The following is a 72,089-nucleotide window of genomic DNA, read 5'->3' on the forward strand; positions in this document are numbered from 1 at the left end:
TTAATCATATATTTTCTCCAAATCGAACTAAAATTTTAGTTACAAAGTATTATAATTTAGTTAGAATAAAATGTGGAATTGATGGTTCCACGCAGAATTCCAATATGATAATTCTTCGTATAAAAATAGTAATTTCTATATTTAATTTAAAATTAAATCCAAAACTTTCGTATAAAAAATATAATTATTTTATTCATTTTACATTTAAATCCAAAATTCGTATAAAAAATATAATTATTTTATTTAATTTACAATTAAATCCAAAACTTTCGTATAAAAAGTAAAATTATTTTATTTAATTTACAATTAAATCCAAAACTTTTTATCAATAATCAAAAATATATTTCTTCTCCTTTTTCCTTCAATCATAATAAACGTTATTCATTTAAATAAAATACACAACACTCTCCAACATCAATCACCATATCTCTCTATCATATACTCAAAATTACAACATCTTTCCTCCTTTACATTCGTCTCTCGGCCTCAATTGATCTTGATGCAATATACTATTCCATTGTCATCTTTAACCTTGTATTTGGCACTGCCAATTATTTCTTCCACCTTACCCATCGTCCATCTGAATTTTCCCTTGAACATTAAAATATAAACTTCTTGTCCCAGGCAAAATTTACTAAACTTCACTACACATCCAGCCTTTTCATTTCCTCTTCATTAAAAATGTCTTTCTTTGCAAGAATTTTTCCGCCGGAGACCCATCTTCATTCCTGGTATTATTGCAAAACAATTGCGATAACCATTTTCACTGCCACCATACCTTTCCTTTTCCAAACACGATTTCACCATTGCAACTATTCTCTCGGCCTGACCATTGGAACCGGGATGATTTGGAGCCGTTAGAGCATGCTTTATACCGTTCATCTCACAAAACGCCTTAAACGCTACACTTGTAAACGCCGTACCACCATCCGTTACTATCATCTTTACCATGCCATATTTCCCAGTTTACTGGTCTCTCGCTAACTTTCAACTGCAAATATGCATTAGCAAAATCCACCTTTGAAAAATAACTGGCCCCTTTTAGACTAGCTAAAATTTCATCGATTCGCGGCAACGGAAACTTGATCTGCACCCATTGCGTGATCCGAAAATCAGCACATAACATTGGGTTTTCTAATCGGTACTAGCAGTGTTGCCCAACTACTATTATCCACTGACTCTATAATTCTCTCATGGACCCATCTGTTTAACTCCTTTTCTATATCATCGCCATTCAAAAGGAACGCGATGAATTGGGCAATATTTAGATATCGAATTATCTCTTAATTTTATATTCACCTCAAAATTATTTAATGTATCCAGTTCCTTTATAAAAATCTCATATATTTATATTTTCATAATTTGTGTTATTTATTCATTATTTTCATTATCCTTTTCCATACCGCCATCGTTACTTTTGCATAATTTTTCTCCATCAGTATCTTTGTTATTAATTTTGATATTATCTTCCTCTTTTGGTAATTTGTTTCCCTCATTATAGTTATTTATATTATCCACTAATCCTTTGTAATTATTCACCATATACAGTGACCCCTACACTTTTTGAGGGATAGAAGCAGAATACCCCCTAAAGTACCCCCCCCCCCCCATTGTAAATTATTTTTTGACACCAATAAATTTTAAAAATAATTTTTATTGCATCAATATTTATTATAATATAAATATAATGTAAAAATATATGCTTTAAAAATATTATTTTTAAATTAATAATTTAGATAAATTAGGGGAAGAGAAAGCAAAAGAATTTATAATTTTATCAATATTTAATTGTTTAAATAAATTATTTTCCATTGATAAAATGGTTAAATTATTAAGAAATGGATCTTTCATGACACTACGAAGTCTTGTTTTAATTAGTTTAATTTTACTCATGACCCTTTCGGCAGTACATGATGTAGTAGGAATAGTTAATAAATATTTATATAATATTGTTAAATTTGGGAAAGCAGAAAAATTTATAAGCAGATGATAAGGTAAAATAAATGAATAGTTTCTCCAGTCTGAATCATTCATCTCAGAATTATTATCATCATCAGAAGAAGCTAAATAATGTATTAGTAAAAATATTTTAATTAAATAAATTTACAATTCTCAGAATCTGACAAATCTTCTTTAACCTCTAGGTCACGAGTAATAATTACGTCCCCCGTTTTAGCCATTTTATAAATATTTCTAAACATCAACATTTCCTCAAAAACTTGATTTGTATTTAATTGATAAAATTCACAGATATCCTTGATATAATCTTTAACAATTGCCTTTTCCGCCATTCCCTTTGGGGTAAAAAATGATGTTTGACTCAAAAATTTTATCGATTCATCGTTAAATCTTTCACTAAACTGCATAATAATTAAAACAAGTGCAGCATAAAACACACTGATTTTAAGTTTAAAATAAAATAATATATTTAATGATGAAAGTATATATATATCTCTCCTTTTTGGATTGTAATGTTTGAAGTCTTGAACTTTCAAAATCAAAAGGTAAATTTCTCTTCTTCATAAAATCTTGGGCCTTTGAAAAGACATCCAAAAATTCAGTGTTATTATCTATTTTAGGATTATAAAATAATAAAAGATAATAATTTAAATTATACTTCTCATATTAATCAGGCAATCTTTTACCAATTGAATTTGATTTATTGCAAACCCTATATCCTTCGAAATGGTTTGCAATTTTGTACAAGCCAAGCTTGTTATCAACAATATTTTATCCAAAACACATAGTGATAAAATAAAATAAAATTTTTCTATTCTATAGACTATAGCACTAGCCATAGTGGAAGTGGCAGGATCTTCAGAATCCTTTAAATTTGCCAAAGCTGCCCTCAAAGCATCATAAAGTAGGAAAAAAATTACAATCGCCTTATATGATGTTAGCCAGCTTCTATAAATATAAAATAAACATTATATATCGAAACAATTAAGATAATATTACCGAGTGGTGATGCGTAAAAATCTATGTGATTTTATCAGTAAATCACTCTGACATGTTTTGAGTACTTCATATCTTTTAACACCATTAAAATATACGTAAATTTCGTCTAATATTCCCAAGACATTTCGCAGCTCTTTTACTGATTGGCATAATTGAACAACTATTAAATTTAATCGATGACAATAGCACCAAATAAAAGCTGCCTTTGGCGCCTCCGCTCTAATCAAAGCCTGCACTCCATTAATTCTTCCACTCATGTTTGAGGCGCCATCATAGCTTTGCCCCACTAGGAATTCGAGGGGTAGATTCATGGAGCCAAGCTTGGATATTATATTCTTTTTAATATCGAGGCCCGTTGTATTTCCCGTACAATAAATGTCTATCAGCCTTTCAACGGGCTTAGGTGTCTCGCTATTTTCAACATATCTCACTATCAAAGCTATTGCTTCTGATTTCGATACATCATATGTGCCATCAACTATAATTGAATAGCACCTGTTGAATTCAATCTCCTTTTGAATTTTTTTTATAACCATATTTTTCATGGTTTCAATAAGAATATTTATGTTATTATATGATAACAGATTTGAATATAATTTAGATTTTAATCCCTTAATTTTTTTCTCACTTCTTCTTTCTTCATTATCTTGTATATACATTTTAAGAACAGGCTCAGAATCTGCAATAAGTTTAATAAGGCTCATCATATTGCCATCTTGTTGCCTGTTCCCCCAGAAGGCTTGATTGCGGTATAAGCATTTATATTTTTTTTGGTTAATATTTTTGGGCATATTTTGACAATGATCTAAAAATTATAAATGATTATATATAAGATTTAATATTTAAATTTTTACTATTCCCTTTGATAAAATTTTAATTTTGCGCCAAATCTTGAAAGTGGAAAAATAATTTTATGATAAGAAATATCGGATAACAAACTAATTTGCTAAACATCGACCATAAAAATTTTTAAAATAATAAAATAAAAAAAATTTTTTAAAAAAATTTTAAAATAAAAAATTAAAAAAATTAAAAAAAAAAGTACCCCCATAGAAATTTATAGAAGCAGTTGCTTCGGACCCCCCCCCCCCCCGTTGTAGGGGTCACTGACCATATATGCCCTTTATTCTGTCATCAATATTTAAGAATTTTTCCTCGTCTATTGTCCTGAGAATTGAAATAAGGTATCTTTCTTAAACGTTTCCATGGCAAAAGTTTCATTATCGGGCATACTAAAATTATTATTATTTAGTACCTTCTTCAATTCCGAACATACAAAATCTTTTTTTACTTCTATACCCTTATTACTAATTTTAACCTCATCCTCTACTTTCATATTACTTCGATTATTATCCTTATACAATTTATGTGCACACGTATATCTCGGAAAACCATTAATATTAAAATCCTTCACATTTATTTTATATATTTCATTAATTGTCTTATATTTATTCTCCTCCTTATTAATACGATTTTTTAACATCTTCATCGTCAACATATTTTTTCCTAATATTAAAAATTATTTCTCTCTTCTTCCCTGTCCCTACGATTTTTAAAATGTTCATCGTTAACATATTCCTTAATAATATTACCACTATTATTTTCTTTATTAACAGAATTTTCACAAAACTTCTCTTTACTTTTTTGACCTTAAATAAATTCCACCATGCATTACTTGGACCTAAAATCTTAATATTATCCAATCCTAATATCGGTTCAGTTTTTAGGTGGTCAACCATAATTTAATACTACTATTGATACTTGGAACTTCTTTTACATAAAATCCCAAAATTATTATTATAGACCCATCAAACTGAGTCACCTTCATCTTTTCCTTTGTTAATGTATTCTCAGGCCAAATCTTATTGAATTGCTTAACACTTATGACACTGGTTACTGAACCCGTATCTAACAAAAATTTGACTCTACATCCTAATAACATGACCTCAACTCTAGGACACTTATCCTCTAGCTCCTCAAAATCTATCCTGTTTATATTATTATTACATTTATTTAAATTTATATTATTACAATTTTAAATTATCGCTACTACTAAATTTATTATTACATATTGTCAATTTATTTATATTACTACTTAATAATCTATAACTATTAATTTTATTATTATCTAGTCATTTATTCGTATTTACAAGACATTTATCTTCTAAGTGACCAAACTTATAACACATTTTATGGCTCTACAATTTATTTCTAAATGCCCCCCATCGACCACATCTTACACAATTTAAAGGTGTATTACCACACATCCGTGGAATATGACCCTGACCACAATTATAACATATAATTGCCCCTGTCCTTTCATTACTTCCTACTTTCCCTATTACTCATTATCTCTTTCTTAATATTTTCTATAACATCCCGATCAAAGGTAACCTGAATTACTGTTTGGCCCATCCATCTACCACAAACGAAAACCATTAAAATTATTACCAATACCATACATATAATAATTAAATATTCCTCAAGGAAATTATTTTTTAACAAATACATCTTATATATTTTATAACGAGTTCATTAACACCATAATTAATAAAATCTTCAAATTATTTATATAACAATAAAATATACTTATAATAAATATTTATTAATTTTTCTTTATAAAAATATTTAATAAAATTTGAAAAATCTAAAGGTCTCTATCTTACTCTCCTTTTTGTATGTCCGTAATTGGGTTTCGGTAGCAAATTATTATAATTTAGTTAGAATAAAATGTGAATTTATGGTTCAACGGGCAGAATTCTAATATGATAATTCTTACAAAAATAATAATTTCTTTACTCAATTTAAAATTAAATCCATCCAAAACTTTCGTATAAAAAATATAATTATTTTATTCATTTTACAATTAAATCCAAAAGTTTTATATAAAAAAATATAATTATATTTAATTTACAAAAATCCAAAACTTTCATATAAAAAGTGATTATTTTATTTACAATTAAATCAAAAACTTTTTATCAATAATCAAAAATATACTTTTTGTCCTTTTTCCTTCTATCATAGTAAACAAAAAACGTTATTCATTAAAAAAAAATTCACAACACTCTTCAACATCAATCACCTTATCTCTCTCTATCATAATACTCATAATTGCAACACAAAGTTTTTAAAATAAGCATTGGTGGGATCAAGAACTTCGAATCGGAATATTTCTTCAATAGTGAGAGCAATGATAGTAACTCATTGTCTTTAATCTTGTACATTTTTTTATGACCTTATTCTTTTATAAATTTAAAAAAATATAATTTTTAAGAATAAGTTAAAGATTAGATATAATAAATAAAATGAGGCCAAAAGATGATAAAATATTTTTTTTTATATAAAAAACATATTTATAATTAATTTATTAAAGGAGTTGAGGGTATTCCTAAGAATAATATTTCGACCAAAAATAGACATAAAACCCTATAACAATCAAGCAGCATTGGGTGATAAAATTATTTTATCTAGAATTGAATGATAGTATAAAAATTTTTAGAATTCAAAGTAAGCCCAAATAAGGAAAACGTTGGAGTGTGCTTGTAACTAAAATAGGCTTATTTTTTTTTTGTGGAATTAAAAGTATTCCAAAAATTGCAATATCTGTGATATATAAAAATATAGCTAAAAATGGACCTCTTCCTGAATTTAAAATTCATAATCCACTACTCGCCGATAATATATGTTTAGTATAAATGCTATAAAATAATTATATTGAAAAAGTACACATACCTGTTAATTTTAAAACTAATATAACCTAGAGCTAAGCGTAAATTGTTAAATGTAACCTTGTGGCAAAATCTAGTAAAGGGTTATAGAAAATATATGTGATCGATCCCTCGAACTTAGAATTTGTAAATGTGCAGTAGAGAATATTTTAAATTTGTGAAGCTCTGATGTTGATGGTTAGATCTATCAAAACAGTCCTTACTGTATATTTTATCACCTTTTATTTTCTTTACCTAATTAAGTAATTTATTTTGTAGACCAAAATTATGTTTTTTGATTCTCAAATTGTATTTTACATTATTTATATTTTCAAAATTGTTGTATCTGTTGATATATAATTGACATTTATGGACATTTTATCAATTGATTTCTCATAAAAAATAGATAACATTTTGTATTCTTTATTCTTAATTTATATTTGTGAAATACAATTTTTGTTGGAAATTCTTATTATTCCGCTTGTTTGGACAATAAAGAAAATATACAATTTTGAATTAAAGATTATGGTGTAATGTTTAAATATATTTTTATGATAAAAATATATTAAATAAATTTCAGTAACGAAGCGTCAAGTTTACTACTAGGGAGGCAATTAAATTTTTTTTTTATTTAATAGTCAAACCATAAAAAAATTAAAGTTTTTGAGTAAAATGAATAAAAATAAGTAGTGAAATATAAAAGTTGCTAGATTTTAAATTTTTTAATAAGTTTTTTCCCATCGAAATCAAAAATAGATTTAAAATTAAAAAATTTTTTTTACATTTAAACTTATAATTTATTTTTTAAAAGTTAGCGGAATATCTATAAAATTATTTTACAAAATACTAAATAAATTTATTTATTTAAATAATTTTGTGCATCAATGGTATTGTTTATAATTAATGGGCGTAATAGTTAGACATTATAAATTCCTTTGCATGATAAAAATATCCTACACAATCTTGAACTAATATCTATAGATATAAATGAGAAAAAAATAATATTTATATCTCTTTTTATGTATAAGTTTTAATACTATATATATATTTTAGTCTTAATATTTTTATAATATATATTTATTTAAATTATATCCTCATACATTTGAAATAAAATTTGCACTTAAAAATTTTATTTTTTAATAAAAAAGTGTTAAATAAAAGTATATCAAAATGTATCTGAGAAATATCTATAAATAGATACAGATCCTCAGAAATATATAGATATAAATACCTTTTATACAACCTTGATCATCGTAATAAATTTTCAATAATATAATTACAATTATTGCTTCAAAAAAAGAAAAAAATTTTTATTTAAAAAAAGTTAGGAAAAAAATTTAATATAAAAATTTCTCTACTATTTATCAAGACAAAAGGCATTTATTTATTTGCTCCCCCCCCCCCCAATGCTTATTTTTTAAATGTAAAATTACACAATTAAATTAGCATGATTTTCTCTTTATTTATTAGCAAAAATTTGCTTCCCTCATGTATATTTTTTTTTAACGTAGTAAATATAATAGAACTTTTTTTAACGTAGTAAATATAATAGTAATTCTTCTTAACCTAGTAAAAATAATATTAATATTTTTAACGTTATAAAATTTATAATAATTTTTTTAACAGTTTTTTTTAACATATTATAAAGATTATATTAAGTCTATTTAAGAATTTTATGGGAAAAATTTCAAAGGAAGCAATGCTTCCTTGCCTCTATGGAATCACCGATAATTTGAAGATTTTTTATCAAATAAACCGTATTTTATAATATTTATAATATTAAAAATATTTTAAAAAAATATGTTTTCTTTTAACAATTAATTTAATATTTATTCATTCATACACCTTTTCGTTCATATGATTATAAACAAAATTTGCAAAGAAGAAGATCCTGATTGGGAAGATGATAATTACGGTATGTTATATTAACTTCTGACCTATAAAATAAAATAGATGATATAGTTGATTTTCAAATTCAAAATAATCGTATCAGTTATACTGATCAAAAATATACTATATCTCACATGGAAAAATTAAAAAAATTTTCAAGCAAAATCAATGTGCATTCATATACAGGTGGAATGGGCAAATTACAGAATAATGTGCTCAATTCCTTAAAAGAAAAGGGAAAGAAAATTGATAATCAAAGGTAATTAAATTACTTTTTATATAATTTTGTAAGATTTAAAGTTAAAGATAAACGTGATAGAGCTACTATTGAACAAGTAATGGATCCTAGGACGAGAATGATATTGTTTAGACTACTTAATTCTGGAGTTATTCTATCCATTAATGGTTGCATAAGCACTGGCAAGGAAGCAAATGTCTATCATGCATTAGGTCCGAATAATTTGCAGGCAGCAATAAAAGTAATTCATTTATTTATAATTTCGATTATTATGAAATATTTTAATAAAATTAGCTTACTAGTTATTTAAAATTATAATTTCATAATCTAAAAATATGCTATAATTTAGATTTACAAAACTTCAATCTTGATTTTTAAAGACCGAGATAGATATGTAACTGGTGAATTTAGATTTAGACAAGGTTATTGTAGGCATAATCCACGCAAAATGGTTAAAACTTGGGCTGAAAAAGAAATGAGAAATTTGTTGCGGTATTTTATCCTAATTTCAATATTTATAATAAAAATCTGCAAATTGGCCCAAGCTAGCTTAAAAATCATGGAAAAATTTATAATAAATTAAAATTCTATTGATTTTTTTTATTGATAATAGTATTAAATCTTGTTTTTAAGGGTAAGAAATTTTATGATCTAAAAAAAAGATTTTATTCAAATTTTTTAGATGGAAAATAAAAAATAATATATGAACATGAATTATAATTAATATTGAATTTATAGATTCTTTTAAAAAATATTTCACTCAAATTATTTTATAAATTTGTCTTATTGTAACATTCATGGTTCTATATAGCAATGCAAGTAAACCCATCTCCTTTTTGAATATAACTGTTTTTTTTAAAATTTAATCTTATATGTGCTATATTTTTTAAATTTTTTTAATAATTATGATTTGTTTTTTATATGTGCATCTTGTAGTAAATTAGGAAACAAATGATGGTATATTTATTTACTTTACATCTTTCTTTTTTCATTTTTAATATAAAAAATTAAGGATATATCAATATTGTTCATTGGATCAGGCCAATTTCACTTTTTTTTAAAAAAATATTGGGTATCGGTTGATATTATAAAATTTTCCAATCCAATAAAATGGCTTCTTAATTTTTGAAAAATTGTAATTTATTTAAAAATAGGATATAAAATTAAAAAAAAACGTATATCTAAGAAAATTATTTATTTTTATAAATAAGATCAAAATCCATTTTAATTATTAATTTAAAATTTATTTCAAATTTTATTATATAAATAAGTGATTTGTCAATAAAAATTTTTTATATACTTTTAGATTCATGAATTGAAACTATAACTGATCATTATAATATATAATAAATAATTTATGTTATGGTATAGTAAATTATATGACTGATATTAATTTAATATTGTCTCGGATCAGCCTCTAAAAAAATGGTATCAGTATGCCCATATAAAAAATTATTTGGAAAAATTGTGAAATTCTAAAAAAAATTATAATTAAATTTAAAAAAAATATTTATCATCAGTCCCATTTCCTAATTTTTTACAAGGGAAAAAAGATAAGAATAAGAAAGAAATATAAAATGTGGGGGAGGGGGCATGTTATTCATCATGTTTTGGGTCATGGGCTTGCTCTGCAAACTATAATATAATATTTATCTAAGCCAAACCTCACTAATTAACTATATATAATTTAAGAAACACATTTTATGATATTATTATATGATGAATTATATTATTAAAGGATACACAAAGCTGGTATAAAATGTCCTGAACCTTTATTATTAAAAGGACATGTACTAGTTATGCGATTTTTAGGCAAAGATGGATGGCCTTCTCCACTTATGAAGGATATTTCTTTAGATGGTACAATTATATATTTTGATATATATTAATATTATTTACATCATTCACCTTTTTTTTATCTGTTTCTTTCACCATTATTCATAAACAATGATATAAAAATCAGTATAATATTTTTTTTAAATATAAGCTAACCTGGCTTGCACCCTATATCTCAAGAGTGTGGTATTGCTTTGGGACCTATATAGATTATGCAAACTGGTACATGCCGATCTCAGTGAATTTAATCTAATCTGCCATGATGATGAATTGTATGTTATAGATGTTTCCCAATCAGTTGAATGGGATCATCCCAGGGCCTTCGATTTCTTGAGGAAAGACATCACCAATATAACTCGTTTTCATTAACAAATTTATTTAAATTTAAAGAGATTTTACATATTATTTCCATTATTAAAAATATTTTGCACCAAAAATATAAATTGCTGGTCAATTTTTTTAGCAGTGAAGGAAATTTAAGATTTTTATGAATCAATTTCATGGATTTAAAAAACTGTTATTCTTTATCATTTATTGGCTGGCTTTCAGGTTTATTCGAGTAGGCCAGTAGTTTCCCCTTTGATCCCTTTTCTCCACTTTTTACGGTCACGTCGCTATTTATAAGGCCCATTCATTGCTTCCAACATGGTACATATCGTAGCCCAATAATTTTTCGTTTTCGTCCAACGTGCCCAAATCGCCCAGTTTATTTCTTCTCAGTAATTCTTCCGAAAGTCGTTGCTTGTTTTACTCTCGATTTAAATTTATTATATTTTGAACATTTTTGATTCTTTTGCTTATTTGTAAATTTGGTTTCTTATGAAACTTCTTTTTGAAGCACAGATTTCTTTTTGGCAAGCCATTATTTTTTATGGGGTGGGTCAATTTATTTTAGAAATAAATCATGAAACAAAAATGTTATTAAACGAAACCATTTGCAATTTATTTAAAAAAACCCACATTCGAAATCTTGCAATTTCACCGTTATTTGTTTCAAAAATTCACTGAAATATCATTTTCAAGCCTTATTGTTATTAACAAACTTGTATTACACTGTGTGACAAATTTCGACTTGATTTTATGGGAGAAAAAAAAATACAGATGTTTTAAGACAGTTTTTTATGCATATTCTAAATCCGCTGTCAGTTTTTTTTAGCACGTCAGGTTTTTTTAATTTATTTTAGGTTAAAGTGGCCAAAAAGTCATTTTTAGCCTTTTTGAAGGTTTATAACTTCGGTTCCAATGATCCCTACAACTAAAAAATTATCTTAATTTTTGCAGCAAACCCTTATTATTATTATACATTTTTTTTTTATAAAATCATTACTCAATTTTTAAACAACTTATATTTTTTAAATTTACCTTTATTTATAAAATCTTTTTTTAATATAGCTTACACTTAATATATTTATTTATTGTGGCTTTCGTTCTCTTCGCTAACTGCGCACGGTACGATTCCCAAACAATTTATTTTAAATGAAATAGTTATATTTCTCATATTTAAATAAATATATTATGCTAAGCTAACCTACTCATATTTTACTTTCGTCTGGATTGCGATCATTTGAGATCGTATCTTAAATTCGTAAATGGAATAATTTATTTTTGACAATAAATATTTCATATTTTCATATGATTCATTAAACTGGTTGGAATAGGCGATGGGAATTGATGGCTTAAAATTTCCGTTATGAAACAAAACTGCTTTCAAGCTGTTTTTGCTTGAATAGATGAACAAGCGCCATTCATCGGGCACCAATTCAATATTAAGTTGTAAAAAAAGTTGACCTAGATTGTTGGAATAGTATAAAAAATTTTCGTAAGAGAATAAATTTTTAAACGATGCTCCACCGAATCAGTATGAAGTTCGAACTCCATTTTTTTAAATTTTAAAATCATAAAGCCTTGAGGCTAAAAATTCGGACTTTCTTTTTGAAAGTTGTAAATTTCTGGTTGTCATTTATGTTTCCAGTTGCGAACTATTAAAAAAAGGAACTGTTGTATGCATATTATATTTTACCGGATAAACAACCGACAAAATTTCAGGATAACGAATTTTCTTCTTATTTTTTTGTTAAACCCAAATGTACTAATCGAGCAAAAATAACAATCCCACAATGATTTCTTGCTACGTGCCAAAATGCAGGTTTCGAATAAGGCAAATATGACCGTTTTCCATTTACCTATGAATTAAAAGAATTATAACATGTTTTAAATATGTAATTAGGGGCAAATGGTTTATCAAATTGTAGAGTGGAATATTGTAATAAATTCCATAAATCCTTTGAATGATTGGAGAAATTGGACATTTTTGTGTGGTCAATATATAGCTCGCAGAGATGTAACAAAATTTAGAGACACATTTTAAACAAGGGGACCTCGGCATTAATTTTTTGTAGAATATTATATAAGGAGGGAATTTGAATAATATTTAAAATCCAATTTAAAAAAAAATTAATGAAAGAAATTAAATGTTTATGAAAATTAAGCGCGAAAAAAAATAATTCTTCTCCTTTCTTCCTACTTGTTATTTGGTATTATTATTTATTGCCCATACTACGGGTTCAAGGTACTCCATTGGAAAATCATATATTTTGATATAAATTGATTAAAAAAACAAATATTCTTAAATACATCTAAAAAGATAAATATTAAAAAAAAATATGAAAAAATTACCAATTATTGCATTTAAATGAATTTTGCTCAAAAAGGCTCAATTCAAAAAGATTACAAATTAAAAAAGTGGGTACAGATATCTGATTTTGGTATAAATTGAACATAAATGCATAAAATATTACTAAATACAACTAAAAAAGATAAATATTACCTTAATTTTGCTTTAAAAATGCTTTATGCAGAGAAAATTTAATAAAAGTGTACAAATTAAAAAGTTCGAAAATATCTGTACCAACTTTTTTAATTTATAGATTTTGGTTGAATTTTCAGGGATAGAGTACTTTTGAAACATAATTAGAATTAATATATAATCTTGAGCATATTTGAAGCAAAATTATATAAAATTTATCTTCTAAAGTTAATAATTTTGATAGTATTTTAAATTGAAAATTTAAGACTCCCAAAACGAAATTCTTTACCATTTTTCTCAAAAACCAATAGATAAAGTCTGCAGCGCATATTACTTCGGATTTAATGAATTATCCATAAATCGGTCTCTGTTTGGTCTATTTATAAAGAAATATAGGTTTAACACTATCACCAATTTTCAGGGATTTTTATTCGATACTTTTTAAAATATATCCGTATAAAGACCTAAATTTTACCATTTTTGAGATTTCAAAAAGGTGTCTTTATACTGTAATATTTTTAAAACTTGACGTGTAGGGAAAATTTGGAAAACGGATTCGAACTCAGCGTCAAATTCTGCACCAAAACTTGTTTTTATTTTCTTCTTCCATTTTTCTTGTCACACAGTGTTATTAATGAATAAATTTATTATAATATGTGTAAATTTTATTATTTTAAAATATTTCAATTTCAAGAATATTTTCACAAAAACAATGTAAACGTTATGACAGTGAGACAACTTTTCGATTTTATAACGGATCCAGCTATAAATTTACAAAATAGATATGAATATTTAGACATAATCGATTTACCCAATCATTACATATCCACCCAAAACGGCACATCCATAAATAATCAAATAGATGAAGAGGTAATTTGATTCATCGTCTTATTTAAGCATTTCTTATTACATTATTAAATTATATAAGAAATAGTTAATCAAGTTCACTATTTCCCATTTTTAAAAAATTATATTGCTAATAAAAAGCTCTTGCCTTATAAATTTTACGCCAACTTTAATTAATTTTTATTTAAGGTATTTAAACAAGCATTTATTCCCAGAAAATTGGATGAAATTATTGACCACGAGAAAGATTTTGACAATTTGACAGCTGGATTAACAAAAGAAGTATAAGCTCTTTTTTAAAGATTTTATAAATTAAATAATATTTTTAACATTAAAATTACCATGGGGTTAGAAATTAGATTTTTTTGAAATATTCATTATATCCATTTTTTTATATGAACTTCTAGCTATATTATTGTAGGATCAGTGGTATTGAAAACGGAGATTACAAATTGGTAATTTTATTTATTATGTTTTCGTAGTTAACTACCAGTAGGGTTGGGAAACGAAAATGAATTAATTTTAAACCCAAAACAACAAATTATTTTCAAAAACAAAATAACTTCAATTTTTATTTTATCCATAAAAATTAGGTTTCTTCTGCAAAATTTAGGTCTGTTGGGATAGACTTAAGAATAATAAATTATTTCAAACCTAAAATATTATTTAATTCTCTAATTCTTTCTCTATCATAATTGTTATGCCTTAAATTTAAATATTACACAACTACTCAAAAAATTTAATGAGGTTACTTATTTTATCCTATTACAAAATATTATATGAAAATAAAACCTTTAGTAAATTAAATGAAACTGATTTATAGGTTTTTTTAGTCGCGTGATGCCCTTTTTCGAACACTTGTTAAAAAAAACAAATTATGATGTAGAAATAAATTTAGATTGTTTGTTCAAAAATGTGACCAACATTTGAAAACACTGCAGGCTGAACAAATTGTTTTAGGAAATAATTATTTGACTATTTCTTGACATTCGGCTCCATCATTATTTTTTAAAAAAATTTTCTTGTTTATCTTAATTCATTTTTTAATAATTATATTCAATTAGGGTAAAACCTAAAATGCTAAATATAAATGTAATTTATATTTACGAGCTATGGGTTAGGCCAATATTTGATAGATGATGTTATGGCCAGCCCTACAGGACTTTAATTAGAATAGCAAATAAAATTTATTATATTGGCAGGCGATATTTTTAAAGTAGTTTAAACTTCAATATTACCAATTATTTACATTCATTTAGTGAAAAGTTTAATATTTTTGAATAATTCAAAATAGAAAGTTGATTTTTAAAAAACATGCTCTTTTGTTTGATTCTCAGCCCTACAAGGTCTCATTTTTTTTTTCAAATTTTTTTATGACATTTTGTAAAAAATAAATTTTTTAAAAATATTTATAAAATTTATTGTATTTTATAATTTATAATTTGAAAAAATACATAGTTAATTTTTAAATATAATGTATAATAGTATATAAAAAAGGATTCACGAGTACCCCAAGCATTAATATCTCTTAAAGATTTAAGCATTCAAAATGATGAACCCGGTTTTTTAACAACTGATAATAAGAATCAAAATGATTTTGATATCATTGATGTTGGCGAATCAGAACGAAATAACTCGACTTATACAGCAGGTTTAATACCTAAATTAATTTTTATATGCACAAATCTATCCTATCCCAATTCAACTAAACTTATTTATTTTGGACTCGGGTAGCTTTTACTAGGACTAGGTCAGGCCAGATCTTGATTTTTGGATTTTGATTCTGGCCAGACTTGGACATCTCGGCAAAATCTTTTCACTCTTTAATGTTTTTTTTCACTTTTGCTTTCCTTGAAATATACTTCAAAAGTTCATTAATTAAGCCTTTTTCAATTTATTTTTAGATAGGACTGATTTGATCTATTTGACAATTTTTAATGCAGGACTCTATTATTCTTCTAAATAGTCCCAAAATTTTTAAAATAGATATTAAAGCCTAGAACTTGACACTAAATAATATAGGGGTTAAGTTTAACCCTATATGCAAAACATTTCTATATAATTTAATTCTAATAACATTCATTAGATTAAAAATCGTTATTCAAATTAATTCATTAATACCTAATAGTTTGATCAAATAAGGCATTCAAATGATATTATAAAATGATGCCATTTTCAAAATTATATTTCCATATGATTACAGGCACTATTTGTTAAATAGCTCCATTTTGAAAAATAATTTATTGGTTGTTAATAGAATTTCACATTTATACCAATGCCTGATGTGGGAATATACTAAATGTAAAGCCTAATGTTGTCTAGAGAAAATAATTTAGAAAATATCAAATTTAGGATTATACTCTTAGAACAAAACTCTAACCCACATTAATCCTTCATTACTCAAGTAAAAAAATGACGTTAGTACTCTGGTGGGCTTGAATAGACCCCAATTTCAAATTTATATATCTCCAATTATATTCATTATTTTTATTTAATATTTGGAAATAAGATAGAACTAATCTTAAACTTGATAAAATATTTATTTATTTTTATTTCTTAAAAGTAGATTAAAGATGATGAGGATAATTATAATTTGTGGCAAAATTTTTTAAAAAAAGCTTACTTTTTTTATATTTCAAATATTAAATTAAAAAATTAACTTATCTATCATATAATCATGATAATTCATAATATGGATCTTTATTCTTCAATATAAAAAAAATTACACTAAAACATAAAAAAAATATAGAACATTGAAATATGTTAAATTTGACATGCAAAACATTTATTACATAAAATATTAATGTGTTCTAAACATAAATTTATTTTACATATGTGAAAAAGAATATTTTGTTTTTTTTATTTTGATGGTTAGATTTAAAAATTCCAGCTAAATAAAGATTTCCCAATAATGTCTTGAATTGTGTTACATCAACTTCCTTAGTAGAACTTTTATATTGGTCAATATAGTTTTTACATATAATTTTAATTTTTTCATTGGTATGATAAATAATTTCCAATCATTTTTCTGTTGAATAAGTCAAAACATTTTTCTATGGTGTCAGCTTTTTTCCCTTATTCTTTTACTCCTGGCAGGTAAATAACTAAATTTTATTGATGAGTTTTTATTCTTTGATTAGGAAGATCCTTTTTCCATTTAGTAAACTTATTTTTTTAGCTAATTTTAAAGAGAAATATACTATGATAAATGATTTTTAATTTATCGAAATAATATTAAGTTTATTGTCTTCAACTAACATTTCTTCATCTAATTCAGATTGTGTATCATGATCACTATCATATATAAAATCTTCATCCTCACTATTAATTATATTGTCATAATCACCTCAAATAAAATTACATTATATCTTAAATAATTATATATTTAGTTTCAGAATCTGCAAAAATCATTATAAATGATAAAAATAATTTGAGAAATGAGTCAGCCGTGAAAAATAATAATAAAATAACTCCATCAGAGAAAATCTTTACGTTTTCTTTTTCATATATCTCATACAAAATATAAGATTTTTAAATTTTGTTTTAATAAATTTTTATAATATAGTAGTATATATTTATAATTATAAAAAATTTTCTTAAAATATTACTAATTTACTCTGGTGGGGTCTCACAAACCTCAATCAGTCACAAAATGCTTATATCTTAAAAATTACTCAACCAAAATTTATGAAATTTGGAATATAGATTCTAAGATATATTTGATGAAGCTACTGAAGAATCCAGATCATAATATTTAATCGTTTTTAAGTAATATCATTTCTAGCATTCCTGGGGTTTCATATACCTCACCAGAGATTGAAGGGTTAAACCATTGTCCAAATATGAAATCCTATTATATATAACCAACAACCAAGTTTAAATAAGTTTTTAGCATGGGGCTACTTCTCTGCGAGCCCATGCTAGAATATCGGTATTTTTTATGATTCATGAAATTTGGATTTATTTTCTGGAGGATTGTAATTTTTATTATAAAAATTGTCTTATAATTATACTCTTAAAATAATCTAATAGTTTTAATAACTATTTCAATAATAAATCTGCACTGGCCAGACAAAACCTTATAAAAATTAACTATCCGAAAAATGTACCAAATAAAATACGAGCAAGCTAAGCAACCCTAGCAAAAAATCTCCAAGGGTCTGATATGAAGATTTTGAAATTGGGCATTTAGGTTTAGCTTATTTATTAGGAATTTGATAAATTTTAAATGCACATACATTCTACTAATGACCTTCTAACCGGGGATCTCGTTCTGGATAGAGAAAAGCATCCTGAACTATTTAAGGTTGCGTCTTCTAGTTTTAATTCGATCGATATATTTTTTTAGATTCCGACTCTGAATCCGTAACCGCTAATGAAGACTCTACATCCAGTCATAGCCATTTAACTATTAAGTCTGACAATGTTATGATGAAACAAAAATATGTTAAATATCAACGTGATAGAGACGAATCCCCGAATAGTAAAAAGGTATTTAACCTTTTTTCTAAATTGTCTTTTTTTATAATATTTTTATCCAACTATTTTAGTGGGTTATATTCTATTTTTTGGGTTTCTTTAAAAAAATATTTGAACATAAATTATTTATTAGGAACGAAAACAGGCTGTAAAGGATGAAAAACGCGAAAAAAGAGAAACCAAAACTCCAAAATACGAAAAAAAGAAACAAAATGCTAAAAAATATTGTCGCCAAGGCTGGAAAAGGAAATAAACAAATTTAAAAAATTTTTTTAATTAAAAATATTTATTTAATAAAAACAATATATCATTTGCTTAAAATTAAATAGAATATTTAAAAAAACGTGAGAAACATATTACCAAAATGTTAATCAATTTTTCATATTGAAATTTAGAAAATTTGATGCTATTATTTTTCTGTATTTTGAACCAGATTGACTTTTCACCGAACCTTTTAAAACATAACCCTTGAAGTTGAAAAGTCCAAATTTCTAACTAATCTATTGGTTATGAATAAATGTCTTTTCATTTTTAACTGGCTTTAGAATATTTATAATATATTTTGTTGAATTAAAAAGGGCTCGAATTTAATTGAATTTGTTAGTTATCTAATATCCACATAATTCTGGTAAATAATTTTCAAAATTGAATGTTTTCTTTGCCTTGCCAATTCACTTCATATTTACTATTTTCTCATCCTTTTAGAATTAACTTAGAAAGTTGAAAAATATTAAGAATTAAAATTCGTAGAAAAAAAGAATTTTATATAGGAATTCGTAGAAAAAAAAAAGAATTTTTTATAGATAAAGATTTGAAGTTGTTTCTGAGACGGTAATTAGCAATATTTACTTAAAATATAATATAGTTTGGGCTATGTAGTAATGAAAAAAATAAACTAAAAATATAAATTACCAATATTTTGTGAAAATTTGTTCAAATATGCTAAACTAACTTGTTATTTAAAATTCGAATCACATTTTTTAGTTTTAATTTTGATAAAAAAAATATAAAAGGCTACTTTGATGTCACTCATTATCTTATTTTTTTAAAGTATTTATGTTTATTAAATACCTAAATTAATTTAAAAAAATAATACAAGGATTGCGCCATTTTATCCAAATTTTTGTCCCTATTTTATTTTCGGGAAATTTAAAAAATTTACAAACTTAATAAATGCATATTTATTATGGGAAGACATTGACGATTTCTAATACAATACACTAATAAAAATTAAGGCGTTTCATAATTCAGAATATAAAGTATATTTAATATTACATGATAAAAGTATTATTTTTTAATTATGAATAATAGCCTTTTTATCATTCTGAAAAGTAGATTGAAAAACACTGCTTGCCGCCATTAAATTCTCAATATATTGTCCTAATACTTGGTTTTCCGACTTTAATCTAAGATTTTCTTCTTTAACTGCATCCACCCTCAGTGATATATCTAAATAATATTTAAAAAATATGGAATATAGGCATGATTAATATATTAATTTGTATCTACTTTAAAAAAAATTGTACAATTATTCTAAATTTATAAATTGTGAACATAATAAAAAAAATGTCTCGAACTTGATAATACTTCCTTCCCCTAGTTTTCAAAAAATAAAGCTCAAAAATTTTGATTAAATCATAAAGTTTAGAAATAGAAAACAATATATTAGGGTGGGCCAATAAAAATTAATTTGATTTAAATCAATAATTTTATATTTCATCAATTTGACATAATTGTAAATGGTATAACTCTAATCTTAATGTTGTGAGTAATTATTTAATATTCTAAAAAAAATTTAGTTTGTGAACCTTCCTAAACAAAGGATTATGGGTTAGTTATATATCTCGTAACCCGGTTCAGGGTTTGTAGTCCAGAAAAATAAAGACTTATGAAATTTAATAAAATTACAGAAACATCAGTTTTTCAAATTTATAAATAAAAATACTTGAATGCAAAATTTATTTTATTTCATATGAGCATAAATAAACCAGATAAATTTTGATATTACAATGCATCTCAAGGAATCTGTCATTTTTATTTTCAATGGAATTGGTTAATTTTATTTTGTTTTACTAATTTTAAAAATTTATTTCAGATTAATATTAATAGTGATGAAGAGAAAGAAGTAATAATCAATGAAGCATCAACAAGTTTATATATTGTTTTTCCATGGCCAATTTATAGAGCATATTTTATACTATTTCAAAATAAAGAAAACAAAATGTTTGTCATGTCTACCAAAAAATACGAAAATTTCAGTTAGCATTACCTCAACTTGCAACACTGTAAAACATTTAAGGATATAGATTCTAAATAAACGTTTACAATTGTAATTTAAAGAGAAGACATCAAACACTGTAAAAAAACTAATTAAAACAAATATTAGTTGATGATTTATCGGTCAACCTATTGCAAACAAATAACCTGTGAAAAAAACAAATTATTTAATAACCAATTTTTTTCAGCAGCAGCAAATATAATTGTTAATAATGATTTAAGTTTTGATACTCAACAAATTTTAAATAATTTTTTCAAAAATAAATGTCGAGATTTTAGTATTTTTAAAGAATATTCATAAAATATAACACCACAATCCCTTTAAACGCCCTGGCAGAAAGACCTTTTAGTGAAAAATGCCTTTAAAGATAAACGAGGATGCCTTAGTAAACAAAATTTTAAAAATATTTTATTACTGAAATCCAATAATTATTTATAATCATTTATTTTAATATATTATATTTAGACATTTGCACCGACAGCATTGTAGGCGGCGGGTTTCTTTTTTTAAAACGATAGGCTGGCGGCGATGGCGCGGCGGCATCAAATATTTTTCTAACTAAAATTTTTTAAATTCATTGGAAACACTTAAAATAAAATTTATGCTTTATTATGTTTATAACTATAATTGAATGATTTTATTAAATTATAATTATCATGTATAAAAAAGATTATTTTATTTAGATTTATAGGACATAATGATCTTTTCTCAGAGTGAGCCCAGGTATGGAAAATACACGCTCGCTGGGTGTGCTCGTAGGGAACGCACAGAATCTTTCTAGCTAATATTGAAAGTTTAGGAAGATCCAATGCTCTTATCTTCCAAAAATCTAAGTCATCTTTTATCTCTAAATTATAAGGCAAAAATAATGAATAAAGGAGATTGGGGTTAGTCGAAAGATTTTTATAAAATTGGTTATAGCTGTTGATTTATTTTTAGATATATAAAAAAATATATGATTGGAAACCTCATGGGGCTTCCAAAACCATTAATTTTTTAGGCCGTAATAAATTGGAATGCATTTTTATTTATTAATAATGATACATATAGAATGATTTTATTATTCAAAATATCATAATACTAACAAATTGAAACTATTTATATATAAAAATTGAAAAATTTTGGTTAATATAATAAACATTTTGGACATAAAAAAAATAAGAATCTTAAGGAGAGATTATGATTTCTTAGCATAAATCCTAAATACCAATCATAAAACAGCCATGTAATTGCCTTTTCAAGATTTTAAATTTTTTTCATTATTAACTGCCATAAGTGACGCGTATGGTTTAGCAAGCCCCGATAGTTCTAAATTGAGAAATTACGATTAAAATAATCTAGATATAATAAATACTCATAAAACTTCCAAATTATAAAAGAGTGTTTAAACTTTGCTATAAAATTTAATTTACATATAAATGATTTTATATTTTAATAAAAATTAAAATTCTGTCATGTAAAATTTTTTTGAAATTTCATCAAAATTTTTAATAATTAAATATTTCAAAAGATTTTTTGTCTAGATGTAAACATATAAAAACTATATTAGGATAAAATTTTAACCTTCTGGTGTATTTAATTTTAAAATGAAATTAAATGGTTTGCCTAGTCCTGGGGTTTACCTAACCCCAGTTTCCACTAGTACTCTTTTTCTAGACTAGTTAAATAGAGTTGTTATTCAAGATTGTAGTCTTGCAAATGATTAATAAGTAATAAGTTTGATGACGATATCTGTTTACCTGAATAATTTTTTACTTTATTAATATTTTAACTTTTTAAATATTTGATAATAATATTATTAAAACTTATAAAATAACTATTTATATTATATTACTAAAAAATAATTGGAAACTGTATTAAATAAAGAAACTTTCTCTGTGTCATGGTTCTAGCCATATAAAGGTGGAAAATATTCATTTACACATTTTTATGTTTCCGCCCTTAGCCACGTGGAGGCAACCATTTTTAAGAGATTTTAGGTCTTAGTTTAAAAAAAACATGGATATAAAACGGGTTTAAAATTTTAAACCTGAAATATAACCATTATATAATTATTAAAATTTTTTTATTAATTAAACAAAATATTTATTCGTCAAAGTCTAAACCGTCATCAGCGGTATGATCTTCATTAGACCTGCGTTTAAATCTAACATATTTACCACCGATCCCGTTAACACAGGGCTTCTGGTTACTTGGGGTCGGTGGTGGCGCCGATAGGGATCGCTAGGACGGCGCACTTCACGCTCTCGGCAAAATCTAACATGATTGCCACAGCATCTAAAACATCCTGATGCGTCCCTTGGGGCTCTTAAGGAAGATCCTCTTCCTCCAACCAATTGTTGGTATCATAGCCCCGTCTAGAGCTACGCGACCTTCGAGACCGTCTGTCTCTAAAAAGTCTCGCTATGAGCATTTGCCCATATAGCCTGGAGGCCTCGAGTCTGACATCCTCCAGTCAGTTATCAGACTCCACCAGCCGTCAATTATCCTGATTTGTATTTTCACTAAGAAATATCCTACACCAAAAGTCGAAGTCATCTAAAAATAATAAAATAAAGGGAAGAGATACAAATTTACTAAATACTTAGTGTTTTAAAATTAATATCTATATGCTTTACTTTAATTTATATTGCGTTGGTTTTCTAGACCCTTTAGGTTTAACCAATTTCAATTGACCACATGTCGAAATTATAACATCTTCAATTAAAATCTGCCCTTTCATCATTGAAATTAGACGATGACGACGTTCTTTAACACTTAATTTATCCCAATTTTTGCCCAAAATAATTATCTTATAACTATCAACAACAAAAATTGGCCCAATCCAATTACTGCCCGTTCAAGTTCTTCTTCTTGAACCCTATTTTTGTTGATTATTTTATCTATTAAAATATGTAAAGCGGACGACTTTCTATCCACTAGAGATTTTAACATACTATTAAAAAATTCACAATCGTTGTTCGACTATATATTATAAATTATTTTTTTATGTAATGGCCTATAAATATAAGCAAATAAATTATGTTCTAATTTTTTATTTAAATAAATTTTAAGAATCAAATCATTTATTATGTTATGTGCACGTGTAAGAAGAAATATCAGATATTTGAGAGACAAAGAGGAAGTCGATGTAAAATATCGGCGTAATATCTTTGGCAAAGAAGTAATTGTATTTTCGCTGAATGATGAGATGTATAATAATAAAATGTTGCAATTAAAGTCATATTGCATCGAAAAAGGATATAATTCTTTTCTTAATTATTTAAATAAAAAGTTAAAACATAATTTATTTGCTTATATTTATAGGCCATTACATAAAAAAATAATTTTTAATTTATGGTAGAACAATGATTGTGAATCTTTTAATAGTATAAAATCTCTAGTGGATAGAAAGACGTCCGATTTACATATTTTAATAGATAAAATAACCAATAAAAAATAGAAGAAAAAAAAAACCAACGCGATATAAAAAAATTAAAGTAAAGCATATAGATATTAATTTTAAAACACTTAGTATTTAGTAAATTTGTATCTCTTCCCTTTATTTTATTATTTTTAGATGACTTCGATTTTTCGCGTAGGAAATTTTTCAATTTAATCTAATTGTTTTGGATCAACAAATACACAGAATTTATATTCATGGTGGAGTCCGATAACTGGCTGGAGGAAACCAGACTCGAGGCCTCCAGGCTATATGGGCAAATTCTCAATATAGCGAGACCTGCTAGAGACAGACGGCCTCGCAGGTCGCGTAGCCCTAGGCGGGGCTATGGTACAAACTATTGGTATGGATGAAGAGGATCTTCCTCGGGAAGCCCAGGGGATGCATCTGGATGCTTCAGGTGCGGTGGCAATCACTACGTAATATTTAGCCTGTAGTGCTCATTCCCGCGGTACCCATCCCCGTATCGGCGCCACCACCGACCCCAAGTAACCAGGAGCCCTGTGTTGACTTGGCGTCTGTGGTAAATATGTTAGATTTAAACGTCAGGTCTAATGAGGATCATACCGATGATGACGATTTAGACTTTGACGAATAAATATCTTGTTTATTAATTATTTTTTGTTTAATTATTATATTTTTTAATAATTATATGATGATTATATTTCAGGTTTAAAATTTTAAACCCGTTATATATCCATGTTTTTTTAAACTAAGACCTAAAAGCTCTTAAAAATACTTGCCTCCACATGGCTAAAGGCGGAAACATAAAAATGCGTAAATGAATAATTTCCACCTTTTTATGGCTAGAACCATCGCACAGAGAAAGTTTCTTTATTTAATGCAAAATTTCCTATTATTTTTTTTGTAATATAATATAAATAGTTATTTATAAGTTTTTAATAATATTATTATCAAATATTTAAAAAGTTAAAATATTAGAGATATCGTCATCAAACATAATACTTATCAATCATTTGTAAGACGAAACCTTAGTCATATCATCCATTGGACAACGATTAAAAATTTTTTTTTAAATACATCAAATATTCCTTTTATTACTACTATCAAATAAAATTATATTAAAATTAACATATCAATATCAAATATAAAATAAAACATTATTTTATAAAAACGGAGGTGGGACTACAAGTTCCCAAAAAACATGAATATCATTTTTTATTTATCACATATTATCCTTAAAATTTCTATCAGAAAAACTTCAAATATTTTATAGTTTACATAACAACCATATACCAAACTAGGGGTATACCGATGACACTTTTTGGAGGTCTATCCGATTCTATATTCCTGATATTAAATTGATATCGGCCGATTACAGATCCGATATCATATCTAATTTTGTATTCTATAAAGATACCAATGGTTTTAATTTTTAATATAATTTTTATTAGTATAACATCTATAATTTAACTATACCATAACTTATGTCATTTTAATATATTATAATGATCAGTTATAGTTTATATTCAATTCAAAATTCTAAAAGTATATAAAATATTTTTATTGTTAAATCACTTTTATATAATAAGCATACATTAATCTATATACATAATAAGTAAAAAATAAATATATATGAAATTTGAAATAAATATAATATTGAAATAATATTTAATAGGGGTGTATACCACTTTTTGGAGGCCGATCCGATATTCCCTATATTAAATTGATATTGGCCGATTACCGATCCGATATCATATCATTTTATATTCTGTAAAGATACCAATGGTTTTAATTTTTAGTATACTTTTTATTAGTAAAACATCTATAATTTAACTATACCATAACATATATGTCATTTAAATATATTATAATCATCAGTTATAGTTTATATTCAATTCAATTGCAATTCTAAAAGTATATAAAATATTTTTATTGATAAATCACTTATTTATATAATAAGTAATAACATTAATCTATTTACATAATAAGTAATAAACAAATATATTATGAATGAATTAAATATTTAAATTAATATATAGATTTCTTTTTAGAAATACCAAAATTTCCGATTTATCAGAGGTCAGCCTGCGGCGATAACTGTCAATATCACCAGCTTCACTGAAAAATGATTTTAAAAAGATTATCGCACACTTTTATAAACAGAATGCGCAAAAAAAATAACAATATGGCAGAATGTTTAATTATTATTATTAAAAAATATACATAAAAATGGATTTCTATAAAAATAAATGATTTTAGATATAACTTTTTTAAAAAATTTTATTTTTGTTAAGACGCCATTTTATATCGGATTGGAAAATTTTATAATATTGGCCGATAACCGATATTTTTAAATAAGTGAAATATAGGCCCGATCCGATAAAAATATCGGTACATCCCTAATTACATCATTTATTAAATTTTAACATTGCTTATTTAAAAACAAAGTTTAGAACTTAATCCTAAAATCGGAATATAGCAGCAGGAACCTATTTTATATTGTATCTATTTTAAAATTTGCTTATTAGTGTATCTTTGTTAAAAATAATTTATTTATATTAAAATGTTTATTAGAATATAAATAATAGTTAACAATATTGCAATTTTGTCCTAAATAGATATATTTTTTTCTAAATTACTTACATTTATGAAATATATTTTATTACTGGGATCACGCGCTCTCATCCAAGCTATCATATATCACCCCGCTTAGATGGAACCAGAAAATTATATTAAGAATAAAAAAACAGTAGTTACTGGATTCGAACTCAAAACTATAGGATTGACAAACCAGGTTTAAAGTTATTAACTAAGGAGGTCTATTTTTTAATATTTTGATAATTTTTTAATGAGTTTTCTTTGATAAAATTGGGGAAAAAATTGTTAAGATTTAACAAAAAACCATTAAGTTGGTGAACCCCATTTTTAAAAACTTAAATAACTAGGTCGGATCGATTTATAGCATGATTGGAAAAAATCAATTTCAATGACTAGATTGATAAGCTAAGCAAAATTCTGTATAAATAGCGTATACCAAAAAATTTCAATATTTTTAACTTTTATAAAAAAAATTGAATATTACCATTTTCGGAATCTCCTTAAAATGCTAAACATAATTCTGTATTCATTTTTTTAAAATAATGTATATTTACTGATGGTGCAGAGGCACGTAGTTTAGTCAAAAAAATTTTTCAAAAATCTCACGATTCAAAGGGTAGACATGGCTTAAATTGCATTTTTAGTCAAGGGCGACATCAACGCCACTCAGCTGTAAACCATATAATAAATAGAAGCTTAACAGCTGCACACATTCCTAACAATCTCGAACCATCAAATTTATCTCAAGTAGATGGTTTAAGACCTGATGGTATGACAACCATACCTTGGGCCCTCGGCAAATCACTCATATGGGACTACACGTGTGTTTCATCATTCCCTTCAAACATAAATTTCAATTTAATAACACAGGCTGAAATTAAAAAGATAAACAAATACAAAAATTTTAAAAACTTTTTATTCACTCCAGTTGTGACTTCTACTAACGGGCATTTTTCGCCTTCAACATTTTTGTTTTTAAAAAATCTTGCTAATAAAATACGACTTTTCACAAATGAACCAAGAGAATTCCTTTTTATTCGACAAAAAATTCAAATAGAAATTTTTAGACACAATTATGGTTCCTTTTTGGAGACTTAATTATAGAATTTTATTTTTAATTATATAATTATAATTTATAAATTATAATATTTTTAATTAGGTGTTATGTGAAATAAATAATAAATAAAATAAATTTAAAAAAAAAAACTAAGTTATAAACTCAATATTAAAATTTTCTAACTCCTTTTAATGAGCTTAATATGATTATGCTTTCATTTTTTTAAAAATAATGTATATTCACCAGAGGCGCGTAGCTTAATCAAAAAAAAATTTTTTCGAAAATAAAATTTTTTTTAAAAAAATGAATATACTACTAGTGTTGCGTAATCGGCTAATTTTAGCCGACTAAAAACGGCTTAGCCGAGATTTTAGGTGGAAAAATCGGCTAAGCCTAATTAGAAGCTAAGCCTAAAAATCGGCTAAGCCTAAAAATCGGCTAAACCTAATTAGGCTAAGCCTAAAAATCGGCTAAACCTAATTAGGCTAAGCCTAAAAATCGGCTAAGCCTAAAAATCGGCTAAGCCTAAAAATCGGCTAAGCCTAAAAATTGGCTAAGCCTAAAAATTGGCTAAGCCTAAAAATCGGCTAAGCCTAAAAATTGGCTAAGCCTAAAAATGGGCTAAGCCTAAAAATTGGCTAAAATAAATTATTCAAAATTCTGCATCGATGCTTAGCATTAATTATTATTTATTTATTTTAGTAAAATAATTTATTTTATTTATATTTAATGTAAATATTTTATTATTATCAACAAATAAACATGATAGGATTTAATATTTTTTATTTATATTATTATATTTTGAAATGAAAATAAATTTATTTATTTGATGTTTTTTTAATAAAAAAAAATAATATGCTGCTATATTGTAAAAATGTAATATTCTTTAAATATAATTTATTAGTGATTTTCACAATCTTCTTTGTAAATACATCTTTTATTGAAAAATTATATTGTAAATTTTATTTGATAAATAAACAATCTTTTAGGTGAAATCTTTTATCATTTTTTTAAAATTATCTATTTATTATTAAATGAGGTGGATTTTATGAAACTTTTTTGCAGGGATGCGAACCCGACAAAATTTTTGCCCGGGTTCGGTTCGGGGTATAAAAAAAAAGGTGGGTTCGGTTCGGGTTCGGTTCAGGGAAATATTTTTGAACCCAGGTTTGGTTCGGGTTCGGTTCGGGTTTAAGAATTTTTGAGTTGATAAAAAAAATTCTATATTTAAATCATAATAAAAAACTAGACATAAATTTGATATAAAAAATAAATTTTTTATTTTATTTATATGCAAATATAGTTAAAAATACAAAGCATATAGTCATGTATCAATTTTAAAAATTTTATTTAGACGTATTAGCATAATATCTTCCAAGAGTTGTTCACTCATCCTCGATCTATGTGGTGAAAGAATGAATTTCAAATGTGAAAAAGATCTTTCAACGCTAACCTATGTTAAATGTATTTAATGTGAAAATATGAAAAATTAACTTGGGTTGCAGGAACAGCAAATAAGATTTTAGATAAAATATATAATTCAGGGTGTTCCAGCTTAGCAGACTCCCAAAAATGCAAAATATTTTCCTTCCTATCTAATCTTTTATAATCGCTAAATCCAGTAATTATTGTTCCAATACTTTTCTCAGCAATCGTTGGCCCTCTTTTAAGTATTTTCTCCTGCCTTTCTTTAAGTTGTATCAATTTCTCTAAATCATCTTCTTGTTCAATAACTTCATCGGAACTAATATCATCAGATAAAATCGGCGTTGTTAAGCTTTTAATTCGTCTCCATAAATTGACAAGATGTTTTTTCGCACAAATCTTATCATCATCACTAAGTAATACCTGTAATATTTAAGGATTTATATTGTTTATATTTAAATATTTCATAAAATAACAATTTTAATATAAATCTAAAATAATTAATTTACTAAGCTTTTAATTAACCTTGTATCTTGGGTCCAGGTATATGGCAGCTAAGAGAATTTCGTTCTTTATAAACCTTTCTTCTCTGTTCTTAAGACAAGAATATAGTAATTGAGCAAAATGGTTTGGATTTTTTTCCAGTTCGATGCAGCATCTTAACCATGCTGCATAAAAATCTGTCAGTGTTAACTGTTCAGATTGGAATTGTTTGGTTGCGATTTTTAGCGGTTTTAAAATTTCAACAATCGTTATTATCTCTTTCCAATCTTCAGTCAATAAATAACCAGATTGCTCTGTAAAAAAATCTTCTACATTGGGTTTTAGTAAAATCAGCCTTTCTAACATATCATGGGTTGACTGCCATCTGTGGCAATCTAACACAGGCTTAGGGAGTTTCATATTTTTTAATAACTTTTGCTAAGTGGGATGTCTTAATTTTACATTTAGGCTCCTAGCCTTTGCAATGGTTTCCACAATAGGTGATAATTTTATAGCATCTTGAAGTGCCAGCTGAAGTGTGTGAGCTGCACACCGTACACAATAAATCGGATAGGATATAATAGTTGATAAAAAAGTATTTTGTATATCATCAATATCATATTTATATACATTTACATCCATATTTTCCTCATCTGCTGATTCACTCCTTATATCATAATCAGTTTCAGGTTGCAGGAGCTTTATAGCTCTTAAAAAATTACAACCATTATCAGAAGTAATTGTGTATATTTGTTGAATATTAATTTTAAATTTTAGTAAAGTTTTTAATATATTCTCCTGTACATCTCTCTTTCAGCTCTACAATTCCAAGAGTCCTCAAATTTATAATGGACTTTGATATAAATTGAATATTTACACCAAGAATTGACCTATCTAGTCGTTGAACTGCATCAACTTTTAAACTTATTAATTTTCCTTCTACCTCTCTCGATATTTTGTCTCTAATTGATTGGGCTGTTTTATTAATAGTTCTGGATAAATTTTCTTTGTTTATAACTAAATTGAGCCCAGATAGGAGTGGATTTATAATTCTTTGAAATCCCGAATTTTCAATAATTGATAAAGGCCGGCCATTTACAGTAACAAGTTCTAGTATAGAACTCATCAAATCATTAGATGATATATTTATACTTATATGCTTTTTTGGAAAAAAGGTTTCTATATTAATTTTAGGTTTTTTTGTCAATAACAATTCCTGATATTTGGTTTTTTCATTTAAATAATGAAAATATTCATTGTTGTGATTTCTTTCCAGGTGTCTTTCTAAATTTGACAAGTGATTACCAGACATTTTTACTTTGCAATATGAACATATTGATTTTTTTTCTATTGTATTAAAGGTAAAATGCTTATCAAATATGACTTTATCTTTAATCTTAAATCTATAAAAAGAGAACAATTTTTTTAAATAGCAATGATTTCAGAATTAAAAAAGAGATATTTATAAATTTAATTTCATTTATAATATGCACTTCATTAATATCTTGTAAAAATTAAACTGAACCAAAAATAAATGATTAGCATATATAAATTTTAAAATCATTTTAATAAGTTCACAAAAACTGCCCTACATTTAACAATTTTTAGGTTAGATGTTTAGAATTTTTTAAATTAACAATATAATAATTTTTACTTTGATTTGTTAACCATTTTCTTCTAATTAATAATCTTTAAGAATAATAAGATAAAAATTTAAAAATAAATGGCGTAAATTAATTCAATTGTTTAAAATTTTTTAACACTCCAATAGGAATCGAGTATAAATTTAAAAATGGCATAAATGAATTAAGTTGTTTAAAATTTATTAAGACTTCATTTAATTGGAAATTTGAAAATATAATATTTGTATTTACATATATTAATATATGATTTTAAATAATACACTGAACCCGATTGAACCCGGGTTCAAATAAAATTCTTGGGTTCGGTTCGGGGTTTTGAAAATTTTATAAATGGGGTTCAGGTTCGGTTCGGGTTCAGAGTTTTTTTCTAAAAACCCGGGTTCACTTCTCCGGGTTCGGGTTCGGTTCGAATCCCTGCTTTTTTGATGTTATTTTATATGATCTTTTTAAGGATAATATTTTAATGTGACAATTGTCATAATCGTTCTTTTATAAGTTTTTGGAATTTTTTTGAAGAAAGTATGTTAAAATAAGTATTAATAACATGTGTAAATACAAATTTAGTGAAGATGTACCAATGAAAAGTGACAATTGTCATAATGGTTAATTTTAAAGTTTTTTGACGAAAATATGTTAAAATAAGAATTAATAACATGTGTAAATATAAATTTAGTGAAGATGTACCAATGAAAAGTGACAATTGTCATAATAGTTAATTTTAAAGTTTTTTGAATTTTTTTGACGAAAATTTGTTAAAATAAGTATTAATAACATGTGTAAATATAAATTTAGTGAAGATGTACCATAGAAAAGTGACAATTGTCATAATCGTTATTTTTAAAGTTTTTCGAATTTTTTTGACAAAAATATGTTAAAATAAGAATTAATAACATGTGTAAATATAAATTTAGTGAAGATGTACCAATGAAAAGTGACAATTGTCATAATGGTTAATTTTAAAGTTTTTTGATTTTTTTTGACGAAAATTTGTTAAAATAAGTATTAATAACATGTGTAAATATAAATTTAGTGAAGATGTACCATAGAAAAGTGACAATTGTCATAATCGTTATTTTTAAAGTTTTTCGAATTTTTTTGACGAAAATATGTTAAAATAAGAATTAATAACATGTGTAAATATAAATTTAGTGAAGATGTACCAATGAAAAGTGACAATTGTCATAATGGTTAATTTTAAAGTTTTTTGAATTTTTTTGACGAAAATTCTTTAAAATAAGTATTAATAACATGTGTAAATATAAATTTAGTGAAGATGTACCATAGAAAAGTGACAATTGTCATAATCGTTATTTTTAAAGTTTTTAGAATTTTTTTGACGAAAATATGTTAAAATAAGTATTAATAACATGTGTAAATATAAATTTAGTGAAGATGTACCAATGAAAAGTGACAATTTTCATAATCGCTATTTTTAAAGTTTTTTTAATTTTATTGACAAAGATATTTTAAAATAAGTATTGATAACATGTTTAAATAAAAATTTAGTGAAGATGTACTCTAGATAAGCGACAATTGTCATAATCGTTATTTTTAAAGTTTTTTGATTTTTTTTGACGAAAATAGTTAACTTGCATCGATATTGATTTTAAAATAGAAAAAAAAGTTTACCCAAATTTTAAAACAAGATTGTCTGATGAAAATTGGTAAAAAAAATAATAATTTCTAACTTAGGATTAGATATTATGATATAAATTTTGCATATTAATTTCTTACCCGATGAACAAATGTAATAAAATGCCAATTTGCTCCTGTTTTTGGGGAAGAATCTATTATTACCATATGTGTTTCTATGGCATATACTCAGGCAATTTTAATTTTACAATCTATATTTTTACCCATTTACATCAAAAAAATTTTAAAAATAACGATTATGACAATTGTCACTTTTCTATAGTACATCTTCACTAAATTTTTATTTAAACATGTTATTATTTCGTCAACAAAAAATCAAAAAATTAAAGATTATGACAATTGTCGCTTATCTAGAGTACATCTTCACTAAATTTATATTTACACATGTTATTAATACTTATTTTAACATATTTTCGTCAAAAAAATTCAAAAAACTTTAAAAATAACGATTATGACAATTGTCACTTTTCATTGTCTTCACTAAATTTATATTTACACATGTTATTAATACTTATTTTAACATATTTTCGTCAAAAAATTCAAAAAACTTTAAAAATAACCATTATGACAATGTCAATTTTCTATGGTACATCTTCACTAAATTTTATTTAAACATGTTATCAATACTTATTTTAACATATTTTCTTCAAAAAAATTCAAAAAACTTATAAAATAACGATTGACAATTGTCACTTTTCTATGGTACATCTTCACTAAATTTATATTTACACATGTTATTAATACTTATTTTAACAAATTTTCTTCAAAAAAATTCCAAAAACTTATAAAATAACGATTATGATAATTGTCACTTTTCTATGGTACATCTTCACTAAATTTTTATTTAAACATGTTTTTACTACTTATTTTAACCTATTTTCTTCAAAAAAATTCAAAAAATGTATAAAATAACGATTATGACAATTGTCACTTTTCTATGGTACATCTTCACTAAATTTTTATTTAAACATGTTTTTAATACTTATTTTAACATATTTTCTTCAAAAAAATTCAAAAAATATAAAATAACGATTATGACAATTGTCACTTTTCTATGGTACATCTTCACTAAATTTTTATTTAAACATGTTTTTAATACTTATTTTAACATATTTTCTTCAAAAAAATTCAAAAAACTTTAAAAATAACTATTATGACAATTGTCAATTTTCTATGGTACATCTTCACTAAATTTTTATTTAAACATGTTATTAATACTTATTTTAACATATTGTCATCAAAAAAAATCAAAAAACTTTAAAAATAGCGATTATGACAATTGTCACTTTTCTTTGGTACATCTTCACTAAATTTATATTTACACATGTTATTAATACTTATTTTAACCTATTTTCTTCAAAAAAATTCAAAAAACTTATAAAATAACGATTATGACAATTGTCACATTAAAATATTATCCTTAAAAAGATCATATAAAATCATCAAAAAAGTTTCATAAAATCCACCTCATTTAATAAAAAATAGATAATTTTAAATGATAAAAAAATTATAAAAGATTTCACCTAAAAGATTGTTTATTTATCTAATAAAATTTACAATATATAAAAGATGTATTTATAAAGAAGATTGTAAAAATCACTAATAAATTATATTAAAAAGAATATTACAATTTTACAATATAGCAGCATATTATTTTTTTATTAAAATAACATCAAATAAATAAATTTATTTTCATTTCAAAATATAATAATATAAATAAAAAATATTAAATCATATCATGTTTATTTGTTGATAATAATAAAATATTTACATTAAATATAAATAAAATAAATTATTTTACTAAAATAAATAAATAATAATTAATACTAAGCATCGATGCAGAATTTTGACTAATTTAATTTTAGCAGATATATATAGGCTTAGCCGATTTTTAGGCTTAACCTAATTAGGCTTAGCCGATTTTTAGTTTTAGCCGATTTTTAGGCTTACCTAATTAGGCTTAGCCGATTTTTAGGCTTAACCTCATTAGGCTTAGCCGATTTTTAGTTTTAGCCGATTTTTAGGCTTAGCCTTATTAGGCTTAGGCGTAGTTTTTAGCCGATTACGCAACACTATATACTACCATTTTCTGAATCTCCTTGAAAAGTTAAACATGATTCTGTATTCATTTTTTTAAAAATAATGTATCTTGATTGGGGGCGTGTAGTTTAGTAAGTGTTTTTTTAAAAGCCCACTAAGTTAAAAAAAATTTAAAATTATTAACATTTATTTATACATTTTAATAAGATCTATATGATTCTGTGTTTATTTTTTATAATTTAAGCTTCTTTAATAGGGGGCGAATATTTTATTCATGTAAAAAAATAATTTTTTAAAATTTTAATGTTGCCATTTTTTAAAAAAATTAAGAAAAACATTTTCTAACTCATCTTATGAAGCTAAATACGATTCTATATTAATATAATTTAAATTAAGCTTCTTTCATAGAGGTCGTGTATTTTAATCATGCCCTAATATTTATTTTTGTTGTTTTAGAGGGTAATTCCATATCAAATCGATAACTTTTCGGCCCGACCTTTTAATTTCGATAAAATTTTGCATACTGAGAGAATATCATTAGAAAGCATCGAATCCAAAATTTTAGCCTCCTAGTACTCATAGTTCCTGAGATATCAATGGTCAAAAGTGCCCAAAATGACCTTTTTAATCATTAATAAATAATGATTTTAAAAATGTAAGTTATATGTCATTTTGTAATTAAGGATTTTTTTGAAATAATATTGTTGCGGTTTTTATTTACATTATAAATTTTAAACATAAAAATTCCAGGTGTTTCGCTTTCCAAATTTTTTTGAATTTAATATTTTCTTATTCTCTAACCAAAAAAATTTAAACTTGGGACAGCCATGGACTTTTTAGTTATTGGGATTTTAAAATCAAAAAATAAATATTTTTTTCAAAAATAGATGGCGCTCCTTTATAAAATAACGTGTTTTGTTATAATTATTATTTTTTTAAACTTTTTTTTTCATTTTTAACATAAATAATAAGATTTTCCAGAAATAATATCATGAAATGAAATTATTTAGTTGCGGTTATAATCATTTTTTTTTATAAAAATTTTTTATAATAGATAAATTAAAATTCATGAAAGTTATTACCTATTTTCGGTTTTTCATTAAATTTAGTTTTTTTGACGCCATGATAATTTCGTTTTGCGATAAATTATATGTACGCCCAGTAGCTGTTGATGGGCTAACTATTGTTAAAATATTATTTTTTGGTATGAAAAGGATATCATGTGCAGCTGGATAAACAAGAATTTACTGGTCCTTTAGGGTAAAGAAAATTAATTTTTACTTCATCTCTAATTACATTCACTTCTTGTACAAATTTAACCACCAATCGTTTTCATGTGCACACATATCCTCTAATCTCATTGATTATAACAGATACTCATTCAAAGGATCCTCACGTGGATATACTATATTCTCCACAATAAATGTCTGCAAATTAGAATATAGTTTAGTGTTGAGGAAACACTGCACGAATTTTTTGTGTCCCGGGTATTGAGATAGATTTACTAAATCTCTCACTTAGCCTTATCTCTTCTTCTTCATAATAGGGTATAGTGGCATAAGAAAAATTTATACCTTTTATATGCTCTTCCGCATATTTATAAAATTGTAAAGGTGTAAATTATTTGATCAGTATAAGGTCTTTGTAAACTTGCCTTGGCAACTAACCTTTTAGGCACTTTTACCATGTGCCGTAGGAGAAAAAATGCCTGCGCTGGTGTACCATCAGAAAAGTATTGATTTTTTTCTGGTGGTGTCAAATTTTTTTTTTTTTAAATGAATCAAATGCGATTGGAATAAATGGAATGAAACAGTATTATGAATTAAGGATTCCGATATTACCACAAAACTTAGATTGTTTATTTGATCTCCTATTTTATAATAAATTGAGAATGGATGCAACGTAACTTGCGAAGTTGTCCAATAATATGAACTTCGTCTTGGACAATAAAAGAATAATTTTCTGAAATATCACAAATAATTAGATAGTGATTATTTTCTAAACTATTTTTAAGGTTATTGTGAAATGAACTTTGTTGTTCACAAATAAATGAATGGCATATGAGAATATTCATTTTATCGAAAAAAAATAAATAAATTCGTCTGAAGATTGAGAAATAGTCTCCAGAGGGTGTATGCTACAAACTCATACAGTATGTGTTCCACTAGCTTCTGCTTATATACAATTTTTTGGTCTTCTAGCAAATTTCGAAAATCCAATTGTTAAGTTTGAATTACTCGCCTTAAAATGATTAAATAATTCTTTCAAATTATTAAGAACTAACCTTTTTTGAGCGTTCACTCGTTCCCACTTTTCAATGATAGATATGCAATCTTTTTTTCCTGGTAATACTCTACTAACTTCATCACTGCAAAAAATTTTTTTTAACAATATCAACTGTTTTTTGATTGAGATATTTTGCAGGCTTTCGATTTGGAGTTGAAAGAATCCCCTTTTCTTCTAAAATAATTTTGCAATTATATGCCATATGATATGTAGTGTTGAATGTCGTTTTTATTTTATTTGCGCTCCAATTAAAAGGTAGAATGAATGGTCAGCAATTGATATTTTTTATTTTTAGATAAATTAGGATATTGTAATTTCATATTATTGAGTATATCATTATTATCTTTTGTATTTGATTCTGGATTGTTAATTATTATATCTGTAATAGCTTTTGTTATTTTTGCTACCTTTTTTTGGATAATTTTTTTTTCTTAATAGGAGATATTCCAATTTCATTTAAAGTTATATTGATTTTATCTATTGATGTTGATGCTGTTATTTACATATTCACTATCAGAAATTATATTTTCAATATTTTTTATGACATTTATCACAAATAGTGTTCCGCCTCAATGTTTGGATATTGTGTCATCCACGTCATGACTTTACGCAAGGTTCTGTTTATAATTAAAGTGTTTAGATTCTTTAAAAGGATTTACGCATTTATATTTATACATTATAAATAATTTTTAGAAGAAAAATAATTAATATCAAAATATTTGTAAAATAAAAATTAATTAATATTAGGGCAGGTGCATGAGAACTTGCTTTTATCTTTCAACAATTAATTATTATATTTTCTTGTATGAGATATTGGAATCTTAACTATCTTTTTAGGAAATTTAATCATTTATTATAAAAACTAATTTTTACAAGTTATCAATATAATAATAATAATAACAGTAAGTAAGCCTATCAAACAATCTATATAATATTTTTTCCTGTTAATAATGCTGGAAAATCTTATTAATTATGTTTAAAAATGAAAAAATAATAATTATCAAAACATGTTATTTTATAAAGGAGCGCCATCTATTTTTGAAAAAATATTTATTTTTTGATTTTAAAATCCCAATAATTAAAAAACTTATGGCTGTCCCAAGTTTAAATTTTTTTATGAATAGATATAAGGTTAGTGAATAAGAAAATATTAAATTCAAAAAAATTTGAAAAGCGAAACACCTTGAATTTTTATGTTTAAAATTTATAACGTAAATAAAAACCGCAACAATATTATTTCAAAAAAGTCCTTAATATTTAATAAAAGGCCTTTAATAGAGTTACAAAATGACATAACTTATATTTTTAAAATCATTATTTTTTAACTTATCCGAAAAAGGTCATTTTTGGCACTTTTGACTATTGATATCTCTGGAACTGTGAGTACTAGGAAGCTAAAATTTTGGATTCGATGCTTTCAAATGATATTCTCTCAGCATACAAAATTTTAATGAAATTAAAAAGGTCAGGCCAAAAAGTTATCGATTTGGTATGGAATTACTCATGTGGGAAGACTTGCCTAGCTAATTTTTTTGTAAAAACCTTTACTTTTGTTGTAAACTCGAATTTAGAATCCTTTACCTAACCAATCATTTTGCTTTTTCCAAATTTCCAAATATTGTTTATTTTTTACTTTACCTTATAAAATAATAAATTTATATTTAAAAAAATTTCTCCAAATCTAATTCACTGGTAGAAAGAATATAATTTTTCTACAACTAGTTTAACAATTTGATTATAAATTAGCAATTCATTCAAATTTAATTCAACATTTACTTATGTTGATTTTTTGTGTAGTATGAAAAATATGTTTTTAAAATTAACCTATGTAAAAATACAATTAAAAAATTGATATCAGGTTAATATAGGATAAGAAATATAAATTAATTCTAAAAATAAACTTATCAAGGTCATTTAAATAACTGGAACAAAGCAAACTGTTTAAAATATCCAAATTTTGTAATGGCATGTATAAAGCTTGCTATAATAACATTATACACTAAAACACCCTTATGTGACTTTGCCTTATAATGGATGAAAATTTTTTATTTTTTAATACCTTCCAATGTATTCTGTAATTCTAAAATTCTTGATATCAATTTTGCCTTTTCATCTTGATCTTCATTTGAATTACCAAATGACTGGGCTATTAAAATCTAAATTGATTATCAAGTTGATTATTTTACTATTATGAAGCATTGTGTTTAAGTTTTTAAAAATAACTGCATTATTGTGTGGCAATTCTTCTAAATCTATAATATATTGTAAATTTATTCATTACAATAACAATACCTTCATCTTCATCAACTAGTGGTATATCACGATTGTTGTCCATATTATAATTTTGAATACCACAGATCATTTTTGACAGATCCGTGATGAGTGCCTGCTGTTAAATATTGGCATGATAAAATATGTTATTTATAAAAGACAATATATCACATATTTTATTCCATAGACTAAGAGTTTGAGCAAATATCCCATAGCTCTTAAGATAAATTTTATTCGGACTAAGCATACACTTTGTAAAAGGCAGAGATTTCTTATATAACCATTAGCCGCTGACGATAGCCCGGCAAAAAACCCCAGAAAAAAATACTACCTAATCCTAGAAAAACGAGTCCCAGAAAATTTGATATAACCGCCCGCTCCATTAGTAGTATTAGCAAATTATCTATTTGATTTTAATATTCTAGATTCAAACTAGGCTTGATTTTGGCTAAAATTATGATAAACCAGAGATGCATCCCAATTTATTTGAATGTTGGAAACTAAGAGGCATGTTTCTCAAACACCAAGTAATATGAGCTGGTGATCAGGGTCGTTGAGAGTAGATTAGCTAAATTGATATACTAAGCAGGCATTGTTGTAGTTGTGTATTTGTTGTGATGTCCAAATTGATCGCTATCTATTAACTAATCGCTATCTATAAATAAAAGTGATTTTTTTTGTTCTTTATATTAAATTAACTTCAACCTCGCGGACTCATTTTATAAAATAAATTCAATAATTCGATATAAATTTTTATTATCACTTTCTTAATTTTGTTCTTCTTCCTGCCAACCTTAACATGGTGGCAGTGGCTATCTTTGTAAATTAAAATTGTACTAAAATATAATTTCATATTTCTAAAAAAAAATAATTATATTATATAAAAAAAAAACAAGAATAAAATTTTTTTTCAATTAATTAAATATGATTGAAGATAAAAAATTAATGCTTCTAATGATACTATGTTATATAAATACGAATTTCCTAAATATATAAGAAACATCGATATATATTTAACCAAAATTGAACTTATTTTTTAAAAAAATAACAGCACAGATGAGGATAACGCCCCGACCTTACTTCATAATTTACCTGATGAGGTATTTTCAAAATTACATTCGATGTGCACTGAGTCCGATCTCAAGAAATTGTCGATACTCATCAACAAACTTAGATTATTACAGCCTTCCAAGATTCGAAACAAAAAAATTAGCGAATTCAATGCAGCGGTTCAAAAAGAGAGAGAAAGTTTTTTAGATTGGGTTACCCGTATTTGTCAACTCAGTATGGACTGCAACTTTATCGGCTACGACAGGGTTTTAGAAAAAATAAAGGTATCAAGCTCTTCTAATGAAATTAAATACAGAATTAAAGATTTACTCATTTTAGATGACATTATAAAGGTAGGCAAAGAATTAAACGAAACTGACATCGAAACATCTATACATAAGATTGTTATCAAAGAAAATACACACTCCGATCTAAAACATTTGGAGGGAGCAAGACAAGGTAAGAAAGTTTATGAACTAATATTAGTTATGACAACTCCCAGATGATGCCATATGTTGAGAGCAACAGATATCATGATAATATCTACAGCCATCAGTTTAGACAACCATGGCAGACTCGGCCATATTATGGCAACATAAGATTTAACAACCAAAATAACTATCATTTTTCAAGACGAAATTATGATAGATTTTGTGATCAAAATAGATGGGAAACTTCTTATATTCCTTTCAATAATCACAACACAAGAGATAACAATAATAATAGATTTAATAATAACAACAAAGGACATAATAATAATTACAAGCCTTTTAATGATTTCAAAAACCACAATAGATTTGACAACACCAGACAACCGTTTCAAAATTTTAGAGGTTATAATAGATCCAACTTGCATCAACAGTTTTACGATCATGACAATAATAATTACATGAATCATAATCCTAGACATTAAGTACCTTATTCAAATAAAATTAATACAGTTGATATAGAAGAGATCGAAGACGACAAAATCATATCAATCGATAAGAAAGGTTATAAATTGTTAAATATAGATATAAATAACGTAGAAAACGAAGTACAAAATGTCAAAGATGACGCATACATGGTGAACATCAAAATTAATAACATCTTGACTTCACTACAAGTGAATACGGGCACGAAATTCACAAAATAAGAAAGTAGGCATAAAAAACATTACGAAGTCCAACATTCAGTTATCTGGTTACGACGGCAAGACCATACAAGTGATAGACTCAACAAGACTGAATGTAGAATACGAAGGAAATTCTCTAATTTTAGATGCATTGATAGTAAACAGTAACAAGATGCCTTTATTAGGAAGATCTTGGTTAAAACATTTTAAAAACATACTTGAAAAATTCATAGGCTTAATTGACACGGATCATAAAGATGATTTGGCGGAATTAATATCCAATTGTAAGTCTAAATTAAATAATAAACCTGTCGTAAAAACGCAAGTCAGATTACGACTAAAGTCAAATGCTAAGTCAAAAATTATACCACCGAGAAGGGTACCTTATTCTAGAGTAGATATTATAACTAAAGAATTATATACCTGGCTGGAAAACAAGATCATCGAGCCGGTTAAAGTCGTTAGATGGGAGAGTCCACTCACACCAGTTTTTAAAAACAAGGGGAGTCTCAGATTGTGCGCCAACTTTAAAGACACAGTTAACCCAGCGCTTGAAGATTTCAAATACCCCATACCTAGAATTAACGATTTGATTGCCAAGTTAGCTGAAGGGAAAAAATTTAGTAAAATTGATTACAAACAAGCCTTCCTGCAAATTCCTATTCACAAAGACTCTAGAGATTTGCTAACTATATCCACGCATACAGGATACTTCAGATTCACGAGACTTCCGTTCGGACTGAAACCATCTTCAGCCATATTTTAACAGACTATGGAGCAGGTTTTCGGAGATTTAAAAGATGTTATATTCTACATTGACGACTTGTTAATTATAGGTGATAACGATGAGATACATTTGGAGAACATTAAAAAAGTATTCGAAAAGATCATCAAGTATGGATTAACCCCCAATTTCGACAAAAGTTTATTCCTGCAAGATAAAATACGCTTTTTGGGACATGATATAGACAAACATTGTATACATCCCAACGATGATAAAATTAAAGCAATTATAGATATGCCGGAACCAAAAAATTTAGAAGAAATATCTACCTTCTTAGGCATGGCGAGCTATTACCGTAAATTTTTAAACAGTTTTGCGGATCTGGCAGATCCACTATATAAAATAATCAACAAAAATAAATGGTCTTGGGATACCGAACATCAAGAATGCTATAAAAGAATAAAAACTTTAATCAGTCAACCTCCCACATTGAACTTTTTCAATCCTGATTTACCATAGGTATAGCCGCGGATGCATCTAAACGCGGTTTGGGAGCTATTTTTTTCACTTAGAAGGGGATGGCAAAGACCGATAGCTTTTGCCTCAAAATTCTTACTTAAATCCGAAAGAAATTACACTAACATTGAACGCGAAGTGTTGGCAATTATTTTTGTGATGAAAAGATTTCAAGAATATCTTATCGGAACTAAATTTACAATCATCACCGATCACAAGCCCTTGATTTATATATTTTCCAAAGGTTTAAAAGAAAATTCATCTATGTCGATGAGATTGCAGAAGTGGAATATTGCAATGGGAGCTTACGACTTCGAAATACGACATAGAGCGGGTAAGCACAACACGGTGTCAGATTGTTTGTCCAGATTGCCATTAACACCTTCAGAAGAAGAAATACACATTATAAATGTTATAAAAGAAAATAATGATTTATGGGACGTACCAATTAACTTTAAAATGATCGAAAAAGAATTGTAACGACTGAGAATTAATGGAAATAATGAACGATATTAGAAACTGGTGACGGAATTATGTATTATGGGAAATTGACTATTTAAAGAAATAAAATCATCATACCTAAAGTTTTAAGAAAATCAATACTACAACATTTACACGAAGGACACTTGGGTGCTGGCAAAACCAAACATTTAGCTAAAGAATACCTTTGGTGGCCTGGAATTAGCAATGATATTGAAACGAAGTAAAAGAATGCAAATCATGTAACATTTGGGCCGATAATCACACACACAGTATTCTTGTATGTTAACGACGAAGCCATTCGAAAGAAAACACATTGATTACGCTGGGCCATTTTTTAACAAGTACTGGTTGCTTATAGTAGATGCGTACAGTAAGTTTCCTATAATCACGCTGTGAAATCAATAACCTCGGAATTTACAATAAAAAAATTGATGAAAACAATTAGCTTATTTGGTATTCCAGAACAAATAGTTTCTGATAATGGCTCAAACTTTACAAGTCAACTATTCAAAAAATTTGTAGAGACCATGATATACATCACTTTCAGACTTCAGCTCACCATCAACAGTCAAACGGGCAAGTTGAAAGGATGGTAAGAACCTTTAAATCACATATGAAGAAGTGCATGGAACAAAATAACATGGACATAGATATCGCTTTGGAGAAATTTTTGTTGAATTACAGAAACACGCCAAACAGTACGACTGGCATCCCACAAAGAAACTCATGTTCAATCATGATATGAGAACAAATTGGGATTTATTAAAATATAAGAAAGACGACGACAACACTTCGTTCACAGTTTTACCAAAAAATAGAACGATGAATATTCGAGAAAAAATTTTGTATAGAAATTTTGGAGTAAACAAGTGGGATGAAGGCGTTATAATTAAAAAAGAAAGTAACATGTTATTTCAAATTCAAACGAAAAATGGTATATTAAGGAGGCACTTAGACCAACTTAAGAAAAGATTTACCACTGACGAAGTATTAATTTATGACCCTAATATTTTACCTACGATTACATTACAAGGAGAGAAATGTTACTGAACAAGAAAAAGATTGTACAGCCGACGTTACGAGGCCTAGCCGTAATAGAACATTACCCGCACGATATCAAGATTATATTTTAAACATAAAAGATTTACGTCCAAGAAGAATTTGAGCGGAGTTTGTTTCTTAAGGGATAAAATGTTGTGATGTCCAAATTGATCGCTATCTATTAACTAATCGCTATCTATTAAATAAAGGATTGATTTTTTTTGTTCTTTATATTAAATTAACTTTAACCTCGCGGACTCGTTTTATAAAATTAACTCAATAATTCGATATAAATTACTTGATAGATTTTGTAAACTATATAAACTTAGAAATTTATTGTACTTATGAGTGAAAATATTTTTAAAATAAATTTGTTAAATAAAAGTTTTTATTATCACTTTCTTAATTTTGTTCTTCTCCATGCCAACCTTAACAGTATTTTTACATTATAAATATATAACTTTATATAATATCCAAAATCCAAGGTTAATCAAATAATATTTAAATGTAGATTCGTAGATTTTATATGTAATTTTTACAATATCATATGACAATTTTATAAGTTATGCTTATCGAATGTCAAACGAATGTCAATCAATAAATAATTCTCTTATCTCCAATTCAACAACTATTTACTTTCATCATCTGAAGGGATACAACAAGGCGATCCTTTGGGATCGATACTTTTCTGCATCGAAATGGTCAAAAACATTTCTTCCAACTGCAATTTCCCTGCATACTTGGTACATTGATGACGGAATACTCTGCGGTCCCCCTAACGAGGTTGCTAAGGCACTCACCATCATCAAAACACATTCCCACGCTATCGGTCTCTCACTCAACGAATAAATAAGATCTGCCCATTTCATTGTTCCATCCCATTCAACCACAACTTCCACACAACCGAACTCTCATCCCTCAGTCATCTCGGCTCTCCAGTCGGTAGCCTGGAATCCATCAATCACTTCTTCACATCCAGCTTACTTCATTTCAAAAACATCTCTAAGTTTCTCCCTCCACATCAAGCTTTTTTTCTCCTCAAAAACTTTTGTTACATTCCTAAAATTCTCTATGCCCTTCGATCCACCTCAATTTTCAAATTCCCCGACTCATTAAAATCTTTTAAAATCTCCGTAAAATCTCTCGCCAAAGAGATCCTTAATCTCCGCTTTAACCATAATTCATGGTTACAAGCATCACTTCCACGCAAGCTCGGGGGTATCGGCTTACGCTCACCTCTAACTCTTTCCATCAGTGGTTTCATCGCCTCTCGTCTTTCATCCGACTCACACATTAGCCAGCTTTTCAACTTCCCTGACCCCTTATTAGCTGAAGCCCAGACCATATGGGACAACTCCGTTGTCCGAAATACTCCACGACCCTCCTCATGTTCACAGAGAGACTGGGATATTCCACTCAACGAAGGCTCCATCGCTTACCTAAAATCAAGCCTTCACGACGACGATCTCACAGTTTTTCAACAATTGAACCAAGGATCTGGTTACGAGTTTCTGGAAACCATACCCTCCAACAACCTCGATTTGTTGCTCTCTGCTGACGAGCTAAGATTTGCTATTGGACTACGACTCAATTGCGAAATTGTTCTTCCGTACCAATGCAAACATTGCGAAACCAGCGTCGACAGTAAGGGTAGCACTTCCTCCATTGTCGCTTTTGTCGTGGCCGCTTTTCACGGCACACCAAATGCAATGACTATATTTTACGCGCCCTCAAATCAGGAGGCATTCCATCTAGACTAGAACCAACCGGAATTTTCAGAACCGATGGAAAACGTCCTGATGGAATGTCCTTGACCCCCCTGGTCAAGGGATAAGCTCCTGGTTTGGGACTTCACCTGCATTGACTCAAATGCACCATCTAACCATAACGTCGATGCCCTCGCCCTCGCTGAATCCCGCAAAACCATAAAGTACAGTTCTTTAGACTCTTCTTTCTTATGAATACCCATCGCCTACTTATTCTCACCACCTTCGGTAGCAAAGCTCAACGTTTTTCAAAGATTTAGGCTAACGAATCCGCGAAAAAACCGACCAGCCTAAGGAATCCCTCTTCTTACGCCAAAGACTTCTACCGCCATCATTCGTTCTAACTATCTAAGCTTCATCTCTTCCATTGAATAACCTTCCATTTTCCAAGCTTCCTTTTTTCTATCCCCTACCCTTTCCCGTAAATTCTATTTCTACAATTTTTCACCTTTATTTATTTTACCTTTTTAAAAAATTAATTATTTGCTAATACAATTTTGACATCATATCATATCAGTAAATATTCAAATAAAGTAACCCATGACCGGAAAAAAAATGTAAAGAAATAAATAAAATTGAAGTTATTTTAATATGTATATATTATTATGATGATATTTTGCAATTATTTCAGAATTTTGGTCATTTTTAACAATTTGAGGTTTTATTCTGGTTTGACGTATGCTAATTAAGTTAAGAATTTACTATACTCTATTTATTTTTTTATTGGTTTCAAATTAATACGAAATTTAAAAAAGTCAAAAGTCAAGAAAAATATAAAAAAGTGTAAAATATTTCTTTTTATAAACAATATATCTTTTATCAAACTAATAAAAATGATAGACATTTTTATAATCTATGATTTTTCTTATATTATTTTGTTTCAATTTCCCTGCAACAGGCATGAAGATGGATAAAGAGCAGGGTTGTATTACGAGGGACAAATGGTAAATATTCCCTTCTCCCCCTACTACCTATTTTTGATTCTTGGCCCCCTTTCCAAAACATGAAGAGCCCTATCGCTAAATATTGTGTATTTTTTTAAATGGGCTATCCCTTTTTTCTTTATTATAATTTTTATTTAGCCCAAAAATAAATTTTTTTCTTTGTTTTTAATTGCATAGAAAATAAAGAAACAAAAAGTTGTATATTTTTTTCGCTATTTTTATTTTTATTTTATGTTTTATTATCAACTAAAATAAATTTGACACCTCTCATGTTAACAATTTTTTTTATAGATACTAAGAATTTTTGAAAAAAAGTAAAAACATATTTTTTGAAAAATATTAGTCATAGTAACTATTAAAGGCCAATAAAAATGGTACTGGATGGAAAACAATAACAATCAACAGTGATGACAGGTTTTAAAATTTTGACATTATTTTAGTGTCGCTAACTACACGGCGATGATGACACTCTCGACCCAATAAAATATTTTATAAAATATATTATTGACCCATATTTAAATCAAATTTTTTTGAAAAAATTTATCATTCCCATTTTTATATATTGTCGCCGCTTCTGCTTTATTAAATACAGAGAGGTTTACAGTTACTAAGTAGTAATAGCTCCATTTTTTGAAGGCCTTAAACCAACTTTAAAAAGGCTAAGCCTAGCGAAAATTATCGCCTTAGCCTCGATCGAGGTATAAACTTTGGATAACTCAATTTCCAAAAAGGCAAGAAATAATCCAATTTTAATAAGATCTTTTAAATGTTTAAATGGAACTCTAAATTAAAATAGGTTAGTTGTTAATTGCTAAATTAAGATTAATAAATCTACTTTGACGTAAATAATAAATTAGGAATTTTCTTATCTAGTTCTGGTGTCCTTTAGCCAATGTGCCATTTTTTAATGATTGACTGATATTTACCTTTAGGTGAATATTTAGATGTCCCTCGATTTTAGAGTAACTTTTATTTTAAAATATATAATAAAATAAAAATCCAAAACTAGTGAGATTAAAAATAAACAAATCTATAATTTCTTTAAAAATCGTGTATTCCTATCTAATATATAATTTCTTTAGAAGTCGTGCAGCCCCATCTAACAGATAATTTCTTTATAAATCATGGAGTCTAATGGGTAGCGAAACTGAATAAATTTTGATAAAATATTTTTTCACCTCAACCCCTGCCATAAATCCATTAACAACATTCTCCCAGCTGCCCTCAAAAATGTTAATACACCATCCACCCTTGAACCAATGATCTTCAAATGAAAACATCTTACACCCGGGTGGTATATCCCTTATCCCCTTCCCATTTACATGGGACTACACTTGTATTAATTTTGCAGCGAAGACTAACCTCTCATTTTAGCCTTCTAAAAGGCAGACGTCCTTAAAAAAATACGCCGGCCTCAGAAACACAGTCTTTATAACCAACACCTTGGGTATGTTCAGAAATCAATTTTATCAAAACTGCAAGCAAAAAAAAAAGATAACAGATTATAGCTGACCCTAATTACCTATACCTCTTCTTGAAATCTGCTAATTCGATCCTAAGCATTTATTCCTCTTTAAGGTAGCATGTTCACTTTTTTTTGTTCTTATTTAATATTTTTTATATAAAATTATATATATATTTTTTATCATATAATTTTTAATAGTTTTTAAATATATTTTATTAAGTTAGATTAAATTAAAATCGGGTTTTAAATAAAATTATTCGAAGAATTTATTATATTTTTATTATTTTAGAAGTTCTTTCCTCTATATTCTTTATTCAAAAATAAAGTTGGCCCATGAATCTAGAAATACGATTTGGCGAGATGCAAAAAAACTGCCAGATTTAAGTTAAATAAATATGAAACGATTGCTGGGCTTCAACAATTTATCGATTAAGATATTCTCCTGCAACTGGTGAATATTGAACCTAGTTATTATTTTTTAAATAAAACTTCTTCTGGATAATTTTCCGCTATATTTTTAAATGTAATTTATAGGCATTCTAACAACAAACTCATATTCATGCCAAACTGTATACTATAATAATGCATCATCGTAAACGAGGGGAAAGTTTTTAATTAAATTCGAATTCTAAAAAATAACTTATTTACATTCACAGTTTTTTTATTTGTAGTAGAGCATTAATTTAAGTTATTTTTTTTTTAAATATTTGAAGGGATCACCATTATAATTAAATCTTGTAATTGATAATGGGGGAATATTGCCACCGAAGGTGCTGATTTTTTAGGGAAGTAGGTATAAGTTACGGGGGGAGGGAGAGTGGGAGGTTGCCTCTATAAGTATTGTGTATGTAAACGCTGTGTAAGCGATATATAAAAACATGGGATCTATTTTATTTTCTTCCAGATTCATATTTTTTTTTTAACTTTAATAACACAATTTAGGATTTATGTGCCTGTAATGTCCTCCCAAACAAATTTTATCAGGAAAAAGTTGCCATATAGAGTAATTTTATATAAAAATGCCTTTCTTAAAATGGATTATTTTCCTTATTATAGCTTTTCTATATTGGATTTAAATGTCGAATAACTCAATGTCTACAGGTTATAAAAGCAAGGTAGTATTTGGAGGTAAAAATATTACTGTTATATTCTCCAATTCTAATTTAGTTTTGTTACTACTAATTGTCATATAACAATAATATTTTTTAGTGCTAAATCCCATTCCCTTAACTCCAAAGGTTGGAGCATTTAACATCCAACTAAAATAGTATTTTACTGTTAATTTTTATTCTTAGAGTATCTTTAATTTTTGAATTGTATAAAAATTTTATCAGACCCATCTCCATTTATGGTAAACAGAACTGTGGCTCTTTATCAGGTTCTAAACACAATGGTTAAGTTCTACTAAATTTTATGATTATCTTTGATAATGCACTGTAATATAGCCCTGCTTCATCTCAATTATTGATATTACTTCTAGAATAACCAATGAAGGGAGTGTATGTTTGCTCCATTTATTAACAATAGTAAACTCCGCACTCCCTCCTTCATTGCAGTTGTATAAAACTATTTTCTAAATCGCTAGAGCCAACTGGTGTAGTAACTAAAATTTTAAAAATGATAGATATTTATAAAATTTAAAAAAACTTTCATTAAATATTTTCCGGTAAATTTGACTTTTTCTACCATCTGAACCAGCCATTTAGGCTACAGTTTTTGTTCCGTAACTGTGTAAACCAAACTAATAATGTTGCCTCTGTTTTAGGGAAACTACCTTTCCCAATTCTTTTATTTCTTTGTCGCATATTTGTATAAGACATTTTTTATTTGATTCTATTTTCTAAATTGTAGAAAACATGGTATAATGGTAAGATTTTGCTAAGTAATCTTTTGTCGTTGTTTCCAATTTATAAATATTCCATCTTATTCCAAAATAACTAATAATAATATAATCATAAAATAGTAATTATTAAATATTAAGATTTATTGAATTGTAAAATTGAGATTGCAATAGTAAAAAAAATGTTTTATTTATTTAGTGCTAATTTCCAATTCAAAAATCAGCACGAAAATTTTTCGCACTTATCAGAGATAAAAATAGCTTTTAGCACTTAAATCTTTTGCATTTTATTTCGCAATTAACCAATTTGCGTTTTAAAAATTTATTTTAACATTATGCCATTGTAGATATTTATAAATTGGCGATTTTTTCTCATTTAAAAGTGTGTGAAGCGTTATGGTAAGTGGTTTGACTTAGGAATTAAATATAAGGTTAGAGAGATAATAATTTCCTTGATTATTTCATGAATTGCTACACAAAAACAACTGGAACCAAGGGGCTTACCTCTCTGTTGCGTACCATATTAATAATCATTATATGTAATTTACCAATTGTCTTATGATATTTGAATTTGTAAAAGAATTATATAAAAAATATGGTTTGTAAAATAATTAATAATTCGGATTAATTAATTTAGTTTATCAAAATAATTATTTATAATTCATATCAGTTTAATTACGTAGAATAAAATATTTTTGTATTTTAATTATTTTAATTTTCTGAAAAATGAAATATTTTTTTATATTATATATGTATATGTATTAAAAAATATTAGATTATTATCTTAGGCAAAAAATATCAGGAATGTTTTGTTCTCATTCTCACTATTACATATAGAATGTATCGTGAAAAGGTTACAATATGTTAAAATTAAAAAAATGTCACCGATACTATTATACAATACATTTCAAAAACAGTATCGTCGATGCAATCGTGATAGTCAACAACTCTGAACCTATCCTTAATTCGACCATTATAAATATTTTATTATTTTTCAGGAATAATAAGAATTTGGGTATGCATAAGATTTTAAAACATTTCGATTTTTGCCTTAAATCCAACAAAATCTTATTATAATATGTTATAGAAAATAATAATTTGATAAAATGAAAAATATTACTTTTCCAATATGGAAATAATTTTATAAACTATTTGCTAAAATTATTTTACATTCATTTCTCATTTCAAAAATTTAAGTGATTAATTAAAATTTCTTTTTTAAATGATTTAGAAAAGCAGATATTAAAAAAGCGAAATGAAAAACACATCACTTGCCAAACTACAAGGAGAATAGATTTAACCAAATTAATAATTTTTTTCTAAATCGATATAATACGAATGTTAATCTCACTTTGAACCACTTTAGGATTAATAGTGTGGTTATTTATATTAATTAAGAAATCACATAAGTTTCATATATAATATTGAAAGTTTTAAAAATAATCAATAATGTTGTAGTCCACGAAAGTTTTTTTCATTAATTTAAAATTTTACATTAAATTTAGTGGTTAGAATAATAAATTATAAAATATTTAAGGTTGCAGTTGACTTTTTTTAATTATTAATAAGATGTATAATCAAAAAAATTCACATCTACAAGATAAATTAAAAAAAACTATTTTAAATAATATTTTTTTTAAAAGTTTTTATAAATGATCTGTTAAATTTTTTAACACACTTATTTTTTAAATGACCATGAAAAATAAAATAGAAATATTATTTTATTCCACCTAGAAAAATGTTGACAAAAATAAATATCCCAATAAAAGATATTTTCAATATGAAAGGAAATCCTTAGATTAAACATAAATTCTAATATTTTGATCTAGATAAAAATCCAAAAATAAGGAAACATATAATTTTTAATGATATTCAACTCTATTATTTATTTATTTCTTATATATAATTAAATTATGTCAGATCAACTAATTTATACATAAATATATATGTAAATTGATAAAAGTTGTAGTAAAGTGTCTTATCTTATAAACTTAAAAACCACATTACTGCTAGATTTATTTTATAAATAAAACGATTAAATTTTTTTTAAATTAAAAAAAATAACATAATAATTAAATTTGCGAATTTTATTTAAAAATTTAATATATTTAAAATATAAGATGTAGAAGGCATATTACACGTTCCTAGAAAATCATTAGAGGAGTCATTTGATTGGTTTTTTAAGTTTGTTGATGAAGATGTAATCGATTCGACATCATCTATGTAATCAATTGAGGGCCTAGTATCTGATATTCCACGGGCCTCTTTAATTTCGTGGGAGAGTGAAGAAACAATGGACGTAATGTTAAAATGTTTAATTAAATAGGAACAGGTAGGCATAATATGATTTTCTGAATAATTTGATTCGGGTGGATGTTGTGTTGGTTTTTTCTTGATTCTATTAATTTCAACAGCGTTTTTAGTGTCTTCAATTAACGAATCGTATATGGCTTTGGTCCTTGCCTTTGTTAAAAAAGCTGGAAATACTTTAGCAGCCCGATCTCTGGCTTCGAAAGTTATAACGTAAATTACAACTATAAGGATGCATCCGATCCCCATTATACAAGGCCCGATATAAGATAAAGTGGAGAGATGAATTTTAGAATCAAGACGGATTTCTCTAGCCTCGGTATTCCACTCTATTTCTTTTTTTTTGCTCTGATTATGCGGAACTAAAAATGTGACATTTAATATTTGCGATAATGTATTCATAAGGTTTATTTGTTTTTGTTTAGCCTTATAAAAACCAAATATGGACATAACTATCCCTATTATTATTAATAATACTCCGATTGATATTATTTGTAACGATATCCAGGAAATAGGAATAAATGATTTTTTGAACTCTCCTCGTGTCTTCAAATGCTTTATTGTTATCATATATTAATGAGTTTTATCAAAAGAAACATTATAATCCAATAATATCTCACCCATTACAGCTTTTATATAACTAAAATAATAAATCAATATAAATATTATAGAGAAATACTTATTATCAGAATGATTTGCTGCTCTATTTAAAACTGAAGACTATAAATTAGTTTGTATATGTCGTAATTTTTACGGGATCAGAACTATCCGGGATCATCACGGGTTTTAAAGGGATCCCTTTAAGAATTCAATTTTTTAAAGGATATATAATTATACGATATTATCACGTTTGAACCATGATAAAAAAGAATCTTAATTTAAAACGCTTTTACGCGCGTTTTGCTTTATTTTTTTTAAAATTTTATTGTTATTTATTTATTTTATTTTATTTTAGGGGTCTTATGAAAGTAGATTGTCGAATATAGAGTATCAATCGATAGCTAATCAAAAGATCTATTCAACTAGAGGTCAACATTTCCCCTAATGGGTGAGTCTAGATTTTGGGGTCAGGAATATTTTTATCAAAACAAATATCGATAGGTGTATAAAAGTTAATTTAAATATCTTTTGACTGAAAGTATTCATTCTTGGTTTTGATGTGTAGGACTTTGGGAGATGAACAGAGATGGGGGAGGGGGGGGGGTAAAAATATTTTTTTTTTGATATGGGAATCAAATAAAAGGTAATTAAAAAATATATTTGGTAATATTAATCATCACTCTAAGTGGGCGGGTCTGGGCCCTGGGGGGGGTCAGGAATAGTTCAACATAAAATATTGATATGGATACCAAATAAAAGTTAATTTGAATACCTATAAACTGAAAGTATTCATTCTTGGTCTTGATGTTTAAGACTTGGCCTCCGGGGATTATGGATAATGGGGGGGGGGGTACAGCTCCTATTTATTATTTTAAAAAAGTTCCTTTTTACCCAAACTTATTTAGAGTTTGATGTTCGGTTGATTTCTCAATAATCAAGATTTATTGGGCTTAGAATAAAAATTTAGTATATTCAGCTGGAAATCAGTTTTCTTACCTATGAAAATGGGTGGACAAAATAAAATAAATCACTTTCTTTGTGCTTTACCTAGTCAGAGTTTAGGGATGTTTTTTAAGTTGTGGCATTTTATTGTAATACCAGTGAGCTAGATGTTCTTTACTAGTTGATAGCAAAGGAAGACATTGCCTTTCTTGCTATTATTCTTTTGATGATGTCTTGCGACATAGAACAGTCAATACATTTATCGCTAAAACGCCGGATAAGTTCCAATTTATATTGAACCGACTCTTTCACTTCTTAATAACTTTCGCCTAGAGGGGTTATTATGACTCCCTGGCATAGAGGGAGACCGTCCACGTGTTACCGAATTTCCTTTACCATTAAATATGGATCTTATTAATTCAACTACCTCAAAATAAATAAATACTCAGAATTCATCAAAATCAATTTCACTCCCCTCATTTCTAATATATTGGAATACTTATGTCCCAAATTAAAATGCTAAATTATATTAAAAATAAAAATCCTGCCTAATTGCCCTAATCATACTTTATATTTAAAACAAAAAAATCAAAAGAAATATTTCGAGGTAACTAGGAATTCATTTTCTCTACATATTTAGTATTTTTGTAAAAAAATATATACACCTACTAGTGTTGTTAAAGTAACTAGTTACATTTTTGCTAAAAAATAACTGTAACTAGTGATATTTTAAAAATTGTAACTAGTTATATTTTAAAATTGTAACTTTTGTAATTGTGGTAACATGCAAATTTACTAGATTAAGAAAAACGCCAGACAGGCAAATTACTTTTAAATAAAATTACGAAGCCGAAAGATATTCAAATCTACTCAAGAAAAAAGAATTAAATCTCGGTTCAAATTGAGACTATGCAAATGTTGATTAAAGAAAAAGGATATATAAGGAGAAATTATGATGCGAAAAATGATGATTAAATTATGATTTTACGAACATTTTTTTAATCTTTAATCTTTAATCTTTAATCTTTAATCTTTAATTTTTAATTTTTTTATATTATTTTAATTTTTTTTTTAATTTATATTAATTTAGTTTGATTATATATTTATCTTATTATTTAATAAAGATTAGTATCATTTTAGTTCTAACTTTTCTTATTTGACGAATATTATAGAAAAATATATATAATCGAGGATATTAGTCTGATTTAGTATCATTTTAGTTCTAACCTTTCTTTATTTGACAACGGTTCTAATCTCCCAATCCTTCTAAATTCCTCAAAATGCTACATTGGTGTTGGAGAGCGGAGGGGACCGGGCCATTACAATAATTCAGTCTAATTAAGAGATTCTAAATAAAGGTGGAAGGGGATGTATGAAATGACTATCGATACAAAGACAAAGAATGAGGTCAATGAAACATGGTGTCAATATCAATGGTCGTAATTCGAAAAAGAATAGAATTAGTCGTTTAATTAAAAGGAATTTGTCACAAGAGATCGTTATACGTACTAGTGATCGATGTAGCTAAAAGAAATTCGTTATAAATTTTTATTAAAGATATACGGTTAACTGTTATTTAAGTTGATAATATTTAGCAAAATATCAGGTTGTTGATTAACCAAAATCTTCATAAAGAGAAACGGCTTTTCGTCATTAGAAAATTTATGCCGCAATCGAGCTCAATTAGAGATCGGATTTTTTATTTTAGATCAAAAGATACAAGAAATCAGTATCGTATAAGAGATCTTAAGACAACGTGGATATCATGACAAGCGACTAGGTAGAACAAGTGGTCAAGACCAGGATGCTATCGTTAATCTGACAAATTATCGCCAATTGCTTATCAAAACTTTAGTATAGGATAAAAAAATCGATGATCTTAGAAACAAGAAGTCGTGGAAACCATCGTTACTCGCAGACAAATTATCGGCAGTCGTTTACCGTCATTAGTTACTAGAAACCGTTAGAAACAAGCAAAAACTAGGATAATTTGGGATTAAAACGAAATATAATTAAAAGAGCTAGAAGAATGTATCGGGAATTATGATAACAGATTCGTCAATGGCCTATAGAGATCAAGAGATAATCGTTTACAAGGGGTTGACAAGAAACAGAAGGAATCAAGAATTTCAGAGTGTAATCGGATACAAACAGTCCTTAGAAGTGAAGAATATTAGACAATAGACCGCCGTCGTTAGAAACTAGAAGACATTAAAGATTAAGACGAATAGATTTGGTGGAGAAACAAGATCAGTAAAGTCAAAATCGGAAGAAAGGAGATCATTCGCAGAATGGTGGAACTAATCTAAGTGGAAAGGTGTTGTAATTGTGGTAACATGCAAATTTACTAGATTAAGAAAAACGCCAGACAGGCAAATTACTTTTAAACAAAATTACGAAGCCCAAAGATATTCAAATCTACAAGAATTAAATCTCGGTACAAATTGAGACTATGCAAATGTTGATTAAAGAAAAAGGATATATAAGGAGAAATTATGATGCGAAAAATGATGATTAAATTATGATTTTACGAACTTAATTTTTTTAATCTTTAATTTTTAATTTTAATTTTTTTATATTATTTTAATTTTTTTTGATTATGTTTTTATCTTATTATTTAATAAAGATTTAGTATCATTTTAGTTCTAACTTTTCTTATTTGACGAATATTATAGAAAAGTATATATAATCGAGGATATTAGTCTGATTTAGTATCATTTTAGTTTTAACCTTTCTTTATTTGACAACGGTTCTAATCACCCAATCCTTCTAAATTCTTCAAAATGTTACATTGATGTTGGAGAGCGGAGGAGACCGGGCCATTACAATAATTCAGTCTAATTAACTCTGAAAAGAGATTCTAAATAAAGGGAGAAGTGGATGTATGCAAAGAATGAGGTCAATGAAACATGGTGTCAATATCAATGGTCGTAATTCGAAAAAGAATAGAATTAGTCGTTTAATTAAAAGGAATTCGTCACAAGAGATCGTTATACGTACAAGTGATCGTTGTAGCTAAAAGAAATTCGTTATAAATTTTTATTAAAGATATACGGTTAACTGTTATTTAAGTTGATAATATTTAGCAAAATATCAGGTTGTTGATTAACCAAAATCTTCATAAAGAGAAACGGCTTTTCGTCATTAGAAAATTTATGCCGCAATCGAGCTCAATTAGAGATTGGATTTTTTATTTTGGATCAAAAGATACAAGAAATCATTATCGTATAAGAGATCTTAAGACAACGTGGATATCTTGACAAGCGACTAGGTAGAACAAGTGGTCAATACCAGGATGCTATCGTTAATCGTTGACAAATTATCGCCAATTGCTTATCAAAACTTTAGTATAGGATAAAAAATCGATGATCTCAGAAACAAGAAGGTGGAAACAATCGTTACTCGCAGACAAATTATCGTCAGTCGTTTAGCGTTAGTTACTAGAAACCGTTAGAAACAAGCAAAGACTAGGATAATTTGGCATTAAAACGAAATATAATTAAAAGAGCTAGAAGAATGTATCGGGAATCATGATAACAGATTCGTCAATGGCCTATAGAGATCAAGAGATAATCGTTTATAAGGGGTTGACAAGAAACAGAAGGAATCAAGAATTTCAGAGTGTAATCGGATACAAACAGTCCTTAGAAGTGAAGAATATTAGACAATAGACCGCCGTCGTTAGAAACTAGAAGACATTAAAGATTAAGACGAATAGATTTGGTGGAGAAACAAGATCAGTAAAGTCAAAATCGGAAGAAAGGAGATCATTTGCAGAATGGTGGGACTAATCTAAGTGGAAAGGTGTTGTAATTGTGGTAACATGCAAATTTACTAGATTAAGAAAAACGCCAGACAGGCAAATTACTTTTAAATAAAATTACGAAGCCGAAAGATATTCAAATCTACTCAAGAAAAAAGAATTAAATCTCGGTTCAAATTGAGACTATGCAAATGTTGATTAAAGAAAAAGGATATATAAGGAGAAATTATGATGCGAAAAATGATGATTAAATTATGATTTTACGAACTTAATTTTTTTAATCTTTAATTTTTAATTTTAATTTTTTTATATTATTTTAATTTTTTTTAAAATTTATATTAATTTAGTTTGATTATATTTTTATCTTATTATTTAATAAAGATTTAGTATCATTTTAGTTCTAACTTTTCTTATTTGACGAATATTATAGAAAAATATATATAATCGAGGATATTAGTCTGATTTAATATCATTTTAGTTCTAACCTTTCTTTATTTGACAACGGTTCTAATCTCCCAATCCTTCTAAAATTTCAAAATGTTACAGTAACTAGTAACTGTAACTAGTAACTGTAACTAGTAACTGTAACTAGTAACTGTAACTAGTAACTGTAACTAGTAACTGTAACTAGTTTTATTTTAAAAATTGTAACTAGTAACTGTAACTAGTTATATTTTTTGAAATGTAACTGCCAAAAGTAACTAGTTACTTTAAAAAATATATATGTATAGATCTAAATAATATATTCCAGTAATTAATTATATTTTTAATATGTTTTTTTTAAAAATAATATAACTATTTATTAAAATTATTATACTCTATCTATATTCTATGTAAAAATATATAATTAAAAGAAATAAAATAAAATAATGTATTTAGGTTTGGTCGGCGAGGCTTAATGACTCATGTATAGATATATATTTTGATTGACAAATTTTGATTGATTTTCTTTGTCGTAGGTAGAAGCCTTTTTTGGATCACGTGATTAAACATAACCTTTGTCCTATTGTTTTAAATAATTTTAGGGTTTGGGGTCCAAATGATCCACAGGTGTCTGAGACTACCTGAACAAACAAAAGATTATTTAGGTGGTTATATTTATTTGTTTTTTTATTTTCAGCTTTGTGATAGACTTGAAATAAAAAGATCTGGCAAAACGATCTACACATGTATAATCCCAAGCTAAGGGTATACCTTGGTTCCATAGGACTAGCGTCATTCCATCAGAGCTGAAGCCAGAGGGTTCCAGTGTAGAAAGAATATTTGCGGATTTCAAGATTCTATTAATATCTAATTGATGGCATAGTGCTTGGATAATTTGTCTTTTAAAAAACTACAGTATGGGGGGGGGGTGTCTAAGGCTATTAATATGAGTTTCACAAGGGCACATGATATCGGCGTTATGATTTCACAAAACGAAGACTTATAGCTATTCTAAGTTCTTCGTTGGTTAATAAACAAGCCTAAATTAGAACTAGGTATAGTTTCTAACCATTCATAGCCAGGATGGCATATGGCTGAGGCTGGAATTATTTGATCTAGCAAAAGAATTATATTGATGTCATTCTGTATACTCGGGGTTGCGTTTAAGGGGTGAAAGAGCGAGGGAGATTTTCTTTGAACAGCTTTGAAGTGTAAGTATTCAACGCAATGCTGTATCAATGGTAAATTCCAGTCTCTTTGTCTTAAATTTGGATATGAGCGGCTTGGAGAATCTTTGCTCCAGAGGTTTAATTGCCATATGATGTGGATTCGATAATATCCAAGTCTCCAAGTGTGTATGGAAATTTAGAAACTGAGGATTAAAAGGCTGAAATTCTTAAAGATATGGGGGAATGGATACCTATACCACCTAGATTTGGTGGAAGGGCAGCTTGCATGCTGTAGAGTGAAGATAATTTGATATTTAAAATAGTTTCGAGATATGAACCTCAAAATAATATTTCATGGGACATGAAAATTGTTGATGAACGAAAGGCTTGTAAAATTTTAGGAATGAATAAAAAATATTTGAATGCAGGTAAATGTTTTAAAATATTTTTCATTCTATTAAATTTGACAAGAAATTCATCTCTGAAATGAAATATATCACTTTCACCTCCTATGGGTGAACTTAAGTGGGTAAAGCTAGTTTTGTCCACTAAAATAAAATTTCCTGGTGGGCAGTCCGATTCAAGGAAAATAATTTTTTTTTAAAATTTATTAATTTAAAATTTTGTTTAAATGTCTGATTGTGTTCACAAAGGATATGCAACAATAATATAATTTCCCGTCCAAATAGATTTTCTTTTTTTAAATTGTTACAGCTTCAATAAACCTATTTTTAATATTATATTTCTTTACCTATTTAGCACAATATATTCCATATTTTTTGCCCTCAAGTTGCTGGTAATATTTATGGAATTACATATAAATGTATTTTTTTTAAATTTTACTAAATTAGATCATAGAACTTAGTATAAGAAACAAAAAAGACTTAGATTATTTAAAAATTAAATATTTTTTGAATAAACTACTAAATTAGTAATCATTACTTACTAATAAGAAAAATTTTCAGACCCGGCCCGGATTTTTTATAAATATATTATATTTATTTTTATAGCTAATAATGGCGATTTCAAATATTTGGTTTTAAAATATACGGCATGACAGGATATTTAGTTTTAAAAAAATTTCAGGCTCGCCCTGAGTATATTTAAAAAAAAATTAAAATACGTCCCGGCCTGTGTACCCGGACTGGGCTTAGGGTCGGGCTTGCAGGTCTCTAATAAATATATTCTATTTTCCGATATTTTTTTTCGGTTTAATTATTTTTTTAAATAAATAAATTGTATATTTTTTCAAATAATTGATTATAATTATTATATCATAATTTTTTTATATTAAATAAATGCGTTCAGTAAATAAATAATGCGTTTATGATTGATGTATAAAGTAACTGATTATGTAACTAATTACTTTTGAAATATAAATGTAACTAATAACTAGTTATATTTTACCAATGTAACTAGTAACTGTAATTAGTAACTACTTATATTTCAAAGTAACTTTTAACAACACTAGTACCTACTTAGTAATTTATACTAAATTTTGTTCATTAATTGGTATTGCATTTATTTATGATTATCTTGTATATTTATAACTATATATTTATAAAAATAAAATGATTACTTTTCTTTCTATTGAACAGACTTACTTTTTTTTATAGTCATTTGGAAAATTCTCTAAATAATAAATATTATTATGTTTCGATTTTTGTTAGTTATTTAAATGCAAAGAATGTAACAATATCTAATCGATTTAAAAACTTATTTTAGATGTATTCCGATGTCAAAGAAATAGTATAAAGTTACTAATTGAATTTCTATAAGTTTTGTTTATGATTAAACCCGGAAGAAATACAAAGGGAATTCAATAAATTATAATTTTTAATATAATTTGAAATTAATGTTAACTAATGAAATTCGTCAGTTTTGTTGATGTATCAAACTCAAATTGTGTGTAAATCGGAAAATAATATCTTTGGTGTTGAGGCAAATTTTTAAAACTATAATAAAATACATATTATTCTTTTAGCATTTTAGATTTTTTAGTCATTTTTTTGAAACTAATATAATTAGTAAAAGAAAAGAGGGCACTAAGATTTTGAAAAGGATATTCTGAAAATTAAAAGATTTTTTTAAGGAAAGGTGAAGGGGGGGGGGGTGACGTATAGTCTTCTTTGTTTTGATAATATCTCATAAAGTTGACAGGAACTTAATGGGAATTATATTCTTTTTTTATTTTAGCTTTTATAAACCAATAATGATACACGATATATTTAAGTGTTCCACAATCATTTATGTTGGAATATAATTTTAAAAGGTATATTATTATTTATCAATAATTTTAATAAATTATCCTTAAAATTAATTTATTTTTTGAAGAATTTGGTTTTGACTTTAAAAAAATGTCAATTTTATTATTTTTTTTACTAAGGTGTGAATGAAACCTATTATAATGATTAATAAGAGGAGATGTTGTTTTGCCTTTACATTTTATAATACTCTTGCAATGATTGCAAGCAGCCTTTTCACCGTCTTTAAGGATTTGATATTGATCCCATATGATTGCTCTCTTTTGTGAAGAAATTTTCTCATCTTCAACATCAAGCATAATTTCATCAGAAGCATTCTCCTCTAACATAATTAGGCTAGCTAACAATAATTATTGTAGAGATGTAATATATTTTTATATACCTCTGGTTTATGTAATTTTTAATATAATTTATTATGAGATTCAAAAAATAAACTTTTCATGAGATTCAAAAAATGTGGCAAATAAAAATTTAAATTTTCACTAGAAATTTTGAATTTGTGCTAGAATTTTTATAAACACAAACACATCACCTGTCAGATTGGCAGGTCAAAAAATAGAAATGACAAATGTTAGATTTATTAAACAATTTATTAAATATTACGAATATTCGTTTTATTCGAATAATTCGTTTTATTCGAATAATTCGTTTTATTCGAATCGAATAAATAATTATTCGTATTCAGATGAAACAAATAATTTATTATTCGTATTCGTAATTATTTGATTAGATTCGAATTATTCGAATCGAATCGAATATTCGAATTATTTTTGAATAGGCCTAGTTCTGATAAAATGCTCTCCGCTATTCTCATCTTCTTAATCAAGTCATGGCCATGTTTTTGAAAAGTATTACATATAGTTGTATAATTAAATAATACATTCTAATGAGAAAAAAAAATTGAAATAAGTATTGAATCCAATAATTTTCTTGCTTCTGAGGAAATATTTCTTTCAGGCTGTGATATTTCAGTAATAGCATTAATAATCGGTTCTTCTAACTCCATAAAAGCTGTTACTGCTTGATGGCGGAGACTCCATCTCGTTGGACAAGCTTGCACTTTCTTTCTCTCTGTTCGACAAGGACAGAAAAATTATTATTTGACTAGAAATTTGGAAATAATAGGTAAATATTACGCCAATGAAAACTTGAAATCGAAATTAATTGATAAAATAACTTAATAGATGAATGTAGTGCTGTAAACATTTCTAAAAAAATCGAACCCGTTCGCCAACGTTTATTGACAAAAATCGAACGCGTTCACGTCCAAGTTCATGTTCAAGAAAAAGGAACTCGTTCATGTTCATAAAACCGTTCAAAATTTTATGATAAATTTTTTTAAAATTTAATTTAATATAAATAAACTTATATTTTTTAATACAATATATTTTAGCCATGTTAAAAAATAATATAGTTTTATTTTGATAATATAATTATAAATAAAATAAAATATAATATAATATAGCGAATAAAAGGATATTTTTATTTATAAAAAATTTTTCTTATTAAATTTTAATAACAATTGTTTTCAAAATATTTATCTGATAGACAGTAACACTTGGCAGTTAATACGGCATTAGCTATACTAAAAACGCTCTCTACAGGGGCAGATGAGGAGATTGCGGTATTATACTTAATAAACAGCTCTTTTAACGTGGAGAATTAATTAAAAACATATTATTTTGTTTTTGCAAAAAATGGAGATAAGTTATCCTCCTCCAATCCATTCTCTACTCTCGACAAAAAAAAGGATATCTCGAAATTAACAGTTCTCTAGGGTTTTCAAAGCATTTTTTTCAATAACGCTATAAGTTTATTTTTAATAGGTTCGTTCTATGAAAGTTTTATCCATGGCCATTGAAGTTTGAATGCTGGATGTATAATTGCAGAAAGAACATATTGATCCTTATATATATGTTCATATCTTTAAAAAAATAAAATATATGTAATTAATTGAGAGTGATAGGTTTAATACCTTTTATTAATCCAATTTAATACGGCGTCTATCAATGGTTGACCATATTTGAGGCCACTAAAAATAACTATCATAATTGTTGGGGTCAAATATCCCAAATGCATTATTTCTTCAAATTTAATGATTTAACTTAGTTATATTATATAAAATCAAATAATTAATATTAAAATCAAATGTCGTTTTAAATTGGAACCTGAAAATTTTGACAATATAATACTTTTTGGCCACATTTTACATTTGGTATGCATTGGATTAGTTCCTTCAATATAGGATGTTAATGTAAAACATTTATCTATTTGGCCATAGTAATGATAATTCATCTGATTTTGGATTTTCAGAATTGATGAGGATTAAATAATAATATCCATGCTTATGCTAATCTATTAAATTAAAATAACAATAATATTCAAATTAATAAACTATGTGTTAAAAAAATTGAAATGTGAAAAGAAAATACACAGCCGATTAAAAAATATAAATAATACTTTTTTAAAGATTCGGAAATATTAAATTTTTCAAATAAATAAAAAAAAAAGTATTTTTAAAATTGAACGAACGTTAAATTCGAACGCGTTCGTCATAAAAAAGGAACGCCACGTTCAAAGTTCGTCAAAAATAAAAGGAACGCCGTTCAACATTTTTCTCAAAAAAACGAACTTCGTTCACGAACGCGTTTATTTTGAACGCGTTCGTTTACAACACTAGATGAATGTGATAAAAAAAATGTAATTAAATATATATTTATGAGATAGAAATAAATATTAACAAATATAAATTAATGTAAACACTAATATTTTTGAAAAATATATCCGGCATCTGCATTTTTTGGCTTGGGCCCCGCTGCGTACGCCAATGCATATATACAATCCAGTATTTTTTTAAATAGGAAAAAATATTTGAATATTAAAGTTTAATTTTAGAACCAAGTTTTTTTCATAGTTGTTTGAGGTAGAAAAATAAAAAAAAATTATTTCAAAACTTTAGTCTTTCCTTTTTATAGAAAATTATAAATGTGGCCGACTTTTTTATTTCTATGATTCAAAAATTTTAACATTAGGCTTTAAAGTTAATATAAGAGAAAATTAATGATATATCTTTAAAACATAAAAAAAATTGAGCATCTCTTGAGCCCAAACTGAAGTTTAATGACGTACCTGACTTAGAATATTGCACCAAGGCAAAAATTTGTAATTCGTATTTTTTTGCAAAATTATGTCGTCTTTAGTTTTTTTGCCATAGTATCCACTTAGTTACTCTCAACTATTTCAAGGAGTGAGCCTTAAATTTCTCCTATTTGAAATTACCAATTTTCCCACCACATATTATAGATCCCGACCGGATGGGAAAAATATTTCGGATCAGATTGGACAAATTTTATAAAATATTTTTTTGGGCGGGCAGAGTTGACAGAAGTCCCAATGTTTTGAAAATGTTTTTAAAGTAATAAGGCAACTTTACATTGTTTCATAAAAAATTATTGCCGGCCCGGGCAACTTGTACAAAATATTTTACAGGCAGATTGTAAAAATAATTATGGGCCAGGCCAAAAAGCTCGATAATTTTATACGTGCCGGTAATTTGCAATATTTTTTAGAAAATATTTAAAAGATGGATTGATGATGAAAAAAGATTATAAAAACTTGGTATTGTGTATAATAATAAGTTTGTTACAGGTGCGTTGCCAGAATTTTCTATATGGGAGACGATTATTTTTCATATTAAAATAATATTTTTGTAACATTAAAAATTTATTAAAACAAATCATCACATAAAATTTATTATAACCAATCATATTTTTAAAATAATAATTTCGAATACAAATAATTAAATTTCGGAAAATACAAAATATCTAAGAGCGATTGTAATATTCTTAAAAAATATTATAGCCATATACATAGATAGAGGTATTCGTATCACAGTAAAATATAGAATTAAACATTATATGATGATTTAAAATTAATCAAAATATCATTCATAAATAAAAATTTAAAATTCTTTGTGATTGGGCCAATTTTTCAATAATTTATTCTGTATTGGAGATTAAATATTGATGTATATTAAATTAAACTAGTCCCTTCAATCGATTATGATGTCGTATTTTGAGGTAGGTTTTTCTCCGAAAGAAGAAAAAGTCCTCAGATTTGTACTTGTATTAATTGGCATTGTTGCCAAAATATGCAGTAATTGGAAAACTCTAAAATATATTTTAAAGTATGCAATGCTTCCTTGCATTTATTGAAAGATTATTCCCAAAAATTAATCATTCATACCAAAATTGAAATTCTGAAATTAATTGGCGCTCAGATATATTTATATCCTCTGAATAAAATTTAACCAAATATTTAATTTTTCAATAATACTAAGATTTAATATAACCTCCTTCAAAATTGGGTAAAGCCATTTGATGAATCACAAATCGTTCATTCATTTTAGTCTGTAACCAAAAGTGGAGTATAAACTACTGTTTTATAGTAATCCTCAATTAGGTTCACGTTAATATTGGAACGATTTGTTCGTTTAGGGGAAAGTCTTTGCGAATCTCAAAATCATATAATTACTCTTTGGCCTCAACAATCTCATAAATTTCGAAAAATTCTTGGTCGATTAATATCTCTTAATTTTCTAAGTTGTAATATAATAATATTCGCGATTCTCATAACCTTAATCCATGTCATTTTTTGAAAAATAATAAAATTGTTGTGTAATTAAATAATCTATTAATACATTCCTGCAAAAATGAAATCTCCGATCTTATTGGATTAAATAATGTATCAGCTTAAAATAAAATATCATTTTGACATTCATCCCACGGACACTCAAAATAGGCTCTTCTAAATCCGAAAATCCTGTAACAGCTTTGTGACGAAGGCTCCATCTTGTCGGGAATGCTTTGCAGTTTCTTTCTTCTTCCTGTAGTACAAGAAGTTTCAGAAATAATTCTATTCAGCAATTCTCTCTCTTTGAATATCAGAATATTTCATACATCCTAGAAATTTTGCCTAATCTTAGTTATTAGTAGAGATAAATTAAATTTGGATAATAAAACTTTTTTATATCCATCAGTATTTAAGGTTAAATGTAGGGAAATATTTTTTAAATTTTCTTGGGATAAATATATATACAAAATCTAAAATAGAGTTTATTTATTTAAAATAATACGCATATAAATTGAGACATAACACTTTTCAAAAGATATAATATAAAAATAATACAAAATCATAATAAATTAATATAGCGGTTTTATCTTCTAGTTGTTTTCCTTTCATTCGATTAGGAACCAAGGAGGCCTATCCATTACTGAGCTGAGCATTCTAAAACTTATCCCAAGCATAGTATATTCATTTATGGGGTCTCATATAATTACTTTCACTATGTTTAGAGCCATCCTCTGACGTAGATAGTAACCCTCGTTGGGATCTTCGGTTCCAACTGAGCCGGTGCCCCAACTCTTTAAAAGGACTAGGGCCTAAGAGCCAAATGATGTAAAAGTTGTGGTGATTATGGATAGGAATGTATAGTTGGCAGATAATTATGGCGAATATTTAGCGAGTCAATTTGACTCAGCGTCGAGATCGTCTCTATTTATATTGAAAGGGGCAAGAGGATCAATGCAAGAGAAATCCCAGGTTAGGAATTCCCCCTTTTTCCAAGGGATCATGGTAAAACATGGTAAAACTATCAGGCCGTTTACTATTAGGATTATTAAGGCTAGGGGACTCGAGGGTTGAAGGGATGCCTACAGATTTTAAGGCACTGGCTACAGTATCATTGCACTTTGAATGTTAATCTGCCTCTACAACCCTTGCAGTATAGTGGTGATAAAATTCTTTTATATTTTTTCAAAAAATTATAACCCCCCCCCCCCTCCCTTAACCCGGTGCTACGCGCCTGGTTTATTGTCTCCATTTTATATTCTGCCGCATCATATTAAATTCAAATATAATAATATGTCATAAATATTTATTTTTATAATATTAATTGTTAGATCTTACCCTGCACCTAAAACCGCCTCTGGAATTATGAAATAGTAAGATCCAATCTTTATAAAACATCCTTAATAAAATAGCTTGGCAAAAACTTGAAAGAAATATAAAAATACACGCAATAAATGTGAAATAATGATTAACAATTGAAGGATCTAAAAGATAAATAAATCGATCATTAAATTTTTGTATGACTATGATATTATTTAAATGTATAGAGTTTTATATTTTATGAGAGAATTTTTAAAAATAATTATAGCGTAAATTAATTAAATTGTTACTTTCGAATTTATCTGAAAGATCCAATCAAGGAATAATGTAAACTGATGAAAATCTATATCTTCATGTAAAAATAATTAAATTAAGGTTTTATTTTTTAATCATTTGTTTTATAATAAATAAATTATTTGTTATAAAATATGAGTTTTCTAAAATATATTATTTCCATTAAGTTTCAATTAATGGCAAAAATATTATTTTTTAATTACTGAGGCTTTAATATAACATAACATAACATATAATACAATATTGATATCTAGCCAATGTTTAACGTAAACTATTTAATGGGATTTTCCAAGTTATAAATATTTAATTACGGAAAAAATAGATCAATATAATAGTAAAAAAATAATCTATTTGTCTAAAATTGAATTTTACGTTGAAAGCATAATAAATGTCAAGATAATCACCAGTTACTTTATAGATTAAGAATCTCACAGTAAATGGAGTTAATCTAGTATCAAGATTTATCTTATATAATCTTAGAATATTTCATTAAATTTAAATTGATTTTTTATAATGCTTTGTTTTTATAATTTTTTTTAAAAGAGTTTTAATATTTTATCGATTTTTAAAATCTAATAGGTAAAAAATAAAATAATATTATGAATTGCTTTGCATTAGCATCTTCTATGATAGGGAAGACCGAGGATCTTTGAGCACTGAAATATTCTAAAGAATTTTATTAGTTACCTTTTTTTATACCAAATATATAGGAGAAATCTGGGATATTATTAGCCCGAGGTTCTTGCGATCCTTGGGGTTTTCTAGAGTACTCAACTCTAATGGTAAATTTTTTGCTGCATATAAATCTATAGTTTGTTCTGTTTTATTTTTTTATCATAACTTTATGATAAAAATGCAAAATACCAATCGTTTTACCACGGTTTCCCCTTTTTTTTGAATATTATTTTATAAATAAATAAAATATAATTTTATCAATAAATTATAAGATTCTTAGTCTTTACAACAGTCCCATGCACAGGTGAAATCCTCGAGTATGTCTCACTTTCCCAAATTTTTTTTGAAAAAAATTAATATTGTGGTAAAAGTATAAAATATTTTTTTTATAAAGGTAGAAGAAAGGAAGGGATAATGAGATATTATTTTTATTTAACTTTACCTTTCAAGCACGATTCCAGACCTTTCTTTATCGTTTGTTTGATAGAATATTATTTATTTTACATTTGAACAAGTGTCAAATATTAGCATGAAGGGTAATAGTTTGGTTACCATTTTTTTTAAACAAAATCGGGGAATTCTGAGTAAGAATAGTCTTTATTAATTTTATTTAAACATTTGAAAATTTTATTGTTTGTTTATTTTTTAGTCTCTACTTGAGTAGGAGATTGCTATTAATATTAGTGGGGAAGGAAAAGACACATGTATAATCTTAAATAAGATATTTTCCCAAGACTCAGGTGATAGTAGTCAGACCGTCGGGTCTTAGGCCGTTAGATGCTGAAAAGTTGCAAGGTTCTATAATGTTAGGTATGCCAGCCTTTTTAATAGGAGGCGTAATAATTTGTTTATTGCTGAGTGACACTGGTGTCGACCTTGACTTTTGATGCAATTTAAGCCATTCCTTCTCTTGGGAGTTACTAGGTGCTTGCAGCTCATGCATTTCGACAGTGAACTAGGTAGCATCCGAGTCTATACCCTAAAGTTCATTTTAGTTGTTTATTGGTTAAAAGGTTCCCTAGGTTTTTGTTCGGCAAGGGTCAATCATTCGTAGCCTCCAATTTTATCTTCGTTTTAAAATAGTTGAATGTCCTCAAGGGATAAAGAGGAAGATATCTTTGTAAATGATTTTTATATTAGGGGTGAAAAAAATTATTTGTGGGTCACTATTGTGGAAAAAGGTGTAGGAGAGACACTGTCTTGCCACGTAGTGAGAGCTTGTTCTAGTAAGTTATCGTTGAGGGATATGAAATATTAGTCAATTATTTATTAAATGGGCGAACAGAAAAAAGGACAGGGTATGATGGAATATAAAGTCGATGCCCCCTCACCTCATTTTTCTAGGTAATTGAGCTAATTTCCAGTTGAAGGTGGTTAAATTTATTTAAATTTTTTACACGAAAGAGTTCAAAAGTGTTTGCAAAATCTCGAAGAAATTTTTCAAAAGGGAAAACGCAGAAGATCGGAATATATGTAGAATTTAGAGATATATAGGCATTTGAAAATGATATAAAGGCTGGTGAGCTGGAAGTATGTTATAAATTTTTTCTATGTTAAAGATATTGTTGAAAATTTAGGATGATAATATCTCAGATGAAGGGATATAGGCTAAGGTTATTAATGTAGGCTAAGGTTATTAATGTAGGCTAAGGTTATTAATGTCTATGATTTTGTAACCAACTCTGTTGATATCAAAGAAAAAGACCCTTTTTGGGTTGTTAAGAGTGAGTTTATATTTTTGGAATTTGATTCGAGAAGTTTAAAATTTCTAATATTTTATATTAAACTTATACATTTTTACGTCATTTAAAATATGAGATAAATAAAAGATGGTATTATTATTAGACAATTCTCACTATTTTTATAATTTAGAACGTTTGCATAAAAAGATAGGCATATCATTATTGGAAGATCTGATAAAATAAAGAATGGTTTAGTTAAGATGAAAATGAAAATCATCATAATTTTATAATATTTAATAGATAAAGCTACATTCTATTAATCTATTTTCCTTTTTAAAGTAAATTGTGTCTAAACAAGTGAATAAATACCTTTACATTTCTAATACATTGATAAAATCAATATGTAATTGAAGAAGACAGTTCCATGATTTTTATTAAAACAACCCTTGAAAATTTCTATCTGATATTTCGGACAGGCCCGTATAATTTTACCCTGTTCTGCCCGTAAAATATATATTGGGCAAGTTGTACCCTTAATAATTTTTTTTGACCTAATTATTCGCATTAAAATCATTTTCAAAACTCGACTCGGCTGATATAAAATATTTTGAACAATTTATCCAGCCTGTCCAAATTTTTTTCCCAAAGACCGGGTTTTCGACCCGGGTTACGCTGACCTATAATGTATACATCATTTTAATAGTATAAATGAGAAATAATTTATTTTCAAAGTTAAAATTTTCTGCATTATTATATCCTTAAATCATAACATCTTTTCATTGTATATTATAAATTATTTTTTAATAGGATTAATATAAGAAGTATAAGTATAATCACATATCTTCTATTTTAAAGAAAAAAATATTATTTATTAATAAGGATGTCTAAAATTTTAACTCTATGTTTAATAAAATATAATTGTGAAATATTTGTTAATATTTGAAGTTAATTTTTTACATGGTTTAATATTATATTTTGATATATTGAATTATAGATATTTAATATCAAGTTTTGCCAAAAGAAATATTCCCCCCCCCCACCTCTCCCTCATTTTGATGAATGTGAAAGTTTTTATAAATATCATTTTAAATTAATAAAAACGATCTCCTTAAACTCTTTTTGCCCCGATGCCCCCCACCTCAATGTACAATAAAAAAGTGAATAATTATATCATA

At 26.6% G+C, this 72,089-nt stretch overlaps 2 protein-coding genes across 4 annotated transcripts; one reads left to right on the forward strand and one right to left on the reverse strand.

Moving 5' to 3' along the window:
- The first annotated feature begins 8,512 nt into the window (after positions 1-8,512).
- On the forward strand, positions 8,513-19,234 carry LOC135929538 (serine/threonine-protein kinase rio1-like). 3 transcript variants are annotated; one of them, XM_065466159.1, is made up of 12 exons: positions 8,513-8,580; positions 8,619-8,814; positions 8,848-9,034; positions 9,143-9,285; positions 10,532-10,653; positions 10,781-10,987; positions 14,130-14,305; positions 14,471-14,563; positions 14,689-14,736; positions 15,779-15,932; positions 18,630-18,772; positions 18,894-19,234. In XM_065466159.1, the coding sequence occupies exons 1-12, from the start codon at positions 8,523-8,525 to the stop codon at positions 19,011-19,013; spliced, it is 1,647 nt and encodes a 548-aa protein (XP_065322231.1). In that variant the 5' UTR covers positions 8,513-8,522; the 3' UTR covers positions 19,014-19,234. The 3 variants fall into 3 exon arrangements, with proteins under 3 accessions (XP_065322231.1, XP_065322228.1, XP_065322230.1); XM_065466156.1 differs by having other exon boundaries at positions 15,767-15,932; positions 18,894-19,233; XM_065466158.1 differs by having other exon boundaries at positions 8,514-8,580; positions 8,628-8,814; positions 15,767-15,932; positions 18,894-19,233.
- A 677-nt stretch (positions 19,235-19,911) lies between these two features.
- LOC135929461 (short coiled-coil protein B-like) lies at positions 19,912-40,012 on the reverse strand. The gene is made up of 4 exons (XM_065466063.1): positions 39,922-40,012; positions 39,816-39,881; positions 39,689-39,775; positions 19,912-20,209 (listed from the first exon to the last, which is right to left on the reverse strand). The coding sequence occupies exons 1-4, from the start codon at positions 39,989-39,991 to the stop codon at positions 20,055-20,057; spliced, it is 378 nt and encodes a 125-aa protein (XP_065322135.1). The 5' UTR covers positions 39,992-40,012; the 3' UTR covers positions 19,912-20,054.
- Between the last annotated feature and the right edge of the window lie 32,077 nt (positions 40,013-72,089).

The sequence above is a fragment of the Gordionus sp. m RMFG-2023 genome, chromosome 5, assembly GCF_954871325.1.
Source record: "Gordionus sp. m RMFG-2023 chromosome 5, tfGorSpeb1-WG-v2, whole genome shotgun sequence".
In the NCBI taxonomy this organism is placed as follows: Eukaryota; Metazoa; Nematomorpha; class Gordioida; order Chordodea; family Parachordodidae; genus Gordionus; species Gordionus sp. m RMFG-2023.

Bases quoted from the DNA above. Each gene is read 5' to 3' on its own strand.
- LOC135929538 (XM_065466156.1), top strand. From the start codon at position 8,523: ATGATTATAAACAAAATTTGCAAAGAAGAAGATCCTGATTGGGAAGAT. The intron at 8,815-8,847 runs GTAATTAAATTA...TAATTTTGTAAG, and splicing joins AAGAAAATTGATAATCAAAG to ATTTAAAGTTAAAGATAAAC. The intron at 14,306-14,470 runs GTAATTTGATTC...TTTTTATTTAAG, and splicing joins ATAATCAAATAGATGAAGAG to GTATTTAAACAAGCATTTAT.
- LOC135929461 (XM_065466063.1), bottom strand. From the start codon at position 39,991: ATGATCTGTGGTATTCAAAATTATAATATGGACAACAATCGTGATATA. The intron at 39,776-39,815 runs GTAAAATAATCA...AGATTTTAATAG, and splicing joins AAACACAATGCTTCATAATA to CCCAGTCATTTGGTAATTCA. The intron at 20,210-39,688 runs GTATTAAAAAAT...AATATTATTTAG, and splicing joins ATTACAGAATACATTGGAAG to ATATATCACTGAGGGTGGAT.